This window comes from Tachypleus tridentatus, chromosome 3 (assembly GCF_004210375.1).
Source record: "Tachypleus tridentatus isolate NWPU-2018 chromosome 3, ASM421037v1, whole genome shotgun sequence".
Taxonomy (NCBI): domain Eukaryota; kingdom Metazoa; phylum Arthropoda; class Merostomata; order Xiphosura; family Limulidae; genus Tachypleus; species Tachypleus tridentatus.
In genome coordinates, this window is record NC_134827.1 from 109,047,603 (window position 1) to 109,114,676 (window position 67,074).

The 67,074-nt window shown below is 34.8% G+C and overlaps 2 protein-coding genes and 1 pseudogene across 2 annotated transcripts in view; all 3 read left to right on the plus strand.

Moving 5' to 3' along the window:
• LOC143246163 (abnormal spindle-like microcephaly-associated protein homolog) overlaps positions 1–1,850 on the plus strand; it is a 7,211-nt gene extending 5,361 nt beyond the window's left edge. Inside the window, exons 5-6 of the mRNA XM_076492374.1 lie at positions 553–705; positions 1,369–1,850. Coding sequence (XP_076348489.1) covers positions 553–705; positions 1,369–1,686 — 471 coding nt within the window. The 3' untranslated portion in view covers positions 1,687–1,850. The remainder of the gene's footprint in view (positions 1–552; positions 706–1,368) is intronic.
• Positions 1,851–34,524: 32,674 nt separating this feature from the next.
• LOC143246164 (abnormal spindle-like microcephaly-associated protein homolog) lies at positions 34,525–40,390 on the plus strand. Its single transcript, XM_076492375.1, has 5 exons — positions 34,525–34,718; positions 36,036–36,228; positions 37,628–37,782; positions 39,098–39,250; positions 39,908–40,390. The coding sequence occupies exons 1-5, from the start codon at positions 34,533–34,535 to the stop codon at positions 40,223–40,225; spliced, it is 1,005 nt and encodes a 334-aa protein (XP_076348490.1). The 5' UTR covers positions 34,525–34,532; the 3' UTR covers positions 40,226–40,390.
• Positions 40,391–50,998: 10,608 nt separating this feature from the next.
• On the plus strand, positions 50,999–52,683 carry LOC143245960 (adult-specific rigid cuticular protein 15.7 pseudogene; annotated as a pseudogene).
• Positions 52,684–67,074: the final 14,391 nt, after the last annotated feature.

Sequence of the window (67,074 nt, forward strand, 5' to 3'; positions counted from 1 at the left end):
CATCATTTTTGTGACTTAGTTTTTTAATTTATACCGTTTTCATGAGAGTAAGAAGTACAAGGGATTAAAAAAACTTAAATTGCATTGAAATGAACTTGTAAATGTGTTTCAAACTTTACTACTGAAGAAATGTGTTAATTTCTTTGTTTTATGTATGCATGTGCAGGTATTACTCAAATATTGTATATATCTTATAATACTGTTGTTTAAGCTACATTATACAATGTTATTGTATTTAAGATAAGTGTGTCATGTATTTATGGTCTAAGTTATCTTTAATACTGAGAGTACCCTTGTCTTTGATGAAACAAAGCATTATAGTTTATATAATTACACATGTAAGAAAAGCGTACTTAATTAGCTGTATTCGTTATCAAATTAGATTTCAGTTTTGATGTAAGTGGGAATCTGGTTCTCATCACAAATTAATAAGTGTAACTTGATAGCATTCTCTCTCTCTTTGTGTAATAGATGCACAGTGTGTGTTTCACTTGATTTTCTCATCATATTGTAACACAATCTCAATGAATTGTTTTCTTTCCACATCAACAGTATGATAAAACGGTGGATTCTGTGTGGACAGTGACTGGTTCTCTCGATACTCTGCTGGACCTCTTGCGAATCTACAGAGAGAAGGGTGAAACTATTTTTTCGAAAGTCTGTACACTGTTATGGATCTTCTTCCAGGATCCTGGGAAGGCCTCGGTAATAACGACTCTCGACCAGCTAGTAGAAATTAAAATCTAGATAGACTTTTATCTTTTGTAAACTTGTTACAAGGAAGACAGTTCTAGGAGTAGCCAAACAGAAATATCCGAAAATTATGGTGTCTAAAATGTGTCAGATTTGTTGTGAAGTGAGATGGTAAAAATGTGATTTACATTAATAGGGTGGTGATGGTATACAATTAATTCTTAGTGTTTTAACTACACTGTTGTTTTAATAAATGTAAAACAAGAAATATATTACAAAGGATACTGTTTGCACACTAGGCTGTAGAATGGCACAGAGGATATTCATCACAGTTATTAACAGTCTAACAAAAGATTATTTTAGTGTTCCTTTTACCTCTACAGTGTTTATATTTTGTGTTCTTAAGTGTTGTAATACTTTGGTTTTTTTCTAACCTGAATTTACATGTGGTATACTTGCAAATTTTCTAATTTAGGTTAGCTTTGATATTGTCCTGGAGAGAACAAACTGTGTAATAATTTTGGTTTGTTTGAAATGTAATTAATTGTGAATTTCTTGTGATGTCTTCTGTCATATTTTTATTTTTGCAACTGTCAACTGTCTTTATTATCTGAAACCTATATTATTTGAAAGAGTGTATGAACTGAAATGAATGCTGACATGACTTTGTTGTAGGTGATGAAATCTAACAAGAATGTGATGGAGAAAATCAAAAGTCTCCATTATCTTACCTGTCGGCGACACAAGATGGAAGAGGAAAGGAAACTGACCAAAGCTCGGTTGTCCACCACTCTATCGTCTTCATTTCTTTCATCTTCTGTGTGTTCCAAGAGCGTGATTTCCAGCATGTCTGTCTGCATTCCCCATGTCACCAAAACCCAGCCACAAATCCAACCAGACTGGATACTTGGACACAAACACATGCGAGAATTTATTGATCCAGTTGATGCTATAGTTGCAGTGATGAATATGTCAAAGAATTCCAAGCACTAGGACCGTGTCTTCCTTGTACATTCTTATGATTTTTATTCGTGTTGTATGTGTGCTGTAGTTCATACACCCCTCATTTTTATCACTTTTTTTAACCTGTATAAAAGAAAAACAAAAAAAAACAGATTATCATGTACGTTTTTATATTGTATAATAATAAAATTGGATTAAACTCAGTGGGAAAATTTTGTCAGTTATTAAAATTAATAAGTTACATTTTTATTTTTGGATTACCTCGTAACACTGTTTTGTTTCTTTTATTCAAAATAGTAGTTGTATAAAGTATGCATTATGGTACTGAAGGAAGTGATTTACATAAAGGCCAAACAAAATTTTTATTTGCAAGTTCTAACAGTTTTATATCTGAATGTGAGAAAAGAATGTTGTATGTAAACCACAATATATCTGTAACATCTAGTGCTAACAATACCTGTGCCTGGCATGACCAGGTGGTTAAGGCTAATTCAAACAAAAGAATGTTGTATGTAAACCACAATATATCTGTAATATCTAGTGCTAACAATACCTGTGCCTGGCATGACCAGGTGGTTAAGGCTAATAGAAACAAAAGAATGTTGTATGTAAACCACAATATATGTAAGATCTAGTGCTAACAATACCTGTGCCTGGCATGACCAGGTGGTTAAGGCTAATAGAAACAAAAGAATGTTGTATGTAAACCACAATATATCTGTAATATCTAGTGCTAACAATACCTGTGCCTGGCATGACCAGGTGGTTAAGGCTAATAGAAACAAAAGAATGTTGTATGTAAACCACAATATATCTAACATCTAGTGCTAACAATACCTGTGCCTGGCATGAACAGGTGGTTAAGGCTAATAGAAACAAAAGAATATTGTATGTAAACCACAATATATCTAACATCTAGTGCTAACAATACCTGTGCCTGGCATAACCTGGTGGTTAAGGCTAATACAAACAAAATAATGTTGTATGTAAACCACAATATATCTGTATTATCTAGTGCTAACAATACCTGTGCCTGGCATGACCAGGTGGTTAAGGCTAATAGAAACAAAAGAATGTTGTATGTAAACCACAATATATCTGTAACATCTAGTGCTAACAATACCTGTGCCTGGCATGACCAGGTGGTTAAGGCTAATAGAAACAAAAGAATGTTGTATGTAAACCACAATATATCTGTAACATCTAGTGCTAACAATACCTGTGCCTGGCATGACCAGGTGGTTAAGGCTAATACAAACAAAAGAATGTTGTATGTAAACCACAATATATCTGTAACATCTAGTGCTAACAATACCTGTGCCTGGCATGACCAGGTGGTTAAGGCTAATAGAAACAAAAGAATGTTGTATGTAAACCACAATATATCTGTAACATCTAGTGCTAACAATACCTGTGCCTGGCATAACCTGGTGGTTAAGGCTAATACAAACAAAAGAATGTTGTATGTAAACCACAATATATCTGTAACATCTAGTGCTAACAATACCTGTGCCTGGCATGACCAGGTGGTTAAGGCTAATACAAACAAAAGAATGTTGTATGTAAACCACAATATATCTGTAATATCTAGTGCTAACAATACCTGTGCCTGGCATGACCAGGTGGTTAAGGCTAATAGAAACAAAAGAATGTTGTATGTAAACCACAATATATCTAACATCTAGTGCTAACAATACCTGTGCCTGGCATAACCTGGTGGTTAAGGCTAATACAAACAAAAGAATGTTGTATGTAAACCACAATATATCTGTAATATCTACTGCTAACAATACCTGTGCCTGGCATGACCAGGTGGTTAAGGCTAATACAAACAAAAGAATGTTGTATGTAAACCACAATATATCTGTAACATCTAGTGCTAACAATACCTGTGCCTGGCATGACCAGGTGGTTAAGGCTAATACAAACAAAAGAATGTTGTATGTAAACCACAATATATCTGTAACATCTAGTGCTAACAATACCTGTGCCTGGCATGACCAGGTGGTTAAGGCTAATACAAACAAAAGAATGTTGTATGTAAACCACAATATATCTGTAACATCTAGTGCTAACAATACCTGTGCCTGGCATGACCAGGTGGTTAAGGCTAATACAAACAAAAGAATGTTGTATGTAAACCACAATATATCTGTAACATCTAGTGCTAACAATACCTGTGCCTGGCATGACCAGGTGGTTAAGGCTAATACAAACAAAAGAATGTTGTATGTAAACCACAATATATCTGTAACATCTAGTGCTAACAATACCTGTGCCTGGCATGACCAGGTGGTTAAGGCACTAGACTTGTAAACCGAAGATCGCGGGTTCGAATCTCCATCACACCATGCTCGCCCTTTCAGCTGTGGGGGCGTTATGATGTTACGGTGAATCCCACTATTCGTTGGTGAAAGAGTAGCCCAAGAGTTGTCAGTGGGTGGTGATGATTAGCTGCTTTCCCTCTAATCTTATACTGCTAAATCAGGGACGGCTAGTGCAGATAGCCCTTGTGTAGCTTTGCGCGAAATTCAAAACAAACCTGATACTTGTACTTATGAGGCCAACTGGAATACGAAGGACATATTTTTAGATTTCACAAACAACGACTGTTGTGGTGTGAATTAGATAAGTGAATTATTATTAAATCTATTTACGTCAGTTACAAATCAGATTGGTAACTTAAGGATTAATAACATAATTACTTGTTTTTCTAACGTCAATTTTTATTATTTTATTTGCATTAATTTTACTGTCCCAAAAGAACTGGTGTTTCTGTACAAATACACGAGATTATAAAAAAGGCATCAGGCTTAGCAACTGTTTTGGAACAAATATGAGGTTATTAAAAAGTCATTAGGCATAGCATCTGTTTCGGTACGACATGTAGGCTTAGAAAAAAAAATGTTAGGCTTAGCAACTGTTTTGGTACACAACCATGAGGTTATTAAAAAAAAGTTGTTAGGCATAGCATATGTTTCGGTACGATATATAAGCTTAGAAAAAAAATGTTAGGCTTAGCATTATTTTCAGTATAATACGAGAGTTTGAAAAACTTGTAGGCAAATGTTACACGAAGTGACTAAGGTATTGCTTTGTTGTTTTTGAAGCAGACTTGAACCGAGGTGGGGGCAAATAAGATGACACATTGATTCTCTACTCGAAATTCTTCAACGAAACTAAACGTTTTAGGAAAGAAAAGACAAAACAAAATCACATAACTTAGTATCCACTCCGCTGAATAATAATGAATGATTAATTGTGATGATACAATCACATATTAAAATACCTGAATAATTTTAGGTTACTAGTGGTTGGTAGAGGAGTGCATCAGAACCTATCTTACGGTTGTTAGTAAAGAAACACATTTCAACCACTATATGTTCCTTAAAGGTGTAGGGTTGTTCGTAAAAGGTGGAACACTTTTATAAACTAATGCGTTTTTTATTTGGTTTTTTCATGGAAATTTTCTGTAGGTTTGTTGATAATAAAGTGTCAACTGCCGCTTTTCAGTTGACTTAAACTGTGATGGATGAGTTAATGATGCTATAGCCACGGTCTTTTAAATGACTGCGCTTTTAACATGATTGACTTTAGAAAAACCATTTCCTTAATTACGTTGTCGTGGAAGTTGACACTTGTTTTCTTTCTTATTTCAAAAAACAAACTTTGCATCCATTATTAGTTTTGAAAACCCTGTTGTAGGAAATCCTTCATGAAAATGAATCATAGATTCATTGAGAACAGGAGTGATGGAACCTTTCCAGTTCATGTATGTGATGTGCCTATAAATCTGCAGAATGTGTTAAAATTAAAGGAACAAAAAAAAATTCGATTCTGAGTTTGCCCTCATTCATCAAATTGTCTTAATACAATGATACTGAAAGAAAATTTCGTGTTCGGCTAAACAATACAAGTATCAAACATTCCGGTTCACAAAAGTTAATTTTATTAACCGTTCAGTGCCGTAGACGAGATAACTCGTCCAAGCCGATCGAAAACGGACGAGTTAATTTGTTCTAAATAATACCTAACTTCAACGAAAAATGTCAGCACCATACATGCATTTGACCTACTTACAAATTGTTTCACTTTCGATCAAAAATTACGTCACGAAAAAGTTACAAAATGAAGAAGCATTAGAGTTGTATTGTAGCAGCTGAAATACTTGGCAGTCAACAGGTTAATCTAGACATTTTATATTCTTTATTTTGTATTGTATTGTTTCTTATAGCAAAGCCACCTCGGGATATCTGCTGTGCCCATCGAGGGGAGTCAAACCCCTGATTTTAGCATTGTAAATCAGTAGACTTACCGCTGTACTAGCAGGAGGCTTTATATTCTTTAACCTTCATATATCAGTTAGGTTTCTGATTGTTACGCCTCGTTCTATGGTTAAAATATGCGACGCTTCAGTTAGGCTTAGCATATATTTCTTATTAGGGCTAGTATTTGATTTTGTTAGGCCTAGTTCTTACGCTAAACTGCAGTGTGTTAATTATTGCGGGTGTGCCAAATAGTTTATGGTTACTGTTGTTGGTGATGTCTCTAGACGGACATACCTATCAAACCAGTACTCGTGCACATGTCAGGGTTTTAAGACGGATTATTTTGGTTTGCCTCCCAAATCTTTGCTTATTGAATTACTCCGATGGACCAACGGTGATTTTACAGATTCACACATAATTCCGAGGTTCGATTCCTGCAGAGGGTAGACAGATATGTCATTATTATTTATTTATATACATTCTAATTAATCTACAGTTTTGTTCACTTTAGTACTGTTATATGTATGTAGTATATACTCTTCAATGATACATTTATCAGCTATTGTATTCACTACTTGCATGATTGAGAATCGAACATGTTGTGCCCCGCTTACAGAGTAAATTTACGAGTGTGAATTAGCGACTGTCATCGCCGTTTCGGATTTCTGGGTAAACTCTGAGAATCCACCAATACTGACTAGAGCAGCAATCTTCATTTAGTTGTGTTTAGATTCAGGTTCCAATTGTCCTCTGCTGGAACAGCGGTAAGTCTTCGGATTTACACCGCTAAAATCAGGGGTTTGGTTTCCCTCGATGGACACTGATGACCTGATGCGTCTTTGCTATAAGAACACACACACGCACGCGCGGTGGTTCCCACTTAAAGGTTCAAGTTGTGAAATGACTGACATTATTAGTTTTAACTTCCACAAGTAGCTTCCTGTTTAGTTTCCGACCACATATCTTTTTCACGAACTCCTGACGAAAGTGACTGCTTGTCACGTTGGTAAGAGAGCAAGCACGTGGATGTTAAATATAATTTTCTTTTCTGATATAATTTTTGCGTGTCAAAAGAACTAGCTGTCTTTCTCAATTTTCATTAATAAAATCTGAAAAATAGAGTTGTTTTCCTTCTGGTCTATCTTTATAGGTCAACTCAGAAATGTCTTAACTTTTTTCTGAAACTGGAGTGTGATGTGTCGTTTCTGTATAACAAGCTCACTCAGACAATTCAATGAAAACAGTGTTAAATTTATTATATTTCTTGTGTTCAAATTACAATATATATATTTTTAAAAACAAAACAAAAAGAGTCCAAACACACTGAGAGCTGAAACCAACATTTCTGATTGAAAATTTTAGAAGTTTAACGCTGTGGTTTGTACTTTTTATGCACTTTTAAACAGAAAGCAGCAAATATGCTTATTTTTGTAACACGTTTTGCTGCTATTTGGAATAGTTGGTAACGTAGGTAGCTATGGATTGTGGGATACCGTATCTGGTATAATGCAGTATAGCGCGGTATAATATAATTCTCGGAAAAGCATCCGTTTCCATTCCCAACAGCCAGTGAAGTTACAATGGAGTTTAAGATGCCTGCCGGTAGGTGGGCCACATAACACACTATTGTGAATAAATGTTTCTTTTATTTAGTCGCTTGTGTTTGCTTCCTCTGACGTCCGAGTTTTATTTATTCTTGGGGATAAAATCTTCACTTGATTTGTACGGTACAAATAATATACCGTACAAGGAAAAAATAACATTGATCGCAAAATTCCTCCAGTTTGTTATTATTAATAATAATTTACATAAATAAAATCATATTAAAATGTCCTGTTAGAGAGCTCACACCGTTAAAACAGGGTTTCCATCACTTGCAGTGAGCGCATCACTGATAGATCATTGGGCTAACTTCTCACTTAACTAACAAACAAACACCTATAGGAAAGGCTGAATAACTGCATGATCCCACTCAGCGACAAGTGTGAAGACCTCTAACCCTAAAAACCAGGTTTCGATGCTTGTAGTGAGCACTGCAGATATAGCCCAATCTGTAACGGTGTGTTTGGTTGTTTGTTTTTTTAATTTCGCACAAAGCTACTCGAGGGCTATCTGTGCTAGCCGTCCCTAATTTAGCAGTGTAAGACTAGAGGGAAGGCAGCTAGTCATCATTACCCACCGCCAACTTTTGGGCTACTCTTTTATCAACGAATAGTTGATTGATCGTCACATTATAACGCCCCTACGGCTGAAAGGGCGAGCATGTTTGGCGCGACGTGGATCTGAACCCGCGACCCTCAGATTACGAGTCGCACGCCTTAACACGCTTTGCCATGCTGGGCCGTAAACGATTGTGAGGACTACGAATAGGCTTATCTATTGGTGCGATCCCTTTGCAAGACAAATATAATTAAAACTGCATAACTGACAAAAATATATTAAAATAAAATAACAGGTTGAAAAGTCGCCAATAATATATATGTATTGTTATTTAAAGAAGGATGACGTTTCGAGGTAGCACTCTTCATGAGATCGTACAGTTTACAATTATGGCGCATGCGCAGAATTCATAGAACTTGCGTGCGAAGTATTTGGAATGTTGACGGTGTAATTTATAGGCAAAATTACATCTATTACATAAACGTTAGAAGTCATGTAAAGCAGTGGCGTGTTTAGGTAGGAGCTAAAGGGGGCTCAGCCCTAGGGCCCAGGGAGCGTAGCCAGAAATGACCATTAGAGTGGGTTTAGTTGAGTGCTTGATGCAAGCGCCGCAGGCACTAAGCCATGCTTGAGAGGTGCGGAGGCATGACCCCCGGGAAAATTTTTAAATAAAAACATAAAAGATAAGCCTGAATTAGGCTTTTATTAGCCTGATTTTTTTATTTATTAGTTTGAGCCTGGTCTCATTTTGAGACCACCTTTTTGACAGATTTCAGAATGGAACACTGAGGTGTTTGCCTTATTTTTTGAATCATACATAAACATATATATTATATATATAATATAATATATAACTTAAAGCTATCAGGCCCAGCAAAGTAGGCTTACATTCCTGTCATCAACATATAAAATATAGAGTCACTCAGGAGAGTGTAAAATATATGTATTGTGTGTATAATCTGTATTCAAATATCATGGACAGTGTATGTTCAGATTCCATGGATTTCAAGAATTAACTACACAAATAAACAGTGGGTGGCACCGTGACAGGCTGGCAGCACCATGGCACCAACCTTGAACCATTGGCGCCATCTATAGTGAATCATTCACTGTGAATGTGACGTTGACAAACAGAAGTTGCAATATACAATCATTCACTATGTCAAGCCTGAAAAAGCAAAAGACACTGCATGGGTTCTTTAAAAACCCATTCATGAGGCTGAACCTGATCAATCTGCTGCAGCCAATCAGGTTGAATCAGAATTGTCAGAGTCATCACCGTGGCCTTCTACCAGTGCTACCACTACTATCTCAGGTTCAGTCTGGTACATTGGAAATTACATATCTGAGATGATGTCAGCATTGGTAAACAGGTGAGTCGACTCCTCATTATATTAATTGTGTATTAAAAATCATGCAAACACTCTGATGAGTTTTAGACTGAATATTCATTGCTGCTAGTGATTGTAGGTCAACAGCCACAGGATGTTAGGCTTGCTCTGTAAAGTACAACTCTAAGCCTTTCTCTTCGAAGTTATTGTACTCTCATAACAAACTTTCTTGTGTGCAAAATAACTGAATTAGAACTATGTCTTTCTGTCTCTTTTAGATAAACGCTGAAACCAAAATATGCTTCCTTGAGAATTCCTGGAAGCAAGGGAGTGATTACATTTTCCCCCAGTGTGGTCCAAGAAAGCTGCGTTTTCAGCATCGTTGGCTTTCATAGTGGAGATGGCTACTCTACAGTTAACATGCATAGGATACTTTCTGCAAGTACTGCTTTCTTTTTGCTAATGATGGTGCTGGTGTTAGAAGCCAGAAATTGGGACAACTAGTGAAATTTCGATACATAAACTGAAAATATAATTTTTTGCAATTTATACCTGTTTATGATGTGACAGGGAGAAACTTGTGTGATGTTATCATAATCAATCTGACAAAATATGGTATTGACATGGCTTACCTGCGAGGACAAGGATACGACGGTGCTGCTTCTATGAGTGTGAAATTCAATGGTGTCCAGAGACACATAACTGATAAATTTCAACCTGCACCCTATGTACACTGCAGTGCCCATTAGAAGTTTAGGGAATGCATGGATTAAATCTAGAAAGGCAATGACTGAGTTATACTTCTCAAACCACCGGATGGGGCAGTGACCTTTCAAACTTTTTTTTTTCAATTCAGTTGCTTTATTCTCCACATAAAGAGCCAAAACGTGGTTTCGTTTGGGTGTATTAAGAAAGTTTTCAGTGCTAGAAATTACTTCCATGCAATTGCAGATCCCCTTGAGACCATATCAGGTTGGCAAGACAGAGATTCTGTCGCGTCAGCTAATCAATTGTTGTGTTTTTAACACAGCCAGAATTCATCATCACTCTACTTATCATTGCTAGATTGTTATCCTTTAGTTTACCTCTATGCAACTTACTGCAGCAACAGAACATTGATTTAGTTGCTGCGATGCATCACGCAGAAATAGTGGAAGACTCAATCCGTTTACTCAGAAATAATACTGTGAATGAATTTAACAACATTTTCTGTGAGGCTCAAACTCTGTGTAGTGAGCTTCAAATTGACATTATAATGTCAAGGCAGGCTAAAAGACAGGTGTACCGTGCTAACCCACAAACTACTAGCTCTGAGGAGTACTTTTGTATTGTTGTATTTGTACCATTTGTTGATCACTTTCTTTCACAAATACGTGACCATCTGTCCAGTCACAAAACTCTCCTTACAAACTTCATGTGTCTACTACCATCAGGATCTACCACAGAACGGTCAGAACCTACAGCACAACAATGTGACCAAATTAAAGAGTTGGTCAATATATACAAGACTGACATTGACAGCACTTCACTAGCTGCAGTAGGTGAACTTAGGGTTTGGTACAAATCACTTGCAAACAACAGACCAAAAAATGTCATTGATGCATATGCAATGTGAAATGTAGAAATGTTCCCAGTCATTTCTAGACTGTTGATAGTATTCGTCACGCTGCCTGTGTCAACGAGCTCAGTGGAGCGTTCGTTTTCAACTCTCAGAAGACTCAAAACATATTTGAGAAATACCACCACTGAAGATCGATTGAATGACCTGGCCTCATTATACATTCACCGTGATATCAAAGTTGAACCAAACTGTGTTGTAGATGTTCTGACAAGAACGAACAGGTGTTTGAGCCTTTCATAGATATTCGATTGTATTTCTCTAGTTTTGACAAAACTTGCTGTATTAAAAGAGTGTTCAATCAGAAATTTCTATTTGACCATTTGTTGTGTGTGAAATTATCTGTCATGCAATCACGGATCTTTATGAAACTTCACAGGTGGCAACTGAACTTGTCTAAAAAGTTTAGGTCCATGGGGGTAAACCCCTGGCTACGCCCCTGCTAGGGCCTATGGTTTTAATAGGGAACCATTGAAAATTTTGTATCTCAGGACGACTAGTATGGGTAGTAACACCCTTACAACAAAAAAAAAACACGTTTATAGCAATTAAAATTTTAACAAAGAATGAAAAATAGAAATCTGCAGGAAAGAAAAGCGTTAATTTAAATCAGATGGTTGTCGCACCCCCAGCTTATAGATTAATCATCTTTCGAGTCGTTCTCTTTAGTGAGTGTTTGTTGGAGCACTCATATGTGAAAGAATCGAAAAGTCCTCAACTGAGTGGTTATTGATGGTGAAATGTTTACCTACAGGTGTATCTTGGTTCTACAGTTTAATATGATTTATATGTTTTCGTGCTCAGTTACCGAATCGTCGGCCTGTTTGTCCAATGTATAAATTATTTCATCTTTTGCAAATTATACAGATATCTCTCGTGTAGCTTTGCTCGAAATTCAAAGCAAACAAAACAGATATTAAGCTTTGGTCAGCGGTAAGTTTACGGACTTCTGACTCCTAAATCCAGGGATCGCTTGAAAACAGAGAATGTAGTTCATTGTGAAGCATTGAACTAGAACACCAACAACTTTCATTAGCCTTATGTTGCACTTCTACCAAACGTTTGCAAAATATTATGTTCAATTGAACATTAATGAAAAAACTTGCATGGCCCTTGTTGTGGAAGCATCATTAACAACGTTTAAGGAAAACACTTGAATGAATGTTACGGATATGATGAGTTAAAAGCTATAGAGAAGGACGGACATGTTATATGAAAAGGATTTATAATGTCCTTATAATTCATGTCGCCACGTACGATCACAACCTATCTGATGCTAGTGTTGGTTGACAACAGCCATACAGCACAGTTTGTGTTGTAAAATGATCCCTCGAAAGAATGTCACATCAAAAAAACACAGACCCTTCATACTTTCTTTCCATAATCCACCCACTGTGCAAGGATGTCGGTTATAGAGCGTTCGTTTCAATAATCTGATCGTACAGAAATCCATATATATAAAGACCAGAGGCTTTACCGGTATACCTTTACATGGAATAATATGATACTGGTTTCATTCTACAGCTGTCTGTGACGATTGAACGGATGTGTCATAGAAGTATCTTTGTTAACACTTTTATCGTTTTCCCGGACGGAGATTCGTCTTGCGTAAGTTGCGTACAAGTGAATGGCTTTTGACGCTGACCTTTATGTTCATGGATTTTACCTATTATATGACATCGCACTTTGATTACCATAATTACAGTACGACTTGTTGCAGGTCTTTTTCTGGATAACCCCTGGTTGATCCATATTTCTATTTTCTCCAATGCTATTAAGTAAAGAAGTGTCGGGAATTTTAAATCCCTCACGATCTGAAGCCACATTTGTTACCTAAGTGTATTAATACCATAAAGTGTTATAGAGAGTTATTACATTGCACATTTGTTACCTAAGTGTATTAATACCATAAAGTGTTATAGAGAGTCATTACATTGCACATTTGTTACCTAAGTGTATTAATACCATAAAGTGTTATAGAGAGTCATTACATTGCACATTTGTTACCTAAGTGTATTAATACCATAAAGTGTTATACAGAGTCATTACATTGCACATTTGTTACCTAAGTGTATTAATACCATAAAGTGTTATAGAGAGTCATTACATTGCACATTTGTTACCTAAGTGTATTAATACCATAAAGTGTTATACAGAGTCATTACATTGCACATTTGTTACCTAAGTGTATTAATACCATAAAGTGTTATAGAGAGTCATTACATTGCACATTTGTTACCTAAGTGTATTAATACCATAAAGTGTTATAGAGAGTCATTACATTGCACATTTGTTACCTAAGTGTATTAATACCATAAAGTGTTATAGAGAGTCATTACATTGCACATTTGTTACCTAAGTGTATTAATACCATAAAGTGTTATACAGAGTCATTACATTGCACATTTGTTACCTAAGTGTATTAATACCATAAAGTGTTATAGAGAGTCATTACATTGCACATTTGTTACCTAAGTGTATTAATACCATAAAGTGTTATAGAGAGTCATTACATTGCACATTTGTTACCTAAGTGTATTAATACCATAAAGTGTTATAGAGAGTCATTACATTGCACATTTGTTACCTAAGTGTATTAATACCATAAAGTGTTATAGAGAGTCATTACATTGCACATTTGTTACCTAAGTGTATTAATACCATAAAGTGTTATAGAGAGTCATTACATTGCACATTTGTTACCTAAGTGTATTAATACCATAAAGTGTTATACAGAGTCATTACATTGCACATTTGTTACCTAAGTGTATTAATACCATAAAGTGTTATAGAGAGTCATTACATTGCACATTTGTTACCTAAGTGTATTAATACCATAAAGTGTTATAGAGAGTCATTACATTGCACATTTGTTACCTAAGTGTATTAATACCATAAAGTGTTATAGAGAGTCATTACATTGCACATTTGTTACCTAAGTGTATTAATACCATAAAGTGTTATAGAGAGTCATTACATTGCACATTTGTTACCTAAGTGTATTAATACCATAAAGTGTTATAGAGAGTCATTACATTGCACATTTGTTACCTAAGTGTATTAATACCATAAAATGTTATAGAGAGTCATTACATTGCACATTTGTTACCTAAGTGTATTAATACCATAAAGTGTTGTAGAGAGTCATTACATTGCACATTTGTTACCTAAGTGTATTAATACCATAAAGTGTTGTAGAGAGTCATTACATTGCACATTTGTTACCTAAGTGTATTAATACCATAAAGTGTTATAGAGAGTCATTACATTGCACATTTGTTACCTAAGTGTATTAATACCATAAAGTGTTGTAGAGAGTCATTACATTGCACATTTGTTACCTAAGTGTATTAATACCATAAAGTGTTGTAGAGAGTCATTACATTGCACATTTGTTACCTAAGTGTATTAATACCATAAAGTGTTGTAGAGAGTCATTACATTGCACATTTGTTACCTAAGTGTATTAATACCATAAAGTGTTATAGAGAGTCATTACATTGCACATTTGTTACCTAAGTGTATTAATACCATAAAGTGTTGTAGAGAGTCATTACATTAAACATTTGTTACCTAAGTGTATTAATACCATAAAGTGTTATAGAGAGTCATTACATTAAACATTTGTTACCTAAGTGTATTAATACCATAAAGTGTTATAGAGAGTCATTACATTGCACATTTGTTACCTAAGTGTATTAATACCATAAAGTGTTATAGAGAGTCATTACATTGCACATTTGTTACCTAAGTGTATTAATACCATAAAGTGTTATAGAGAGTCATTACATTGCACATTTGTTACCTAAGTGTATTAATACCATAAAGTGTTATAGAGAGTCATTACATTAAACATTTGTTACCTAAGTGTATTAATACCATAAAGTGTTATAGAGAGTCATTACATTGCACATTTGTTACCTAAGTGTATTAATACCATAAAGTGTTATACAGAGTCATTACATTGCACATTTGTTACCTAAGTGTATTAATACCATAAAGTGTTATAGAGAGTCATTACATTGCACATTTGTTACCTAAGTGTATTAATACCATAAAGTGTTATAGAGAGTCATTACATTGCACATTTGTTACCTTAGTGTATTAATACCATAAAGTGTTATAGAGAGTCATTACATTGCACATTTGTTACCTAAGTGTATTAATACCATAAAGTGTTATAGAGAGTCATTACATTGCACATTTGTTACCTAAGTGTATTAATACCATAAAGTGTTATAGAGAGTCATTACATTGCACATTTGTTACCTAAGTGTATTAATACCATAAAGTGTTATAGAGAGTCATTACATTGCACATTTGTTACCTAAGTGTATTAATACCATAAAGTGTTATAGAGAGTCATTACATTGCACATTTGTTACCTAAGTGTATTAATACCATAAAGTGTTGTAGAGAGTCATTACATATCCTTCTCAAAGTGATCAGTTTTTGTTGAAGTCACTCTTCCTATGAAACACTAAACAATGTCAAAATGTAGTCCTAAAACATTCCGTTCCACAAGGACATTATTTCGGTTGTGGTTGTCATATGACTTGATTTGCATATTCAAAATAGTTGTAACGTAACATGATCAGCACTATATAACGTCTTTGTACTAAATAATTTATTTGGATAATCATTACGTTTTTTGTTTTTAAATTAATGCACAAACATTCGTCTCTTACCCAAACCTTCTACGGGTGAGACGTTTTATAAACCACAACGAAAAAAAAGGAACACACTCCTTAAGTTTGTTTACAAAAAGAAGTCCGAAGTCTGATAAGTTAAAATAAAAATGATATTATAAGGCCAAGAAACATTGCAAGAAATATTATAATTGTTATGCTAAAAGATAAAATAAATTGTAATGATAATAGTAAAAAAAAATTAATTAAGAACAAATACTACAACAAATATAATAAAAATATGTTATTTTAATAATAGCATTTGAGTCAATACTATTAGAGTCTGGTAGATAAACTATACGAATACAAAACTACAATATTGAAATAACTTCATCTTGGTAACAATTTACAACACTATTTTAACTGTGTTTAGAAAGATGTATTCAACCCAGAAACTTTTTAACACTCGTTGTTACCCTATGGAGATATCTCGATCTATTATGATTATTATCTAGTGTTAATTACCATCTATTATGAAAATAGTTGTTTTTGCTGTAATGAAATACATGTTTTGTTTCTTACACAATACAAACCTAAGTCAAGGGTAACTTGAACTACTCTTAATTTCCTAATCGCCCATCTGTAAACTTGAGTTACAAAATTGTGCAGTATATGTTCACTTCATAATTTTTACGCGAAGCTATACAGCTATCTGCGCTTAGACATTCATGGTTTTTAACTGATAGATTAGAGAGTTTGCAAAGCACAAAGTTACATAAAGAGCTATCCGTATTTGCCTATTGCGGGTATCGAAATTCTATGTTAGCGTTGTAAGCTCACTGACTTATCGCTGAGTTACCAGGGGTAGACTAGACAAAAAACAGCTGGTCAGTTATATCATCGCCAACTTCTAGTTTCCGTCTCCATCGTCTCGAAGGCTGTAGATGTCCCCCCTCTCCATTCACTAGAGTAATAACGTTATAGGGTTAGATGTGCATACCAATCCCAGAAGCCCGACATGGCTAGGTGAATTAAGGAGTGAAATTCCTAATGTGAGGGTCGCGGGTTCGCATCCCCGTCGTACCAAATATGCTCGCTTTTTTAGCTGTGGGGGCGTTATAATATGACGGTCAATCCCATTATTCGTTGGTAAAAGAGTAGCCCAAGAGTTGGCGGTGGGCGGTGATGATTAGTTTCCTTCCCTCTAATCTTACGCAGCTAAATTAGGGACAGCTAGCGCAGAGAGCCCTCGAGTAGCTTTGCGCGAAATTCAAAAACAAACAAACCAACCCTACAAAATACCTGTTTAGATTTATCTGTCTAAATATTTGGATTTAATATCTAAATTAAACTTTAATTCTTGTGTTTTTGTATCAATTTTTTTCTAAATTTGGGAAACTTTCACTCAGTGTCTGGTAATTTAGTGGGGGTTCAGTCCATTAATTTTTGTTGTTTGTTATTAAGAACAATGGGCTATGGTGTATTTCAACTGGCTGTCACTATTAAGCACAAAGCTAAACAATGGGCTATGGTGTATTTCAACTGGCTGTCACTATTAAGCACAAAGCCACACAATGGGCTATGGTGTATTTCAACTGGCTGTCACTATTAAGCACAAAGACACACAATGTGCTATGGTGTATTTCAAGTGGCTGTCACTATTAAGCACAAAGCTAAACAATGGGCTATGGTGTATTTCAACTGGCTGTAACTATTAAGCACAAAGCCACACAATGAACTGTGGTGTATTTCAACGGGCTGTCACTATTAAGCACAAAGCTGAACAATGGGCTATGGTGTATTTCAACTGGTTGTCACTATTAAGCACAAAGCTAAACAATGGGCTATGGTTTATTTCAACTGGCTGTCACTATTAAGCACAAAGCTAAACAATGGGCTATGGTGTATTGCAACTGGCTGTCACTATTAAGCACAAAGCAACACAATGGGCTATGGTGTATTTCAACTGGTTGTCACTATTAAGCACAAAGCTAAACAATGGGCTATGTTGTATTTCAACTGGCTGTCACTATTAAGCACAAAGCTAAACAATGGGCTATGGTGTATTTCAACTGGCTGTCACTATTAAGCACAAAGCCACACAATGAACTGTGGTTTATTTCAACTGGCTGTCACTATTAAGCACAAAGCTAAACAATGGGCTATGGTGTATTTGAACTGGCTGTAACTATTAAGCACAAAGCCACACAATGAACTGTGGGGTATTTCAACGGGCTGTCACTATTAAGCACAAAGCTGAACAATGGGTTATGGTGTATTTCAACTGGTTGTCACTATTAAGCACAAAGCTAAACAATGGGCTATGGTTTATTTCAACTGGCTGTCACTATTAAGCACAAAGCTAAACAATATGCTATGGTGTATTGCAACTGGCTCTCACTATTAAGCACAAAGCAACACAATGGGCTATGGTGTATTTCAACTGGCTGTCACTATTAAGCACAAAGCCACACAATGGGCTATGGTGTATTTCAACTGGCTGTCACTACTAAGCACAAAGCTAAACAATGATCTATGGTGTATTTCAACTGGCTGTCACTATTAAGCACAAAGCTAAACAATGGGCTATGGTGTATTTCAACTGGCTGTCACTATTAAGCACAAAGCTAAACAATGGGCTATGGTGTATTTCAACTGGCTGTCACTATTACGCACAAAGCCACACAATGAACTGTGGTTTATTTCAACTGGCTGTCACTATTAAGCACAAAGCTAAACAATGGGCTATGGTGTATTTCAACTGGCTGTCACTATTAAGCACAAAGCCACACAATGGGCTATGGTGTATTTCAACTGGCTGTCACTATTAAGCACAAAGCTAAACAATGGGCTATGGTGTATTTCAACTGGCTGTCACTACTAAGCACAAAGCTAAACAATGATCTATGGTGTATTTCAACTGGCTGTCACGATTAAGCACAAAGCTAAACAATGGGCTATGGTGTATTTCAACTGGCTGTCACTATTAAGCACAAAGCTAAACAATGGGCTATGGTGTATTTCAACTGGCTGTCACTATTAAGCACAAAGCCACACAATGAACTGTGGTGTATTTCAACTGGCTGTCACTATTAAGCACAAAGCTAAACAATGGGCTATGGTGTATTTCAACTGGCTGTCACTATTAAGCACAAAGCAACATAATGGGCTATGGTGTATTTCAACTGGCTGTCACTACTAAGCACAAAGCCCCACAATGAACTGTGGTGTATTTCAAGTGGCTGTCACTATTAAGCACAAAGCCACACAATGAACTGTGGTGTATTTCAACTGGCTGTCACTATTAAGCACAAAGCTAAACAATGGGCTATGGTGTATTTCAACTGGCTGTCACTATTAAGCACAAAGCCACACAATGGGCTATGGTGTATTTCAACTGGCTGTCACTACTAAGCACAAAGCCCCACAATGAACTGTGGTGTATTTCAAGTGGCTGTCACTATTAAGCACAAAGCTAAACAATGGGCTATGGTGTATTTCAACTGGCTGTCACTACTAAGCACAAAGCCCCACAATGAACTGTGGTGTATTTCAAGTGGCTGTCACTATTAAGCACAAAGCTAAACAATGGGCTATGGTGTATTTCAACTGGCTGTCACTACTAAGCACAAAGCTAAACAATGGGCTATGGTGTATTTCAACTGGCTGTCACTACTAAGCACAATGCTAAACGATGGGCTATGGTGTATTTAGACTGGCTGTCACGTTATATCTCCCCCACGATTGAAAACGCGAGCATTTTTGGCGGCGGGATTCGAGCCCTCCAAATTTCGAGTCAGAAGTCTAATCATAACTCAAGAAAAGAATAAATAAAGTTTAAAAACTAATCATACCTTAACTTATCCGATTATTCATGTGTGACACCTTCAGGCACTTTTAGAAGTGATGAAATTTCTAAATGTTAACACTTGAATAATAATATTTATCATGAAAGTTAATTTAATAAAATAAAAAAAAATCACACACTTTCAGATAAAAATAGCCTATTTTCTTTCCGAATAAATAAAACATCAATAATGATATGCTACCACAAATTCTACATCAATACAGGTCTCAAGTTACCAAAACATTTTCTTAATTTATTTTACAACTTCAGAAACAAAGGAAATAGCTAAAATAAAATTAATTTTTTTTTATTGAATGTGATTTTTTCTTATAAAATTCATACAAAAAGATAATAGTTTCTTAGAAAGTTTATTATTTTAAGTTTTTTTATAAAATAGACGGACTAAAAAATTTCTTCGGTGTCAAGAACAAATCTGTGCAATGGATTATTTCTGCTGTGCCAACCATAGATATGTATACTTGATTTTTTTAGCATTGTAGGCCTACATGTTTCCCGTTGTACCATTTTACGACAGCTAATAAAAGAAAATATTAACTAAAAAAAATAACTAAAACAAAACATTGGGTGAGAGAGGTTTTGATTGTTTGTTTTTGAATTTTACGTAAATCTGCATTCGAGGGCTATCTGCACTAGCCGTCCCTAATTTAGTAGTGTAAGACTAAAGGGAAGGCAGCTAGTCATCACCACCCACCGCCAACTCCTGGGCTACTCTTTTGCCAACGAATAGTGGGATTGACCGTCACTTTATAACGCTCCAACGGCTGAAAAAGCAAGCATGTTTGGCGCGACGGGGATGCGAGTCGCACGCCGTAACTCGCTTGGCTATGAAGGGTCCTCATGGAGTAGAAATAACTGGCAAAAACAATATAAATCATAAAAAAATTTCTTTATCAAAAAGGCCCGGCAAGGCCAAGCGTGTTAAGGCGTGCGACTCGTAATCTGACGGTCCCGGGTTCGCATCTCCGTCGCGCCAAACATGCTCGCCCTTTCAGCCGTGGGGGCGTTATAATGTGCGGTCAATCCTAATATTCGTTGGTAAAAGAGTTGGCGGTGGGTGGTTATAACTCGCTGCCTTCCCTCTAGTCTTATACTAATAAATTAGGGACGGCTAGCGCAGATAGCCAGCCCTCGAGTAGCTTTGTGCGAAATTCAAAAAATAAACAATCTTTATCAAAAACAACTTACATTAACAAATATGCAAGTCTGTGTTTATATTTATTCTTATTTTACGTCATTGTGATATTGTAGCACGTGAAAGAAAGTATTGTTTAAAGTTTTTTTAAATATGTACATTCGATTATCTGTTACTAACTAAACAACGTTGTTAAGGGTTAGTTTAAACGTCACTGTAAGATATTGTTGTAATAGTGTTACAATTCGGAATTACTATGACAACAGAATTTTACATTGAAAATAAAAATCTTTTAAAAGGCGATTAGTTGTGAGCAATCTACTAATTTGATTTAAATATGGGAAAAATAGGGAGATATGTGAGGAGAAAGTTACGAACATTGTTTTTGTGTTTGATTCCATCTTGGTACGTGGTTTTTTATGTGATCTAAAGTGCGTGGATACTCCCTAAGCCTTCATTTGCGAGATAACCCTATTACTTAATTATGCCTTTCTTGTTATTATTACACATATTATTATTCTATATTAATATTTATTTTCACAATTCAAAGTTTGTCGCATAGTTTAATAACTTAATACAAAATATTATTGCAAGAGTAATTAGAAAACAGTGGACGATGATAGCTATAAAAAAAGATTTTATTATTGTAATTACGTGAAACAGTATTTTGTATTAAATGCAACAGTCATTTCTTGTTAGACCTCTACATATTTTGTCTGATACAAGCTTAAAGGAAACATCAGTAATAGCATTAGGGTATTATTATTTTCTTTTTCGAATGAAATTACCGTGAGCTTTCTTTGGAACAGACCAATACAATTTATAAAATTTTGTTAACATATTAAAGAAAGCAATAATATAAGCAATTAATAGATGACCCAACCAGCATCTTTCAATAACACTAATATATTTAAATTTCGTTTTTTTTCATATTTTTACACATTTGTTTTATTTGTTTGTTTGTTTTTTTAAATTTCGCTCAAAGCTACTGATGGGCAATCTGCGCTAGCTGTCCCTAATTTAGCAGTGTAACACTAAAGGGAAGCCAGATAGTCATCACCACCCACCGCCAAATCTTAGGCTACTCTTTTACCTAGTGGAAAAAGAATAGTTGTATTTACCCTTACATAATAACGCCCCTACGGCTGAAAGGGCGAACATGTTTGGTGCAGCCTTCAGGTTACGAGTGGAACGCCTTAACCCACTTGGCCATGCCGGGCCATTTATATACATTATTATGTGTTTTTTTTGTATTGTTTTTAATTTCGCGCAAAGCTACTCGAGGGCTATCTGCGCTAGCCGTCCCTAATTTAGCAGTGTAAGACTAGAGGGAAGGCAGCTAGCAATCACCATCCACCGCCAACTTTTGGATTACTCTTTTATTAATGAATAGTGGGATTGGCCGTAACATTATAACGCCCCCACGTCTAAAAGGGCGAGCATGTGTGGTGTGACGGGGATTCAAACCCGCGACCCTAAGATTACAAGTCGAGTGCCGTAACCACTTGGCCATGCTGGGCCCATGATTATGTGTGCGTGTGTACATGTTTTTCTTATAACAAATCCACATCGGGCTATCTGCTGTATCCACCGAGAGTAATGGAACCCCTCATCTCACCGTTGTGAATCCAAAGACTTACCTCTGTCCCACAGGGGACACATGTGATTAAAAGCAGTCACTTCTTTAATTTTCCGCATGTTTATATCAAAGGGAAAAAAAATAACAATATGCATTGTGGACAAAATTAGATTTCCATGTATTAAACAACTTACATTAATAAATGTACATTTACATTTATATTTATTCCATCTTTTTGTTTTGTTTAGCTGTTTTTGATTTTTACTAAATTATTTTTTTACATACGTAATATTAGTCTCAAGCCCCAATTGACTCAGTGGTAAGTCTGAAAGCTCAAAACGCCAAAATACGGGTTACGATATTCGTGATGGGCACAACACAGGTAGCCCATTGTGTAGCTTTGACCTTAATTCCAAACAAACAAACAAAATACTTTTACTAATTTATTTTATAGCTGCACTGGAAGATACGAAGAAAATGAAAGCTACGTTACAGAGGTAGAAGAAGAGATAGATGATCTTGTCGAAGAAGCCGAATTTGAAAACTTCAGAGAAATAACCACGGTTAGTCAACCACAGGAAAATGAAAAATATAAGTTGTTCTTTTATGAAGAAAGCTTGTTGCGTTTCTGTTCACTTTATGAAGGTTCATTTACATTTGAAACAAAAGCTGAAATCCATCAAGCCGAAGAACCGTACGATTGCGAGAGACCAAATATTCACGTTTCAACATTCTGTTAAAGGCACTCAGTTTTTCAGTCCAGTAAGGAATTAGAGGGCAGCTATAGAGAACTAGAAAACATGAAAAGTATTTTACAATTTGGATATTCAACAACTCAGTCAGCCACTGTTGACTGTGTTCCAATAAGAACCATGATAAACAGTCAATTACAGGAATATACAGTTACCTTCCTAAAAATAAAAATAAACATATGGTACAACGGTGGGTATTCCCTTATTCAAACAGCACAGATACTTATAACGAAACCCGAAATGGAAAGAAGTCTGACACATAAAATCGGTAAGATAATTTTAAATATCCTTATAGTTTATGTAATACATTGTGAGTCGGTCATGGCCTAAACGTTAGTGTGACGAGATGTGAAATCGAAAGATCTAAGTTTGAAAATTCCACTAAACAAGCTCCATACTGTGGGAGAGTGAATACAGTTACTATTTTCAAACACACATACAAAACACTGTTAGTAGCGGGCCCTGCTGACTGGATGGTTGGCTTGTAGTGTCTGTATAAGTACGTTCAGGTAATTAACTTGAATAACTTAAAACTCGCAAATGTTATTTTACACGTTACATTGTGGTTAATCAGCAACCCAATTACAACTATTTGGTGTAACTGAATTTATTTCAAGAACGGCAATGGTATCGAACTGATCTATTATTTGGAGACAAAAAAAAGAATCCATTTAATAACTGGAATAATGGTTATTAACATCCGGGTGCTTGGTTAGCTTTGATGAAATGGAAATTATTACACAATATTTTTAATCAAAGATTAAACCTCTGTAACATTTTGTTCAAAGATTTCGTTGTTTTGCTAAAACAGTTTCTGTTAATCTAGTTTTGTTTTTTGTTTTTTTCAGCATCTACATCATCAGTGCAACCGTACAGTTCTTTCCTCAATGTCAGCAACTTGAGAAGTTGTTCTTTATTCACACTCCCAAATATCAGCAAAAGTTTCATTTACAGCAGCATCATTTTCATTCTCTTCTATATTTTGGCTTCTTTCATAAATTATCTCATATCATAAACTTTACAAGACTGAGGATCAGCATGAAAATTTATTACTGTACTGAATGCAGTACCTTACATTGTTTTCCATTCCTTCCTGTACTACTTTATATGTTTTAGAAATTGTACATATTTGGTTTGTTTGTTAGTTTTGGAATTTCGCACAAAGCTACTCGAGGGCTATCTGTGCTAGCCGTCCCTAATTTAGTATTGGAAGACTAGAGGGAAGGCAGCTAGTCATCACCATCCACCGCCAACTCTTTGGCTACTCTTTTACTAACGAATAGTGGGATTGACGGCCACATTATAACGCCCCCCTCGTGTTGCTATCAGCGAAATTACAAAAACAAATGAATTATTTTTACATTTTGCATTTATCCAAAAACGTTTGTGACTCGTGGTTTAAAATGTACATCTTTAATGAGATAGAGATTATAAAACAGATAGAGAAGATTGAATATTTAAATTTCACCTATAGAATTTAATTAATATAATTAATATTATTACTAATCTTCAGTAAATTAATATGAAATAACTGCTAATTTTATATAATTTTCTGAGAATTATTTAGTAATTGAATATCTAAACTTTAGTTAATATTATTTAGTTACCGTATTGATTAACAAAATCACATTTTAAAGGGTTAATAAATTTACTTTTGTATATAATTACAAAATTCTTTTAAAATGTGGTTGTCTTGTAAATTAATAAATACTGTAACTAAATCTGTCATATCATATTTAATGACCTAAAATAATTCTTAAATTATTTTGCCATTGGTTTTGGCCTATTTAGGAATACGGTACAACAGTTCTAGAATGTTGGACTACTTTCTATTCTCTTGAATGAATTTTTAATTGTCCTTCCAACATACAACTTTATTATTTCATGTATTAAGTTTTACAAGACTTGAGTATTATTAATATTTAATTAATTTGTTCTTTGACACTGATATGTTTATATAGAAGACCAATATGCAACTTTAACTCTTATAACTATGTGACCTTTGAAAAACGTTTAAACAGATCACTGGCATACCTATGGAAGCTGACTTTTCATTCAACATGACTTATGTTTATCATTAGTTCAACTAAAATTTGTTGTTAGAAGAGTGAACCTTGTCCCTGTACCTTTGCTTCATCATATTAGAAGCTTAATTTCTATTAAAATTTACATTATGACTCATCTGACATCTATCTCACAGAACTTAAATTATAACAAAGTAATAACACTAATTATATTGTAAATAATTTAAATTTGAATATTATTTTTCTGGAAGAAAAAAATGAATTGAATTTTTTCATACTTGGTTTATTAATCAGTTGTGTAGAATGGTTCACTTTTTTATGAAACTTAGCACTGACATAAAAATGTCGGTGTTTAAGAAGGTTTAACTCATTTTAGATGCAAGAGCTTGGAGGTATTCCCATTTTGACTAAACCAACAGATATGTCCAATACTATTCCTGATGAGAAAGTGGTCATCACCCTGGTAACGTATCTCAGTGCACGACTGATTGATCTGAGTGAAGAAATTCGTGCAGCCCGAATTTTACAACTTGCGTGGAAGAGACGACAAATTAGGAAGGAAGAAGCCAAGAGGAAGGTAGGTTCTGGTCGTGACATTAAATATCATTTTGTTTGTTTTAGTTACCCTACATAACTGTTAGTATGACATTTCACTTTCTTCTAATAACAAATGTTATGGCACAAAGAAATAATAAACTTTGTGTAAAGTCATGATATGGTAGATCTAGACAGACTGAGAATTACTGAAGGTCAGGGTGTTATGATACTGGTAAGAATAACCAACAAGGGACCCTCAGTAAGACAGTGTCTACTGCATCTTTATGCAGAGATAAAGATTGTGACGTAAATGGAATATCTGTAATAAGGCTTAATGTACCTTGTAAGATGGTTTCTGCTCTCTCGTGTTGAATAAAGTTTTAAACAGCACTAGCATTGCTCTTGGTTCATTGGAAGACAAAATGTACATTTAAAATAAGGGTAAAATATAAGCCAAAACACAAGACTTCAGATGTAAACAAACCTGGTGCCTCAGTGCTGCTAACAGTGCTGTCCTTGTAGCCAATTTGCAAACTAAAGTTTCAACTGTATTGAGTACCTCTTGTTTGACTCTTAAATTGAAAAACGTTAGATGTACCCTACAAACATTTGGGGAATCTTAATAAACATTTTCCTTATCTAAGAAAACTAGCTTCAGTGTAGAAAACATCTTATTACTGTGTTGAAACATACTTTTAGAGAGAGAGAATTACATTTAATACAAAGCTGGATGTCTAAAAAAAATGTAAGGAAAAATATCTTGTATATCAAATGTTAAAGTACATTTTGTGCTTAAATCCATGGATTATTTCTCTTGTGATATTTTACATGGCAGTAAGATGTTTAACAAATCTTTATCTATATAAGCCATTTACAAAGTTAGAGTTTACATAGAGTATTTTGGGTGTTAATCGAAAGGCCATGATGACAGAGGCATACACCTCACAAATGGTTCCATTATTATTACTTATTAACCTCTGGTTAAGAAAAGCCTGTCACAAATTATCACTTGCATTGTTTTGAAAGTCTTTCTTATGGTTACAAGTTATCCTGACACCTTTTTCTATATATTGTAAGCGACTTTTATTCCAGTTTAGCAGTTTGAGCGTATCATGTGGAGACTATTAACTTGTAACAGTGATAAGTAAGTAACCAAACTGTCTTCATAGTGTGTTGTACTTTTGCTTTATATGTATACATGTATTGTCAGTATTTGTATTGTTTGGTAATATTGTACTTTATGTTGCAGGCCAAAATTAAAGCTGCAACAGTAATTCAAAGAGCTCTTCGCAAGTTTTTTACACCGGCAACAACTGAACAAACAAAACAGGGCAGCGACCATCATTCAGTGTGCCTTTAAATGTTTTGTAGCAAGGAAACGTTTGCAAAGCTTGCGTATAGAGAAACTATTCCAGCACCAACAGCTGATGGCTGTTGTTATTCAGGTTTGTAGTAATATATTGTGGTAGAGTACTTAATTAAGGAAAACTTAACATATTTTCCTGTAAACAGCATTGTAAATATGATGTGCATTGTTTTTATTGTATAAACAATGAGGTGTTCATACATCTGCATTTAAACAACTGAGAAAATTTGTTATGTAGCTAAAGTTATGTGCTGTACATTTTCCGATATCTTGTTTGTTTCTTTCCAGGCTGCTTACAGAGGCTTCAGAACAAGGAAGGAAATGAAGGAAAGATTAGTTGCTGCTGTTACCTTACAGAAGTATATCCGCTCCTGGAAGGCACGGAAATCTTACTTGAAATTCCAACTGGCTGTTAAAACAATACAAAGCCAATATCGTGCCCACATAATAGGGTGTACACAGAGAAGAGAATATATCCGTATAAGGTGTTCCATCATCTTCATCCAAGCTCTTGTTCGTGGTTGGTTAGTCAGGAAAAGACTGGAAAGACAGCAGCGAGCAGCTGTGGCCATTCAAGCTGTTGTGAAAGGGTGGTTAGCTAGACTAAAATACCATCAATTGTATGCTGCTATTCTTAGACTTCAAAGAGTCGTGAGAGCTATATATCATGGTCAGCAGTGTAGAATGGCTTATCTGAGAATCCGTTATGCAGTAATAAACATACAACGATGGTACAGGACGAAGAAAACTCGACGGAGTTTTCTGGCAAAAGAAAAGCTGTCGTTATATTGCAAGCACACGCAAGAAGTTATTTGGCAAAAAATTTCTTTAAAAAACAGAAAACAGCAGTAGTTTGTATTCAGAAGTGGTGGAGGAACACTAAGACGGGACAGAAGGTTAGGCAGGATTATCTTGCTCTGAGAAAAAGTGTTCTCATATTACAATCTTATATCAGGTCCTACCTTCTCCGAAAGAGGTACCTGACCCACAGGTCAGCTGTAATAAAGTTGCAGAGCTACTTTCGTATGTTAATGGCTAGAAAACGTTTTCTTCAGATAAGGCATGCAGCAATCACTCTGCAGCAACATTTTAAAGCTACGTTAGCAAGAAACAAAGAGAGACTGAGGTTCCTTCTACTCCTAAAACTAGTGGTTAAAGTACAAGCACAATTCAGAATGAAAAAAGCTCGAAAAGACTTCCTGGCTTATAGACAAGCTGTATTGGTTTTACAAGCCAGAATGAAAGGGTTTATTGTACGCAGGCATTATTTGTTAATCAAGAATTACGTTAAGAAAATAGAAGATAGACGCATTGCTACTCTAAACTGTCGGAAGGAAAGAAAAGAGTATATTCTGAAAAGAAATGCTGCAATTCTCATCCAAGCTGCATATCGAGGATTCGTGGAAAGACGAGAGTTCTGTATGCAAAAGAAAGCTGTGATAAAACTTCAAGCATGTGTACGAATGTACCAACAAAGATCACGATACATGGAACTCTGTTTGGTTACCTACAAAATGCAGGAAAGAGTGCGTGCTTGGCAGTGTGGAAAAGAAATTCGGAGGAATTTCTTGAACTTAAAACAAGCCACGATCACTTTGCAGACACAGTTTAGAATGATGAAGTCCAGGAAACGTTATTTAGAGCTTCAGGTAGCTTGTAGAAGGATCCAGAAGCTGATACGAGGATTTCTAGTTAGAAAAGGTTTAGAATTTTAAAATGGGCCACTCTTGTACTCCAAGAAAGGTACAGAGCAAAGAAACTAGCTGTGGTTTGTCGTAGAGAGTATTTACTTGCTCAAGGAGCTGCTATCACTCTGCAAGCTGGAGTCCGTGGCTGGAAGGTCCGGAAAGAAACCGAATTCAGTCTCGTGCGTGTATTTTGATCCAAGCTCAGTACAGAATGTTTCGGCAGAGAAGTAAATATCTGCTAATGCGAAGATCAGCTGTAATAATACAATGTCGTTACCGTGCTTGGAGTTTGGGGAAAAGAACCATGTTACAGTACCACATCAGTAAGGGAGCTATTCTAACAATACAGGCTTGGGTACGGGGGTGGATATGTAGACGATTGCTGCAGAAGTATTGCAATAATATTGTGACAGTGCAAGCATGCATCAGACAATATTTGGTTAGGAAGAAATACATTCAACTGAAGCAAGTGGTCATCAACCTACAAAGAAGATACAGAGCTGTCAAGGCTTGCAGGTCAGCAAAACACGAGTTTCACAAGGTTAAAACTGCAGTCGTAACAATTCAAGCGGGTTACAGAGGCTGGAAAATTCGGCAAGAAGTTCGTCAGTGGCATTTTGCTGCAACAAGGATTCAGACTTGCTTCAGAAGATACTCAGATCGCAAGTCTTTTCTTAAACTTAAACAAGCAGTAGTAGTTTTACAGAAAGCTATCAAAGCATATTTGATGGGACAGAAAGATAGAGCTTTCTACTTGAGCTTGAAGGAGTCTGTGATAAGAATCCAGGCAGCATATCGGGGTTGGAAGCTTCGATCAGCACTGAAACGCAGACGAGATGGTGCTGTAATAATTCAAACTCTTTACAGAGGATATAGAGAGAGAAAGAAATATGCTGCAAAAAAAAGAGCAACATTGATACTTCAAGCTCATTTCAGAGCTTTTCTGAACGGAAGAAGGGAATTGGAACGTTTCTTAGTAATGAAGAAAGCAGTGTTGGTAATCCAGAGCTTTTGGCGAGGGCACCAGGTAAGACAACACTTGAAGAAAGAACACCATGCAGCCATAATCATTCAGAGATACATCAGGGATTTATTGCTAGAAAGAACTTTCAGAGAAGAAAAGTCTGTTCATCAGGATCCGACAGCTAGTAACTGATGTTTTAATACTCCAGAAACTCAAAAAGAAAATTCTGAGGAAGAGACGGGCTACCACATTGGTACAGGCTTGGTTTAAGGGATATTTAGTCAGGAAAAAAATGAAGGAAGAAAAGGCTTCAATTATAATTCAGTCCTACATGAAAATGTTTATAGCAAGAAACAAGTTTCTGGAAATGAGGGCTGCTTGTGTTACTTTACAAAAGTATGTCCGTGGTTTGATAAAGAGAGCAGAATTTTTACAGATGTGTCGTGCGGTTACATTCATTCAGCAAAAGTTTAAAGCAAAGCTCTCTGGACGAGCTGAGTACAGAAGGTACCAGTTGCTACGTAACGCTTGCATCAAGGTGCAGGCTTGGTGGCGAGGTTACGTTGTAAGGAAAACGGTTGGTCGTAATCGTTGGGCTGCTACCACAATACAGGCTGCATACAGGACACATAGGACAAGAAAACAATTTGTTCAACTGAAAAAGACAACTGTACTTCTTCAACAGAGATGGAAAGCAAAGTTACAATGCAGGTTGTATCATCAGCAATTTGTGCAATTTCGTCAGAGTGCCATAATAATCCAAAGCGCTTACAGAGGCTTCGTGGCAAGGAGAATTACGAAAACCATGGTTTCTGCACGTATTGTTCAGTCTGTCATACGTTGCGTCATTGTAAGAAAGAAATTCTTAGTAATGAGGTCCTCGGCCATGAAGTTGCAGTCTTGGTATCGCATGGTGCTGGCTAGGGGGAAGTACCAAAAGAAACTCAGGGCAGTATATGAAATACAGAAATACTTTCGAAGTTGGTTGTTAGCAAAAGAAGTGAGAAAAGGCTATCTTGAGCTTCGAAAGAGTGTTGTGATAATTCAAGCGTGCTTTAGAGCAACAATATATAGAAAAGGTTTCAGGTTGTGAGAAATCGTGTTGTTTACATTCAAACCTCATATCGAGGGCGAAAACTAAGACAACAGTTTCTTCTCCAGCGAAGAGCTGCTGTGGTGATTCAACGTTGGTTTCGGGCAATACGTGAGGATCGAACACAAAAGATTAGGTTTGTTATACTTCTGTGTTGTTTGACCATTGTAGCTATTGTTGCCTGAAAAAATTCAGTAAATTTGCTTGTATATATTATTTGTTAAGTGAATCATTTAAAGTTTTTCAATTAAGTTTGTTAAGCATATCATAACTTGAAATTTAGTATGCACTGCTGAATTGTTTACAAAGTGTTGGTTTTATAGAATAATAGATACAACTCTATTTTATGTTAAATAATGCATGTTGAACAACGTGTTGAAATATATACATCAAGATTTGTTTGGATTCAACAAGTGATTTAATTGGAATATGATGTGTACCTGTTTGCTTCTATCAATAATTTGTTTTACTATAAAATTTAATGTAACACTTAAAGTGTATTGGTAAAGTTACTTAGCCAAATAATAGTAATGATTTATAATTTAAATAGATTAAACAGATGAGGATCCCACTGGGTGATTAACTTTATCACGAATATCTTTAAAATGTAAATATTTATTTATTGTAATTAAAATCAACATTTCTCCCTATAGAAGCTGGCTATTTTGAGGCATTTTTTGTGATTAACAACAAATCTTGCAGTTCATGGAAATTTCTTTTGGCCTTAAATGGTGCGGTTTTAATTACAAAATAAAGATTTCCACTGAAAAGTGTTCATGATATCACATTATATCCAGTTTGTTTCTCACTTGGTAATGTCTTCATGATATCAAATTATATCCAGTTTGTTTCTCACTTGGTAATGTCTTCATGATATCACATTATATCCAGTTTGTTTCTCACTTGGTAATGTCTTCATGATATCACATTATATCCAGTTTGTTTCTCACTTGGTAATGTCTTCATGATATCACATTATATCCAGTTTGTTTCTCACTTGGTAATGTCTTCATGATATCACATTATATCCAGTTTGTTTCTCACTTGGTAATGTCTTCATGATATCACATTATATCCAGTTTGTTTCTCACTTGGTAATGTCTTCATGATATCACATTATATCCAGTTTGTTTCTCACTTGGTAATGTCTTCATGATATCACATTATATCCAGTTTGTTTCTCACTTTGTAATGTCTTCATGATATCACATTATATCCAGTTTGTTTCTCACTTTGTAATGTCTTCATGATATCACATTATATCCAGTTTGTTTCTCACTTGAACCGAAGATTCATTTCAGTCACATTATATCCAGTTTGTTTCATGTACATTATATCCAGTTTTACAGAAATTTTGCTTCCAACTTGAACGAAGATTCATTTCAGTTGCATGTATTACAGAAATTGTAAAACAGTTTGTGTGAGTTTAAAAATGATTACAGGTTTGAGAGATTACAAAGCAGCACAGTGAAGCTTCAAGCAGCTACAAGAGGTTGGTTAGTACGTCGACAATTGAAAAGGTTAAAGGCAGCCATTACAATTCAAAGATGGTACAAAAGTGCTCTGATTAAAAGACGTTATCTGAAAATCTATCGGCCAGTGTACTACAAGTACACGTAGTTGGTTACAAAGCAACTTCTTCAGATGGACCAGCAACGTAAAATTACAAGAAGTTGGTGGCTCAAAACAATGCCAGTAAAATTGTTTCAGATGTTGTTTTTTATTACTTTATGTATCTATATTAGGACCGAGGTCTGTTCATTACTTGAAAAATTATGAAATGCTCTAAGATCTAGGTATAGTTTACCAATGAGAGGATGCTAAATGTTGGAAAAACAAACATTAAAACGTTTGATATTTAGTCCTAAAATCTGTATTCATATCAAAACACTGATTTAACAAGTTTTCATTTTAATCTTTAAATGTTTTGTTTTGAAACTTGATTTGTTGAATATATTACTTATGGATCACTGAGTACCTCTAAAATAATAAATAGAATGTCTGACCTTCCATTTACTTATCACAAAAGTGATAAAACTGAATGTAATATTTAGATTAATAATTAAATAGGGGTGTTTGTGTGAACTTGCTGTGTTAATAACAAAGTTTTATGCTAAACATTTCTGAAATGTTGAATTTCTTGTTGGTCATATTACTGTAGTATATTTTGTATTATTGTATATGTTAACATTATAAATAATTATCTTTTGTTTATTTTAAATTATAGGCTTTACTTATGGCAAGAACTGTCAAAGTGGAATGTTTTGTAGCCATGGTATTACGTCATCTATCGGCTGTACGAGTTCAAAGGTTTTACCGACGAATATTAAATTTGAGGTTATGAAGAAACAACTGGATGCAGTTGTTGTTATTCAGGCTAGTAATCTTAGTTTTTAAACATTAAATGTTCATACTGGTCAAAGTATATGGGCATTATTTTTATGCATAAAGAGTGCAACTTGATACACATCTGACCCCAGAAATTTGGGAATAAAATCACTTGTAAGCTACCATAATTTCCACACTGCTCTACAGTTTTTCAATTTAAGTACATTGAAGAAAATTTTTGTGGTAAGACTTTTTTTCAGACATTTCATTTTAGAGTTTATTTTTTGTGTGTGGAGGATTGAAGTGTCTTTGCACTATATATAGTTTTTCTTCCAAATTTAAAACTAAGATATGTTTTTGGGTGAAAACTATTAAAGTTAAACATGTTTGACTGCAGTTGCTTTTATTTCGTTTATTATTAAATAGTGATTTACAGGTTTTGAGTCCAACTAACATTTAATACAAGTTTTTGTCTGTCACAAGTTGCCATCAAGAAAACTTGTCATCTGTACCAGATCTCTTCAACAGAGCTGGACCTGTGAAAATCAAACGTATATGGGAATTCTTATTGTCTGTAAAACAAAACACGTAACAGTTTTGTAGAAGTATTAAAATGATCTTACCAGTCTCAATGTAAGGCATTGTTGTGTTTCAAAAGAAGTGGGTGGGCCTCACATTTCTAGGCAGTTATATCACTCAAATCACAATCTGTGGCTTGTGGCTTGGATCTTCATCACACCAAACATGCCAGCCCTGGGGGTAGTTTTTGTGATGGTGAAACGTATTGTCTGTTAGTAACAGAGTAGCCCAAGAATTAGCAGTGGGTGGTGATTACAAGCTCCATTTACTCTAGTCTTTCACTGCTAAATTAGGGATGGCTAACACAGACAGTCCTTGTGTAGCTTTATGCAAACTTCCAAACAAACTACAAGAAGTGTGTGACAAGTTCAATTAATATATCATTTATGTTTTTAAGATAATGATTGGTTGAAAGGTGAGCTTGAAAAAAGCTTGTCATGTGAAAAGGTGTGGAAAACTATCAAAAGGATTGTGAAAATATGTGTAATGGGGGAGTTACTTACATTAAATGGTTTTAATGTTAAATATCAAATTAACTCATCAGTGTAAATACTGTGTGATAATCCCTACAGGTATGACTTACACATTTTAACGTTTTTCTAAACAAAGATAACTTATGAAAACAGCACAATAACTGTTGTATAACCTAGAACAAAACTAATATTTTATTTTTGAGTGTTTATGAAAAATAAAGACAATTTTGTTATGTTTATTTTATTACTATTACTGTAGTTAAGAAGTTTCCTTATTTGAGCTAATATGGCATATTTTAAATTATAAATGTGTTTCTCTTTGAACAGTGATATACATCTTAGTGGTTTTGGAAAGTGAAACAGAACATGCTTCTATTTTTATAAGTACTTCTGATTTTGTAAACTTGCTTTTGCCAAAATTTGATTTATTGTAACTGTACAACTTGTGATGTCTTACATTAAGTATTTCATGACTTCTCCAGAGGTGGATGAGAGGACGCTTGCAGAGACTGTGGTTTTTACGTCTGCGACAGAACGTAATACTGTTCCAGAGAGCTGCTCGAATTTATCTTCTTACACAAGAAAAGGCAGCAACTGTGATACAGACAAAAGTGCGTTCATGGTTGGTTTATAGGAGGTTGGTAAAGGAACAAAATGCAGCTACAGTTATACAGGTTTGTACAATCAAGTGTAGATTGGAAGGTAAAGTGTGTACACTGAAGTTTAGCATAAATATTGAGTTGACCTGTTAAGTTTTAGTGGTCAGATTTTTATAAGGATTATTAGAGCTTGCATAATTCATGTGTGAATAAAATGTTATCCAGATCTTAAGTCAAGAATGGAACCAGTTTCTTCCTGGTCTGTGTAGAGGACCAGATAGAGATTGATGGAGAAGTGGGCTATGTCTTGTAGGTATACATGCTTTAATATTTAGCAGCTGGAACAATAAAACTGTTTGTTGAATGCAGGGGCTACAGAGGAGTCGAAGGCACGTTTTAGGATGGCTTTAGCCCTAGAGAGCTGAACCAATTTGAGTTGTGATAATGGAATTTTGGGTAAAACCAAATAGGAGGCTATTTTTCAACCAAACTTGTGTGTAGTGTAGCCATAACAGATTTGCCCTGTGTCTAATACCTTTGACCTTGAAGCTGTTTTAGGCCTGCCATTCTTGTTCTGATGTTTCCTGCAATGAGACCAGGGCGTTGCAAGTTTATTGGTTTTCTACTGTGATATGTCTACAGTTATCTGTTAACAATGTTTATTATTGGGTGGTATTTTATCACATAAGTGAGAAATAGATCTGTTATTTGTTGTTCATTGCCTTCTACAGGAATTTTGTTGTTGTTGTTGCAATAATCAGATTTTGCAGCTAACGAATCATGCTCAGAAAGTGCCTGTTAAATTGGATTTTGTAAAATGAATCTTGACTGGTCTGAGCAGGAGATTAGGGTATGTTTGTGTGGCACCATCCATACAGAAGAGAAGATATATATAAATTACCAGCATTTAAGATGGCTGACCATTGTGTTGATCCATAATTATTTTATTATAATTCTGCTCATATCCAAAAGTTTCTTGCAATTATTTTATCTAATCAGATTATTTGGTCTGTTTTATAACCATCAGTATAACAATTTCAGGTTTGTTATAGTCTTTTTCTCTGGTTCAGTAGATTTAGTTCCTAGATTTGTCGAATCGTGTTGCCTAGTTCAATCGTGTGATATGTCTGTTAACGAGTCAGGTGGTTCCGGGAATTTCAAAGGTCATGTTTCTGTTATATTACTAAAATGTTAAAATCACTTACATTTAGTTGTAGTGGTTAGATTATTATTAGATGTGCAAATTAATTTGTTTTCTTTAGATATGTAACAGAGAGAAAAATTAGAACTCTGACAACATGTAGGTAAGTGTATCAGTTTCTCTTATTCTTTGTATATCATTTGTCATTGTTTAAAAATTAATATTGTAGTAATATGTTTCTTTCACATCAGGCTGCTTGGCGAGGGCACGTGCAGCGTTGCAAACTTAAGAGTCGTCAACTGAAAACAATAAGAGAAAGATTGAAAACCGTTAATGCGAACGCTACTGAAGATAAGAAATTATGTAATCGAACAACTTCGGCTCTAGATTTCTTATTACGTTGCCGAAATCTATCCTACATCTTGTCTGCACTGATGCATTTAGGTGAGACTTAAATGTTTTAGCTGTCATGTTACGACACCCACTTGTTTTAATTACTCTCAAGATTTGTAATTAGAAAAACAGGAGAGAAATAATTTTTCAAGTTTTATGTATGACCAAACGTTCTTGTGGGTCTTAAATCCAGGAATTTTGTTTTCTAGAACAAACTTAACTAAATTTCTCAATGTTGACGGATGACGTAGCGAAAAATGTCAAAGTTTCACTTGCTTCGGACACGGTGTTGGTTTATCTTTGCTGATGGTTTAATGTATTAAGTCTGTAACCTTTTAAAAAAACAAATTAATCATAATAGTACTAATTTCTGCTTTTATCTCTTCCATTCTGGTTATGAGAAAGTGCAAAGTGCTATTTTATTATCTTATGGATTTCTCTGTTTCTTGGAAATACTAACATATTCAATACATTTCTGTTATATTCTGATGCTCACATTCTAGTGTGACCACTGAGAAAATGTACTGGAAAACTAAATGAAACATTTTGTTTAGTAAGAAGCCTGAGTGTTAATAAAATATTGTGACAACTTTTATCACGAACACGTGCATGTTGTATAATGCTCGAGTGTTTGTGTATGTCGTTCTATTCTGTGCTGCTAGGCAGTGTCAGATCCTTTAATATATGGCTTACAAAATGTTTGTTTTGAATATAAAAGTTGAGATTTTTGTAAGTTTAAGAAGAGTTGTACATGTGTAGTAAGTATTTAATGAATTACAAACGATTTTGTTTGTTGCATTTGCCCTCTGTCTTTATATCTGAGAGTGCATACATTACATAAAAGTAATTTTGAGACTAGCAATTACACAAGATTCCATCTGTTGTTGGAATCATTTTTGCAATCACTTAAACGCTAGAGTTAACATTTTAAAATCATGAAAATTTTTCTGTTTCTGGGACCAATAATAATTTTTTTTTACATTCTGGAAAAACTGTTAAAATGTTTTTATTCTGCGTAAAGATTTTAATGGTTTTACCTTCACTTGAACTAAACCAGGAAAACTTATTAAACACTGGTGTGTGATATAATAACCATCTGAGGTTGTCTGTTATAGAATGAGTATTGATGTAGAATGTCTAGGATGGAAAAATATATTTTTTAGGCCTAACAAAAATGATAAATTCATGTTAAACTGTAGATATTTTTTCTTCACGTTTCTCTTAGTAAGTTCCCTTAAGAAATGTAGGTGGAATTTTAAAATGAAACTTTTGTTTAACCAAAGAAAACGATTGTTTTAATTATTTCACTATTAAGCTTTCTTTCTTCTAAAATTTTTAAATTTCACTTACTGTGTTTATACCAAAGCTTTTTATGTTGTCCAAAATTTCCTTGTAAGGTTGTTTTACATTTTTTGAAAGTTGTGCTAAACCATTTTATGTAATTGCCCAGATGTTGTTACCCGGCTCTCGGCGTCATGTTGTGAGAAGATAGCAGAAGGCAGTGCAGTAGAAATCCTTTTCCAGTTGATACGAAGCTGTAACCGAAGCTTGCCTCACATGGAATTGATTAAATATTCCACAAACATCTTGTTAAATCTTGCCAAGGTTTGTATTCTCCAACAGAGATTCTGTTTCACTTGGGTTGATACCATGACAACATAGGTTCTGCTTCAAATGTATTATTGTTCCTTGATCATTTTATTTCTAAATATGATCTAGGAAGGTCGAAACGTTGGTCTTTGCTTATCGGTAAGTGTTAATACCAGCCGTTCTAAAATACATTTTTATTTCAAGTGGGTTTCTCGTCATCAAGAAAGGCGAGTTGTTTACATTGTGTGACGTTTAGCTTCTTCAATCTTCCTCTTATCCAGTACTGCATGTTTCTGCAACACCTCTATAATACTGAGTTATTTCTTGTTGCAAGTTAACCTTATTTTATTTCATTTCTAAACTGGTTTTTATAAACCAGATGCTTCTCTAATGACAGTTTAACACCCGGCTTAAAACTTACATTAAATATTTTCTGCCATTTTCCTTTATTTGTTTTCATGAAATCTTTGCATTGTTTTATTATTACCATAACAAACAGACCTTAACAAAAGAACTCTGAGAAAGTCATTGTTTTATTATTACCATAACATACAGACCTTAATAAAAGAACTCTGAGAAAGTTTGTGTGTGAAACTGAAATCCTAACCATTCACAGAGCTTTAAAGGTGTATTATAGGTGGGGGCTAGGGTGAAAAAAAAAAAGCCCATTTTGTGGTTTCACTTTTTTGTTTTTTCATGATGGGCTCTGTATAAAACGTTTAGCCTGGGACCTAACTTACCCTTAATTTGTTTCCGTATAAAAACGTTTTTTCCTCAGCTATTACTATAAAAAGACCAACTTAACTGCATCATTTTTGTGACTTAAGTTTTAATTTATACAGTTTTCATGAGAGTAAGAAGTACAAGGGATTAAAAAACACTTAAATTGCATTGAAATGAACTTGTAAATGTGTTTCAAACTTTACTACTGAAGAAATGTGCAGGTATTACTCAAATATTGTATATATCTTATAATACTGTTGTTTAACCTACATTATACAATGTTATTGTGTTTAAGATAAGTGTGTCATGAATTTATGGCCTAAGTTATCTTTAATAGTGAGAGTACCCTTGTCTTTGATGAAACAAAGCATTATAGTTTATATAATTACACTTGTAAAAAAAGCGTACTTAATTAGCTGTACTCGTAATCAAATTAGATTTCAGTTTTGATGCAAGTGGGCATCTGGTTCTTATCACAAATTAATAAGTGTAACTTGATAGCATTCTCTCTCTCTTTGTGTAATAGATGCACAGTGTGTGTTTCACTTGATTTTCTCATCATATTGTAACACAATCTCAATGAATTGTTTTCTTTCCACATCAACAGTATGATAAAACGGTGGATTCTGTGTGGACAGTGACTGGTTCTCTCGATACTCTGCTGGACCTCTTGCGAATCTACAGAGAGAAGGGTGAAACTATTTTTTCGAAAGTCTGTACACTGTTATGGATCTTCTTCCAGGATTCTGGGAAGGCCTCGGTAATAACGACTATCGACCAGCTAGTAGAAATTAAAATCTAGATAGACTTTTATCTTTGTAAACTTGTTACAAGGAAGAGAGCAGCCAAACAGAAATATCCGAAAATTATGGTGTCTGAAATGTGTCAGATTTGTTGTGAAGTGAGATGGTAAAAAATGTGATTTACATTAATAGGGTGGTAATGGTATACAATTAATTCTTAGTGTTTTAACTACACTGTTGTTTTAATAAATGTAAAACAAGAAATATATTACAAAGGATACTGTTTGCACACTAGGCTGTAGAATGACACAGAGGATATTCATCACAGTTATTAACAGTCTAACAAAAGATTATTTTAGTGTTCCTTTTACCTCTACAGTGTTTATATTTTGTGTTCTTAAGTGTTGTAATACTTTGGTTTTTTTCTAACCTGAATTTACATGTGATTATATTTGCAAATATTCTAATTTGGGTCAGCTTTGATATTGTGTCCTGGAGAGAACAAACTGTGTAATAATTTTGGTTTGTTTGAAATGTAATTAATTGTGAAGTTCTTGTAATGTCTTCTGTCATATTTTTATTTTTACAACTGTCAACTGTCTTTATTATCTGAAACCTATATTACTTGAAAGAGTGTATGAACTGAACTGAATGCTGACTTGACTTTGTTGTAGGTGATGAAATCTAACAAGAATGTGATGGAGAAAATCAAAAGTCTCCATTATCTTACCTGTCGGCGACACAAGATGGAAGAGGAAAGGAAACTGACCAAAGCTCGGTTGTCCACCACTCTATCGTCTTCATTTCTCTCATCTTCTGTGTGTTCCAAGAGCGTGATTTCCAGCATGTCCGTCTGCATTCCCCATGTCACCACAACCCAGCCACAAATCCAACCAGACTGGATACTTGGACACAAACACATGCGAGAATTTATTGATCCAGTTGATGCTATAGTTGCAGTGATGAATATGTCAAAGAATTCCAAGCACTAGGACCGTGTCTTCCTTGTACATTCTTATGATTTTTATTCGTGTTGTATGTGTGCTGTAGTTCATACACCTCTCATTTTTATCACTTTTTTTAACCTGTATAAAAAAAAAACAAACAAAAAACAGATTATCATGTACGTTTTTATGTTGTATAATAATAAAATTGGATTAAACTCAAAGTGGGAAAATTTTGTCAGTTATTAAAATTAATAAGTTACATTTTTATTTTTGGATTACCTCGTAACACTGTTTTGTTTCTTTTATTCAAAATAGTAGTTGTATAAAGTATGCATTATGGTACTGAAGGAAGTGATTTATGTAAAGGCCAAACAAAATTTTTATTTGCAAGTTCTAACAGTTTATATCTGAATGTGAGAAAAGAATGTTGTATGTAAACCACAATATATCTGTAACATCTAGTGCTAACAATACCTTGGTATGACCAGGTGGTTAAGGCTAATACAAACAAAAGAATGTTGTATGTAAACCACAATATATCTGTAATATCTAGTGCTAACAATACCTGAGCCTGGCATGACCAGGTAGTTAAGGCACTAGACTTGTAAACCGAAGATCGCGGGTTCGAATCTCCGTCACACCATGCTCGCCCTTTCAGCTGTGGGGCGTTATGATGTGACGGCCAATCCCACTATTCGTTGGTGAAAGAGTAGCCCAAGAGTTGTCAGTGGGTGGTGATGATTAGCTGCTTTCCCTCTAATCTTACACTGCTAAATCAGGGACGGCTAGTGCAGGATAGCCCTTGTGTAGCTTTGCGCGATATTCAAAACAAACCTGATACGTGTACTTATGAGGCCAACTAAAATACGACAGACATATTTTTAGATTTCACAAACAACGACTGTTGTGGTGTGAATTAGATAAGTGAATTATTATTAATTCTATTTACGTCAGTTACAAATCAGATTGGTAACTTAATGATTAATAACATAATTACTTGTTTTTCTAACGTCAATTTTTATTATTTTATTTGCATTAATTTTACTGTCCCGAAAGAATTGGCGTTTCTGTACAAATACACGAGATTATAAAAAAGGCATCAGGCTTAGCAACTGTTTTGGAACAAATATGAGGTTGTTAAAAAAGTCATTAGGCATAGCATCTGTTTCGGTACGACATGTAGGCTTAGAAAAAAAAAGTTAGGCTTAGCAACTGTTTTGGTATACAACCATGAGGTTATTAAAAAAAAGTTGTTAGGCATAGCATATGTTTCGGTACGATATATAAGCTTAGAAAAAAAATGTTAGGCTTAGCATTATTTTCAGTATAATACGAGGGTTTGAAAAACTTGTAGGCAAATGTTACACGAAGTGACTAAGGTATTGCTTTGTTTGTTGTTTTTGAAGCAGATTTGAACCGAGGTGGGGGCAAATAAGATAACACATTGATTCTCTACTCGAAATTCTTCAACGAAACTAAACGTTTTAGGAAAGAAAAGACAAAACAAAAATCACATAACTTAGTATCCACTCCGCTGAATAATAATGAATGATTAATTGTGATGATACAATCACATATTAAAATACCTGAATAATTTTAGGTTACTAGTGGTTGGTAGAGGAGTGCATCAGAACCTATCTTACGGTTGTTAGTAAAGAAACACATTTCAACCACTATATGTTCCTCAAAGGTGTAGGGTTGTTCGTAAAAGGTGGAACACTTTTATAAACTAATGCGTTTTTTATTTGTTTTTTTTTCATGGAAATTTTCTGTAGGTCTGTTGATAATAAAGTGTCAACTGCCGCTTTTCAGTTGACTTAAACTGTGATGGATGAGTTAATGATGCTATAGCCACGGTCTTTTAAATGACTGCGCTTTTAACATGATTGACTTTAGAAAAACCATTTCCTTAATTACGTTGTCGTGGAAGTTGACACTTGTTTTCTTTCTTATTTCAAACAAACAAACTTTGCATCCATTATAAGTTTTGAAAACCCTGTTGTGGGAAATCCTTCATCAAAATGAATCATAGATTCATTGAGAACAGGAGTGATGGAACCTTTCCAGTTCATGTATGTGATGTGCCTATAAATCTGCAGAATGTGTTAAAATTAAAGGAACAAAAAAAATCCGATTCTGAGTTTGCCCTCATTCATCAAATTGTCTTAGTACAATGATACTGAAAGAAAATTTCGTGTTCGACTAAACAATACAAGTATCAAACATTCCGGTTCACAAAAGCTAATTTTATTAACCGTTCAGTGCCGTAGACGAGATAACTCGTCCAAGCCGATCGGTAACACAGTGCCACGGACGAGTTAATTCGTTCTAAATAATACCTAACGTCAACGCTAAATGTCAGCATCATACATGCATTTGACCTACTTACAAATTGTTTCACTTTCGATCCAAAATGACGTCACGAGAAAGTTACAAAATGAAGAAGCATTAGAGTTGTATTGTAGCAGCTGTAATACTTGGCAGTCAACAGGTTAATCTAGACATTTTATATTCTTTATTTTGTATTGTATTGTTTCTTATAGCAAAGCCACCTCGGGATATCTGCTGTGCCCACCGAGGGGAATCGAACCCCTGATTTTAGCATTGTAAATTAGTAGACTTACCGTTTTACTAGCATGAGGCTTTATATTCTTTAACCTTCATAAATCAGTTAGGTTTCTGATTGTTACGCCTCGTTCTATGGTTAAAATATGCGACGCTACAGTTAGGCTTAGCATATATTTGTTATTAGGGCTAGTATTCGATTTTTTTAGGCCTAGTTCTTACGCTAAACTGCAGTGTGTTAATTATTGTGGGTTTGCCAAATAGTTTCTGGTTACTGTTGTTGGTGATGTCTCTAGACGGACATACCTATCAAACCAGTACTCGTGCATATGTCAGGGTTTTAAGACGGATTATTTTGGTTTGCCTCCCAAATCTTTGCTTATTGAATTACTCCGATGGACCAACGGTGATTTTACAGATTCACACATAATTCCGAGGTTTGATTCCTGCAGAGGGTAGACAGATATGTCATTATTATTTATTTATATACATTCTAATTAACCTAGAGTTTTGTTCACTTTAGTACTGTTATATGTATGTAGTATATACTCTTCAATGATACATTTATCAGATGATGTATTCACTACTTGCATGATTGAGAATCGAACATGTTGTGCTCCCGCTTACAGAGTAAATTTACTAGTGTGAATTAGTGTCTGTCATCGCCGTTTCGGATCTCTGGGTAAACTCTGAGAATCCACCTATACTGACTAGAGCAGCAATCTTCATTTAGTTGTGTTTAGATTCTGGCTCCAATTGTCCTCTGCTGGAACAGCGGTAAGTCTTCGGATTTACACCGCTAAAATCAGGGGTTTGGTTTCCCTCGATGGACACTGATGACCTGATGCGTCTTTGCTATAAGAACACACACACGCACGCGCGGTTGTTCCAACTTAAAGGTTCAAGTTGTGAAATGACTGACATTATTAGTTTTAACTTCCACAAGTAGCTTCCTGTTTAGTTTCCGACCACATATCTTTTTCACGAACTCCTGACGAAAGTGACTGCTTGTCACGTTGGTAAGAGAGCAAGCACGTGGATGTTAAATATAATTTTCTTTTCTGATATAATTTTTGCGTGTCAAAAGAACTAGCTGTCTTTCTCAATTTTCATTAATAAAAATCTGAAAAATAAAGTTGTTTTCCCTTCTGGTCTATCTTTATAGGTCAACTCAGAAATGTCTTAACTTTTTTCTGAAACTAGAGTGTTTTTTGTTTTTTTCAGCATCTACATCATCAGTGGAACTGTACAGTTCTTTCCTCAACGTCAGCAACTTGAGAAGTTGTTCTTTATTCACACTCCCAAATATCAGCAAAAGTTTCATTTACAGCAGCATCATTTTCATTCTCTTCTATATTTTGGCTTCTTTCATAAATTATCTCATATCATAAACTTTACAAGACTAAGGATCAGCATGAAAATTTATTACTGTACTGAATGCAGTACCTTACATTGTTTTCCATTCCTTCCTGTACTACTTTATATGTTTTAGAAATTGTACATATTTGGTTTGTTTGTTTGTTTGTTTGTTTTGGAATTTCGCACAAAGCTACTCGAGGGCTATCTGTGCTAGTCGTCCCTAATTTAGTATTGGAAGACTAGAGGGAAGGCAGCTAGTCATCACCATCCACCGCCAACTCTTGGGCTACTCTTTTACCAACGAATAGTGGGATTGACGGCCACATTATAACGCCCCCTCGTGTTGCTTTCAGCGAAATTCCAAAAACAAATGAATTATTTTTACATTTTGCATTTATCCAAAAACGTTTGTGACTCGTGGTTTGAAATGTACATCTTTAATAACCATTAATTAATGTTCTCTAAATTGAAAGAAAAATTCATACAATAAGAGTGTATAACAATTACTAATAAAGTAAAAATTGAAATATATTCAATGTGTTGTTTGTATACTTGCTACATTCTTTGTTAACAACTAGGTGGCGTACCTTTGTAGAATGGACTGCAACTGTTGTGGAGAAACGAGTGCAGAGGACAATGTTTCCAAAGCCTTCTGTCTTTCTAAATATCGTCCCCCTACACTTATTTCTCTACAACAGGCAGTTGACGTCCATTCTACAAAGTTTCATCATGAATACTTTGCCTAAACAATCTGTCAAAAATAGGTGGCGTACCGTTAAACTGGACGAAAGTTATGCAGATTTGTAATTCATGAAAGGTTATCTTAGGACATGAAAAGATGGTCCCCTTATATGTAATTGTCAACAAAAACAAACAACATGTAAACCGCAAATCTGCAAGTATCTTTGCATGAACACATCAAACCATTATGCCAAATTTGGAGACGATCTATCAACAGAGACAAAGTAATGATATTAAACGTAAAATCACCCATAGAAACTGCAAAACCCAAAAATGTGAAACGCAAATTTGCAGGTATATCTGCATGAATCCAACAGAACTCTGAAGTAGTGATAAAAAACGAAGAAACAGTAAAACCCAAAATTGAAAGTTTGTTTATACCTCCGCAGAGACTCAATAAACGTCCATAATAAATTTGGGGAATATCTATTCACACTGCGAATAGATTAATTAGACATACTACAAATAAGCACTATTACATGTATATAGATTCTTTAAAAATAATGTCACCTGCGTGTGTTTTCTTATAGCAAAGCCACGTTGGGCTATCCGCTGAGCCCACCGAGAGGAATCTAACCCCTAATTTTAATGTTGTAAATCCGTAGACATACCTCTGTACTAGCGGGGTGCTGTCACCCCCATTTTCTTAACATAAGTCTCGTATAACTTAACAATTAACAGATAATAGCTGGAGGAAGTATAACACAGAAAATTGGAGTTCGATCCTTGCATCGGTCACAGCATACTGTCGTTGGGCAGTTTTGCACTTTAAAACACAAATGAAATGAAAACTTCATGTTCTTAATAATTCCTATTTCTGCTGGTAAAGAAGTGAAGTTAATATTTAACGTTATGTGAATTTAAAACGATACTTTTCACACCTCAGTATGATCACTCATTTAGTTTTTAAATTCAAAATAATTAGATTGAACGTGGCCCAATGGTTAGCCTGCCCGACTGCGAATCTGCGAGTTCACATTTCTCGTCATTTTTCCGCAAAATATTTAATATAAATTTCACTCCACATTCAATCAGATGAGAGTTGCCCAAGAGTTGCCCAAGAGTTGCAGTGGATGCTATCGACTAACTGGTTTTCTTTTATCCCATAATTTCAAAGTTAGGGACAGTAATTCGGGATAACGACAAACCTACTTGAAGTAAAAACGTATTCTCAAGACAGCTGGTATGGGTATTAAAACTTTAATTAAAACAAACCATAGAATAAAGTTTCGGTCTTCTTAGATCATCTTCAGGTTATCTTTTACGCCATCTTTTTGTTAACCTGAAGATGATCTAAAAAGGTCGAAACGTTGTTCTGTATTTTATTTTAATTAAAGTTTTAATACCTATACCAGCCATCTTGAGAATACAAAGTTAGGGACAATTAGTGCAGGCAACCCTTAGTTTTGCGCGAATATTCGAAAACAACCAACATGAAAACAATTTTTTTTTGGCTGTGTACAAATTTGTACAATAAGTTACCTGCCCGCCACGAGAATTGGACCCTTCATTTTCAGTTTTGTAATTCCGTGAAGTTACCTTTACCCCACTAGGGAGCTTAATTACAAATTAAAATATGTAAGCTTATAGGTTTTATTTATCAATTTTCGCGTAAAACTTCTCAAAGGTGATGTTTAAAATTAAGTACAATGTCTGTGCTCTCTCCACCACGGGTATCGAAACTTGATTTCTGGTGATGTGAGTCCGCACACCCCACTGTGTCACTGGAGGGACATTATTCGACTGTTATAAACGCTAGAAGTTTTTAAGTTTGAAGTAATACTCTAGAAAGTTAGTCAACACCATCCAGCATTTACCAACGAATAATTAGATTGCCCGTCACTTATAACGACCTCACGGTTGAAAGAGAGAACATGTTTTGTTACAGTATTAAAACCCGCGATCCAAAGAATTAGTCGGGTGTCCTAGCCACCAGATCGTTGTTCTTACAGAACAAGGCAAAATAAACAAGACACATCGAGAAAGTATAGAAAATACCCAAATAAACACTTAACAACTAAAACTGCTCAACATAATCAGGTGTTATTCTGAAAAAAAGATTCATGAATTAAAAAAGATGACTGGGAAGACCTAAGTTCTAACATTTAACAGAGTGAGCTTCGTTCTTTGTCTTTGGTCCCTTTTATCACTTCAAAATGAAATTGTATAAAAAAGTGTCGTTTTTAATTATTTCTGTTTCAAACATACACTAGCATTTCAGACGTGAATCAGAGATGCTAAAATAAGTACCACTTTGATTTTAAAACCTGAAATGCATTTATACTTCTGACTTAGATGTAAAGCGTGTTAAATGAACAGAAAACTGCGCTCGCAAAATACAGCCACGCAGTTATATATATATATATATACGCAGTGTCCCCTAAAGTGTTCTGTTTCAGAAATAAATAAAACCAAAATTAAAATAATGAATATTTTTATTTCTTGCTTTTAAAGTACATATATCATGCTGTGTTGCAGCATGCAGAGTGCATAATTCTTCTCGTATGATTCCTGTCATGCGCAAATTGTACTTCATAACAGCGCAAACTGCAACGTTAAACGTCCCTTACGTGACGTTATTTTAGTGTCTACTGACTGACAGACAACACACTATCTTATTGTTGTGAGAATGGTAAAACAAATGACTTCTCTTGTCTACCAAGCATATTGTTTTCCCTATTGATTTAAACACCAGAAACATTAAAGTGACTGTTTTTAATCATCTGTGTCATCTGTTTGGACAGAGGTAACTCTTCGGATTTACAACCCTAAAATAAGGGGTTGGATTCCCCTCGGTGGACTCAGCAGATAGCCAAATGTAGCTTTGCTATAACAAAACACATATACCAAACAAATATTTGCCTTGCTGTCGATTTAAATATTACTAACTGCTTTTTTTGTTTGACATTGTATAATAATTGTATTGTTATCTGTTTCAATGTAGTTATTTAAATGTAAGAAGTCCAAACTATTTACTTTATCTAGAGCAAAAACTCCTACTAGCAAGTTAAAGATTTAAATAAAATATTATTTTGTTTGATTTCAACTCTTAACAGTTCTGTTTTTGAACATTATAATATTGTAAATAATGCCAAAACTGAGACATCAAAATAAGACAATTAACAACATTAAAAGAGATAATATGTATTATGTTTAAATGTTTACATTCACTCAAAATATGTGTGTATAACATATTTTGGAACATTTGATATAGAATTTTTCAGCATTTCTAAACTGAATTGGAATGATTTTTCCATCACGTTTTTTTTACAATGTCAGCAATAGATTTATTTTTAGGATACCTCAAAAAAAATTAACGATTCTAAGATTAGATGTACTAATAACGACAGTATATACCGTTAAGCGTTATTTTTAGATAGCAAGTAGATAACACATAGCACATTTTAATATAAAAAGTTACTCCTTAAGAAGAATTGTAGAACATAAAGGATGGGTCACTACAATGCACAGCCCCGATCTGCTATAATCATAAAATATGAATTATATTTTTTTAAAATAAATAAAACTAGTTACCTAACATTAAAATAAGTGTATTTTATAAAGTTATAATTTTTAATGAATATTCAGAATAAATACTTCGTAATATATCAAGTAAAACTCAATACCCTAGACTTCTGGTCACACAATCTTCACATACTGGTAACAATGGTCGTTATAAGTCAACAGTAACTGTAGATTAATCTTCATAGATTGTTCATACGACAGGCAAGTCACTAAACAAAAGTGAATTCCGTAGACAAGTGTAAAATAACATTTTCTCTATATTATTGTTTCAACTATAGAACGATTATCTTATACAACTATTATAACAATGTAATAATTTACGGGTTCGATTCCCCTCGGCCCGGCATGGCCTAGCGCGTTAAGGCGTGCGCTTCGTAATCTGAGGGTTGCGGGTTCGCATCCCTGTCGCGCCAAACGTGCTCGCCCTTTCAGCCGTGGGAGCGTTATAATGTGACGGTCAATCCCACTTTTCGTTGGTAAAAGAGTAGCCCAAGAGTTGGCGGTGGGTGGTGATGACTAGCTGCCTTCCCTCTAGTCTTACACTGCTAAATTAGGGACGGCTAGCACAGATAGCCCTCGAGTAGCTTTGTGCGAATTTCAAAAACAAACTAACAAAATCGATTCCCCTCGTTGGACTCAGCAGATAGCCCGATGTGGCTTTGCTATATAAAAAAAAAAACACACTTGTTGACTGCTACTATATACGCTAACTCCCATAGAATGCTACTATAATTTTCTACTAAACTCTGTTAAAGTCCTGTTATATTGATAGGTTATTAAATGTGATTGACAATATATTTGAAGTTATATATTAAAAAAAGAAAAACTTTTAAGAAAAGCAAGTTGGAAGAATCAGACTCAGTCTCTTTCTTATTTGAAATTCCATTAAAAGACCTCTTAAAAACAATATGGAAGCTGAGGTCACAGAATCGACGGATACGATACGAAAAACAAGAGTTAATTATCGTCTTTGCGAGAAACCTTGTGCAAAAACGGTCCCAACCCAACGTACACGATACAATAATATATCCTTCATGGTTTTGTCATTTACCATAAGGTCGCCCCTACCGAATAGAACACGAAACATATGACCTCGTGACTATTGTCTAACTGTTAAAGAAAACAAAAACATCTGCCATACACTATTATTCCTAGGCTACGCTGTTGATGCACCACGTTCCATCTGTGAATTAAAATTCACTAGTTGATCAAAGTTAACCACGTAGTTTAGCAGTGGCAAAATGTTTGTAAAAAAAAACAAAAAAAAATGAAACTTTTCATAATTTAAATTCAAAACATGTTTACTAGTGTTACTTCCTTCACGAGTGTAATAACAGATGTTTTTAATTGAAGTACTTTATACCTTAATAATTGTTTTGGTTAAAGCAAAACTATCTACCGGTCTCGTTGTCAGAATTTATATTTCTTTTCAACATAAATTATGTTATTTTATGAATTGAAATATTATTATTATTAGTTGACAGCTAGTCATGATTTTCAGCTCAACCGCCTATTTGTTTAGCCCTCGAAAAATCAGCTCAAATTATGTGAAGGTTTGAAATAATTTGACCTTTACTTTCTTTTGACCTCTATATTATTTGACGTTACTTTTAATTTTATTTTGTAACTTATTTTAAAATTATATTGTTGTTGGCATTCCTTGTTATCACCATCAAAAAATATCTGAGATGCGAAACTTAACTGGAATAATGAACATTGTTAAACGATTCAGTAAAACTCACGGTGACATTTTTGATTGTCAGAATGTCGATAATGTAACTGCGCAGCACTTGGAATACAAGAAGATCTTGAAATATACACCAAAATAGTAATTAAAATTGTGTATAAACTGCAGTGATTTACCATAACTACATGAAGCTGACATGTAAAAATATTGTACGTTTTCATTGATAACAAAAATGTTGTTCATAGCTTATTTAAAGAATTGCCTCCCGACCTTGGTGGCTTGGCAGCACGTCTAAGACCTTATAGCACTAAATATCTAGTTTCGATGCCCACGATGGACATAAAATAGATAGCCCAGTGTGTAGTTCTGTGTTTAACAGCAAGCAATTATTAGCAAGATTAAAGCATTTTTAGCACTTTGGAACCGTGGGTAGATTATAAGAGTGACAGTTAAATACAGCTATTAAATCAGCAAATAATAATTCAAGAAATTACTTTAGATGATGTTGAATGGCTGGCTTTCTTTTGACTTCGAAACTCAGGACGGCTTTGTGCATATAATCGTATGTGATCACGTGTAGCTTTGATTCGAAATCTTGAAAACAAGCTACTGTGAAATCCTATTTTCATTTCCACGTGGTTTTAAATCCTACAAGAATTCTACAGAAAATGAATAGTCCACAGATGTCTTCAGAACACATGTTTACACCTTGCCATGCGCACCAAGAAAGGAATAACCTTGATTTTGTAATGAACAACACAGTGCTTCACATTCGACTTTGTGTGTGTTGCTTTTTTTCTCGGTGTTCCAGATTGACTTTTTAAATTCAGAATGTCTCGCGATCACTGATTTTACTGGATCATGATAACACCACCACATGTATAAAAGTAGACAAAACTGAAGAACAGTCCAAGTGGTCCACAAAACACAACAGTAGCAACATGATCGTTAAGGTAAGGAACTGTATTTTCACGTTGACAATTATTAGTATAATAAATTACAAGCCCGTGAACTAACGTATTAGCTAAGTTTGGTGTATTATTCATATTGAACACTGGATATACATAACATTATTGTTCATGCAGTATCTCGCATAACATTATTGTTGAATGTGTTTTATACCTGGCATAGGATAAGAATAAAAATATAAATAGAATAAACATAATAAAACTTGGAATTCTGATTTTTAGTTTTAATAAAATTGTTTGATTATCTTTCGATCATTTGCTTGCATTACTAGACAGTCGCTCCATTTTCAGAGCTTTTAAAGCAAACAAAACAGATGATAACAGTTTCTCATTATTGTATTTATTCATAAGATTACGTGTGTAAATACATATAGCTTTTTACGTAATATTTTTATGTTTTAATGGATTTATTCTTCAGATTGCCACATTTTTCGCCTTGCTAGTTGTCGTCCGTGGTGGTCTGTATCATGGTTCAGTAGGCGGTTCTAGTGTCAGTTATCGCCGCCAGGATGTAAGTAATATTTTATTATCCTATAAAGTGACGTATTTTTTGCCATAAAGAGTAATAACAATATATTTAACGAATGATTTTCAGCTAAAAGTAATAAGTTGAATTACATAACATATTTACCCACCAATGTTTAGTATAAGCACACATGAAATTTTAGGATAGCTAATTGATTTAACTCGATTCGAATGAAAATTAATGAAGGCAAATGTTTATCGATTGCTTCTAAATTTTTTAAATACAATTTAAAATATCACAGGACTTTGGTAACTACGCTTTCAACTACGACATTGTTGACCCACTCGGGGCCACCAATGGCCGTTGGGAGGCTGGAGACGGATACGGAAACAAACTTGGAGCCTACAGTCTGACTGACATCGACGGTCGTTACCGCAGAGTTGAGTACGTTGTTGATGGTGCTGGTTTTCGTGCTGTGGTTAAGACCAACGAACCAGGAACCGCCGCTAGTGCTCCAGCTGAAGCCGTTGTGGCCTCCAGCCAACCAGATGTTGTCGCTCACGGACCTGCTGTAGTGAAGGCTCATGTTGCTGCAGCCTATGCATATGGAAACCCTGTTCACGCCGCTGGTATCCATAGGGCTCCTGTGTATGGAACTGGATTCCTGAAGTATCATTAAATGCACATACGTATTTTAGTCCTTTCATTAAGATGTATCAATGTACACACATATGAATTATCTTAAAGAATATTCTGTTTCGGCTACTAACATTCTGAGCTTCAAATTCTCGACTATCTAAACCCGAATTCTTCCCGAGTATTGGTATCGTATCTTTATTTACACAAAAGTCTTAACTTATTGCAGTATGCTGAAAATGATAGCGTGTGAGACAGAACTGTATCGTTCTGTCCACCGAGGGGAATTTTTGTATGTACTCACAACTGCCTGTATAGTTTGTATTTATGTGTTAAATCTTATTTGGTTGGTACAGAAGAACTAGTATCAAATACTTTTCGCGTGTTTTTCAACATAGCATTTTCGAGAATAAAAGTGCCATTGAAAGTGGAGCTGTGAACCAGCTGAATAATTACACCTAATGACTCGATTTAATACAACTTATTGCACGTTAACGTTAATATTTATTTATTTTTTTATAAAGATAAAACTTTTGTTTTTTTCTCTTTCTTGCTCATCAGCACATTAAACACGAGATTAGCTGTGTGTTTCGTACCAACACAGAATAAAATTTTAAAAATAAGTTTCTCAGTCCTAGCTCTTCAGAAAAGAACCCGTATACATTAAGACAATATTTGAACAATATTCAGCGAACTACCTGATTGGAAATATCAGTATAATTAGACTTGAAACTGAGAAAAGTATGAAATTATCATCAATTTTGTTTCACATACTTGAGTATAAGAGATTTCCTACATTTATAGCTCAGTTCACAAACTACGTACGGTTTTACACAGTGCTTGAAGTTAGAGCCTTTAGTTGAGGTAGGGTGCAACTGGTTCGCTTCAACACGATTCGGCTCATCATGGCCGAGTGGTTAGGGCGCTCGACTCTAATCTGAGGGTCGCGGGTTCAAATCCCCGTCACACCAAACATGCACGCCCTTTCACTAATGGGGGCGTTATAATGTTACAGTCAATCCCATTATTCTTTGGTAAAGAGTAGCCCAAGAGGTTGGTGGTGGGTGATAATGACTAGCTGCCTTCCCTCTAGTCTTACACAACTAAAATAGGGACGGCTAACTTAGATAACTCTCGTGTAGCTTTGCGCGAAATTCAGAAACAAACAATCAACAAGAGTCTCTGGAAACTACACGTCTGGAATCCCCCTCTATGTTCTTGACATAAAATAAAATAATAGTATTATCTATTCTGACATTTAATCTTCACGACATAAATAATCTGCGGTAATGTCGTGAATTGTCCAACACAATACAGTAAACACTGTTTCGGAGGTCATGCAACTTAATGATTTCAAGTAGTATAACCTTTACAGCATTTTGTATTATTTTGTTCACTGTTTTTTTGTCTCGAGCGTTGGCTTTGATTCGACATGGAATTAAGAATCAAATACACATCAAATTACTTTATTAAAACTACCCCATGTCTTCGAATGTGTATTCTATGGACCCAAAATATCAGTATTTAAACGAAAAATACAGTCGTTATAATAAAAGCATGCAAATTCACAACAATGCATAACTTACTAGACCCATCAGTACTATAAACAGTATTGATACATTTATATGAAAAAAAGCTCGTTTGGGTTGAGAAAATATTTTACATAGAAGAGCGAAAAATATTTTCTCAACCCAAACGAGCCGTTTTTGCATATAAATTTCTCAACAAGTGGGTTTCTCGACATCACTGAGTATTGATACATATTGCACGTCACAACTATATAGGATCATCTCCTTCGTTAATGTTATTTTGACTTGATGTCATGACCATTAGCCTAAGCTTCCACCTAAATGCAAATTATTTAGGTAGAATAAAACCTAGTATCTGATAATACAAATAATTCATTCATAATTAGGCTCAGGTTATCGTGTTCACTTCTAACCATGATAACGATTGGCCTATCTTTACAATTCCTAATTATAAGACCTGTATTTTGATCGATAGACCGATGCTTAGGAAGAAATGTTTATTCTTGACAGAAACCATTAGTTACATTAGGAATAACAGATTTCAAAACCATTATCATTTATAGGTGACTCAGTTCCAGGTTACGGTTTAAGCAGTGAAAGCTGGCGAACTATTGAAAACTAATTGGTCTAATATTTGTGATGAAAATCACTTACGCTGAATTTCACCACAGATATTTCAATATACCTTCCTACATTTTTTTACATTCTGAAAATATAGTTAACTTCAGATTAATAGCTATAGAATAATATAATGAAAGTCACCTCAAACCCAACTGTTATTGCGACATATTAATCTCCGTGAACTAGTGGTAATACGAGGTCAATCTTCAAATTACTAGTACAACTTTCAAGTGACAACAGATTATTTGTATCAACAGCATAAGTATCTATTGGTCTTGTTTTCCGGACAAATATTTGTTGTATACATAAATTTCTATGTTATTTCATAAATACAAACAATGTGTTTTACAATAAAAATAAGTTAAAACGTGATAAATTATTTAACTCTTTACTATAAGTTGACTAGTGAAAACTTTCAACTCAAACCTCCAACTTATTCAACAACTGGGAAATACGAAAATATTTCTAACGTTTAAATTTGATAGTCGATTTGCGACAATTAGTCACAATATTGTTTTATATTACTCTTAATTCTACTTTCTATGGACCAGATTATTCTATTGTATGGTGGAAAAAAAATAAATAACTAATTTTTTCGTTAAAAGACCAACACTTGCAAGCAAATGTGACATGTCTCTTTCACGCAATTCCAACATGGCCAATTTTTAGAAGACAATAATTGGAAACTGTCTATTTCATTGCTTGGAACGTGTACGAAGGTATATTTGTGCCAACTCTCATGTAAGTTTGTTGAATAGTTCACGAAAACCTAAAATTGTGATCTTCTTCACTAAAACATTGAGCAAAAGACAAAAATTCCAAAATCCTCTATACATCTGATTGTTACCTGTAAAAAATGTATCTTTGTACTGAATTACAGGTAAATTATCTAACATACGAAGGGGTAATTGCAAAAAGACTCTTAGACTATGCTTTTTGTGGTGTCTTGTCTCTTACAGTTACAAAAAATTAGCAAGTCTACCATTTTTCAGACCAATGTGTGGGACCTGTGGAAAAGTACCTTTGTACCAAATCCCAAGTAAATTGTTAAAATATGGCCCCACCTTCCTCCCAATTATGTTTTCCAGTGAACTCTGACTTCTCTAAAAAGATTCAAAATAGGCAAATACAATTTTTTAAGTGTGTTAGGCACATAAAACTTTATATTTAATCTTGGTTTTTGCATATGTGATCACACAAGAGCCGAAAATATACATTTGTGGGTTGTTTTACCTTCGATCTCGTGCAATATTTAAAAAGAGCTAAATCATAAAAACTGAAAACATGTCCAGACGTATAAGAACAATATATAACCCGACCGGCCCGGCATGGCCAAGCGCGTTAAGGCGTGCGACTGGTAATCTGAGGGTCGCGCCAAACATGCTCGCCCTCCCAGCCGTGGGGGCGTTATAATGTGACGATCAATCCCACTATTCGTTGGTAAAAGAATAGCCCAAGAGTTTCCAGTGGATGGTGATGACTAGCTGCCTTACCTCTAGTCTTACACTGCTAAATTAGAGACGGCTAGCGAGATAGCCTTCGTATGACTTTGCCCGAAATTCGAACCCAGTGGTCCAGCGGAAAGGCTGCAGGTGGATGACGCTACAAACCGGGCTTCGATTTCTGTGGTGAGCACAGAACGAAACATCAATTGCAAAGGTTTCTTTTTTGCCTTTCTTTTCCGAACCATTTTAAACATCACAAACTGTAAAATTCGCTTATAGTAATAAGAAATGGTCATCATTGAATAGCTGTACAGGTGTGACAATATCACAAAGATATGTTCTCTACTGACTGAGATATCAACATTTATTTAATAACCAATAATACTTCTACAGTTAGGGCACTATGTAAGTTTTCCTTTTGCCGAAAAAGTATTTTTGCTTTGACTGCATGTTGAACTTAATAAAAATGTACACGAAAAACTGTGGAAAAGTATTTAATTTAAAAAAATATGACGTCGAAACTGACGAAATTTTAACACATTGGTTTAGAAACGCGTTGACAAAGGGTGGCCTGTTAATACTGCAGAGATCTATGTTTTACATTTTTTAAAAATACATTTAGACGTTTATATTTTTATCCTCCAGGCGGAGATTTCACATCACGTGATGGGAATGGCTTAATAATTTGAACTTTTGGTAAATGTTTCGTGTAACGTAAAGAGTGAGTTACAGTAGGGTAGATGTTTGATTACTAAATTAATGTACTTGCAAGTTATCTTGTCCGTTATGTGAACTTGTTAAGTTTTCTCATTACTGAATTTGTGTTTCGATAAGAAAATATAATGATATTAGACGTATCGTACATCCGAAAACATTAGCAAATAAGTGAGATTGTTATTTTAGCATATAGCGTGAACTTAGGACTACGAGTGAACGTTAGACAAGGTAATCAAATAAAGTACAGTAGGAAATATAAAACGATTTTGTTATCATTAGAATAATTAGAATGTAAAAAAAAATGTTTTACCGAATAGTTTATTTAACGGTTATTTCATAAAAATAGAAAACTTTGGTGAGATAATCATGTAATAGTCTAACAGAAAGGATTTGGTTTCGAAACATTATTTGATGTACAAAAAAAAATTATTGACTTTTTTAACGAGTCAAAAACCAGGAGAAAACTGAAAGTAACTGAATTATTGTAACTAACATACGAGGTGTTGGAAATTCCTGGTTTTATTATAACTAAGATGCAAGATGTCGGAAACTGTGGGATTATTGTAACTAACATGTCAGGTGTTGGAAATTCCTGGTTTTATTATAACTAAGATGTAAGATGTCGGAAACTGTGGGATTATTGTAACTAACATACGAGGTGTTGGAAATTCCTGGTTTTATTATAACTAAGATGCAAGATGTCGGAAACTGTGGGATTATTGTAACTAACATACGAGGTGTTGGAAATTCCTGGTTTTATTATAACTAAGATGCAAGATGTCGGAAACTGTGGGATTATTGTAACTAACATGTCAGGTGTTGGAAATTCCTGGTTTTATTATAACTAAGATGTATAATGTCGGAAACTGTGGGATTATTGTAACTAACATGTCAGGTGTTGGAAATTCCTGGTTTTATTATAACTAAGATGTAATGTCGGAAACTGTGGGATTATTGTAACTTAAGAGTCCGAGGTTTGAGACGGGATGCTCTGAACACGCATAGTTGTTGGCACCTTATGAAAGCGACAACCAGTTCTCCTGTTTAGTTTAAAAGCAACACACAAGTGCGGCTGGTGCAAGTTGCCTGTTTTTCTCTCATGTTATCAGCTAGATAACTTTGTATAATTTATGAGGCAGCGAGTAATTATGTAATATTTAAAACTCTACGAGTGTCACGATAATTAAGATATAGATTGGTCGTTAAGAGACTATAGATCTCATAACGAGGCTTCACTGGGGGGGGTCGTCGTTTATTTCTTCTTACTTTGTTCATACTCAGAACTGATCTCGAGACTTTGAGAATGTTTGGAGTACGTACACATTCACAGGATTAATTATTCATGTATCGGAATGTTGGACCATCCATCCATCTAACAGCGAATCGCCAACCTTTCTTGGTGGTTAATCACGCGACTTTGAGAAGGATTAACATGTTTTTATTTGTTTTATTCTGTCAAAGGTGGGTATTGTTACGAATACGAGAGACAGATTGCACGTGCTTAATTGGTTAATTTCCATAATACCACAGCTAGGAGGGTTAGCTTTTGTTGTCATGCGTAAAGCAACTTGAGAGAAATTGTTGTAGAAAATGTCCAACTTTCGTTTTACCCTAACGTAAGCAAATACCGGACATTGTTGCAAATATGTGTTAAACAGTAAGTAAAACAACGAGTGCAGTGTTTCCAAAGTTTGTAATTAATCTGGGAAAATCTTTCACTTCCAACCACACCTCGTTACGTAACGTTGAGTGAAGAGAATGTTCGGTTTTATTTTTTTGTATTGGTATGTGAATATTCAGATATGTTCTTAAATAATTATATTTCATGTAACTTGTTTTCATCATTTCTAACAGAATAAATGGCGCTTTGCTCTTCTTAATATCTTAAAACATAAAACTATATCCCCTATTTACCTCAGGACCTAAATATGAAACGCTACTCGAAACGTTGTCTTAACTACTTACTGAAGAGCGAAAGCGCGAAACTTTACTTGAAGCTATTTCAGAAAGACCTAAACACGAAACGTTGTCAGTATAAAACTGTTTTGAAACGAACTGCACATACCGTTACGATTATTTTTAGTAGTAACGTTGTACACAACTATTCTGCGACGAATTATCTAACGAGGCTGCGAAACTGATAGAATATTCTTTAACCACATTCGATTGGTATTGGTGTACATTCTATTTCAGGGCTGACTAACAGGTACTAGATGTAGTGCATTCCTACCTTATCTACTTCAATAATGTAATTATTTTACTTTTAGATACAGTGATACAGTGCATGCACTTATCAAATGTTAAACGCACGAGTCATGAAGTGGCGGGAATTTATGTTTAATGCTAATTACTATGTAAAAATTTCTTAATAAATAAAAAATAAGCAAAGAACGACACCTACTGACAACAAAAAAAATATTGTGATTTATTTTACAGATGACTATTTGTTTGTAGCTTATAACCTGGGATCGGTACTGTTTAATTTTGTAATTATTAGGGTCATTAAAATAAGAACATTTTCAAATTTTGATAACTACAGCACGGTATATTTCTAAGTGATGAACATTCGAGATTCATTTCGTTTCACATTAAGAGTTTTGTTTTCACGAAACATTTGTAGCGATAAAGACAAACGACGTTTACCGGGCTCAGAAGAAAGGCAAACGTTGTTTTGTTAAGCCTAATTCCACTGTGGGAATATGAATAAGCACGTTTTCACGTGCAGTTTTCCACGTTCGTGTTGTTCTAGAGAAATGAACAGATCCTTATGTGTGACGTCGTTCTGTCAATTTGTAACTGATTGATATAAATTTTGTAGCAGGAAAGCAAGAAGCAGACAGAGCTGACATCTGTTGTTGTTTATTCCTACGTCATATCAGTTGTAGTGGTTATTTAAATTCAATATCTGTGGAAAATAAAGCTTAAAATTGTCGATTTTCAGAATAATGTTTAAGTTTCACAAGATAAATGGATTGTATTTCCCTACGTCCTTAACTTACTTTCCAGTGTGGTGAGTCCCAGGGAATGTACAGTCCAGCGTGGTGAGTCCCAGGGAATGTAGAGTCCAATTTATTAATTACTTATAATCAAAACTATTAAATTTTACTGACATTTTGCGCCAAGCTTCACGAGGGCTATCTGTGTTTAATTTAGCTGTGTAAGACTAGAATAACCTTATTAACATAAACAGTTCGAGTTGTGACATCATACATTCATGAAAAATACTGACTAAAATATCCGTTTCTAACACTATTTATTAACCATACGATACATCAGTTTCTAACACTATTTATTAACCATACGATACATCTGTTTCTAACACTATTTATTAACCATACGATACATCAGTTTCTAACACTATTTATTAACCATACGATACATCAGTTTCTAACACTATTTATTAACCATACGATACATCAGTTTCTAACACTATTTATTAACCATACGATACATCAGTTTCTAACACTATTTATTAACCATACGATACATCAGTTTCTAACACTATTTATTAACTTATTAACCATACGATACATCGGTTTCTAACACTATTTATTAACTATACGATACATCAGTTTCTAACACTATTTATTAACCATACGATACGTCAGTTTCTAACACTATTTATTAACCATACGATACATCAGTTTCTAACACTATTTATTAACCATACGATACATCAGTTTCTAACACTATTTATTAACTATACGATACATCAGTTTCTAACACTATTTATTAACCATACGATACATCAGTTTCTAACACTATTTATTAACCATAAGATACATCAGTTTCTAACACTATTTATTAACCATAAGATACATCAGTTTCTAACACTATTTATTAACCATACGATACATCAGTTTCTAACACTATTTATTAACCATACGATACATCCGTTTCTAACACTATTTATTAACCATACGATACATCCGTTTCTAACACTATTTATTAACCATACGATACATCCGTTTCTAACACTATTTATTAACCATACGTACATCAGTTTCTAACACTATTTATTAACCATAAGATACATCAGTTTCTAACACTATTTATTAACCATACGATACATCAGTTTCTAACACTATTTATTAACCATACGATACATCCGTTTCTAACACTATTTATTAACCATACGATACGTCTGTTTCTAACACTATTTATTAACCATACGATACGTCTGTTTCTAACACTATTTATTAACCATACGATACGTCTGTTTCTAACACTATTTATTAACCATACGATACATCAGTTTCTAACACTATTTATTAACCATACGATACGTCAGTTTCTAACACTATTTATTAACCATACGATACGTCAGTTTCTAACACTATTTATTAACCATACGATACGTCAGTTTCTAACACTATTTATTAACCATACGATACATCGGTTTCTAACACTATTTATTAACCATACGATAACACTCAGATCTTTCTAACACTATTTATTAACCATACGATACATCAGTTTCTAACACTATTTATTAACCATACGATACATCAGTTTGATAATCGGTTTCTAACACTATTTATTAACCATACGATACAATGATTTTCTTGTATTTCATGAGACGTCAAGTTAAGGGTTCTGCTGGTGAATCCTTTACTAAGTGTGAGACCAACAGCGATCAAATGTTATGCTCAACTGCTTTAGGGTAACACTTTTATTACCCTTATTTTAGAGGCTTCAAACGGTGTTGTACCAGTCGAATAGTCTTCGTTTCGTAGTTGAAGTTCGACCATCCTCTCACATTGATCGGTTGACTGTCAGGGAAGTCGAGACCTTGTGATGCGGATGAGAAATGCTGGAATAAAAGAACGTTTCTGGTATACGTGTTATGTTGAAGGCCTTCAGCCTCAGGCTGGATACTGGATACATTATTATTTTGAAAGCACTTGGATTTCATTGCTCAGGGAGGTTTATGATATAAATATCTCGTATCATCATGTTCTGGAATTACATAAAGTACAAAAGACAATTTTCAATTCTTTTTTATCAACAAACTTTCTTTCGAACTTTTGTAAGACTTAACTTACTTTCTACCTTAGATCAGTCCACCGGTTGTATTTTTATGTCTTGTAGCTATCTACCAACTCTATTATGGCGTTTTGGTACCAGTCTACCAACTCTATTATGGCGTTTTGTACCAGTCTACCAACACTAGCCCAGTGACGTTTTTGGTACCAGTTTACCAACACTAGATATAGACGTTTTGGTACCAGTCTACCAACACTAGATATAGACGTTTTGGTACCAGTCTACCAACGCTAGATATAGACGTTTTGGTACCAGTCTACCAACTCTATTATGGCGTTTTGGGCCAGTTTACCAACTCTATTGTGACGTTTTGGTACCAGTTTACCAACACTAGATATAGACGATTTTGTACTCAGTCTACCAACACTAGATATAGACGTTTTGTACCAGTCCACCAACACTAGATATAGACGTTTTGGTACCAGTCTACCAACACTAGATATAGACGATCTTGTACCAGTCTACCAACACTAGATATAGACGATCTTTGTACCAGTTCTACCAACACTAGATATAGACGTTTTGGTACCAGTCTACTACACACTATTGTGACGTTTTGGTACCAGTTTACCAACACTATTGTGACGTTTTGGTACCAGTTTACCAACACTAGATATAGACGATTTTGTACCAGTCCACCAACACTAGATATAGACGTTTTGGTGTACCAGTCTCCACCAACACTAGATATAGACGTTTTGGTACCAGTCTACCAACACTAGATATAGACGATCTTGTACCAGTCTACCAACACTAGATATAGAGCGATCGTTGTACCAGTCTACCAACACTAGATATAGACGATCTTGTACCAGTCTACCAACACTAGATATAGACGTTTTGGTACCAGTCTACCAACACTAGATATAGACGTTTTAGTACCAGTCTACCAACGCACTAGATATAGACGTTTTGTATCAGTTCACCAACACTAGATATAGACGACGTTTTGGTACCAGTCTACCAACACTAGATATAGACGTTTTGGTACCAGTTTACAAACACTAGATATAGACGTTTTGTACCAGTCTACCAACACTAGATATAGACGTTTTGGTTGTTCCAGTCTACCAACACTAGATATAGACGTTTTGGTACCAGTCTACCAACACTAGATATAGACGTTTTGGTACCAGTCTACCAACACTAGATATAGACGTTTTGGTACCAGTCTCAACAACACTAGATATAGACGTTTTGGTACCAGTCTACAAATTACCTGATATAGACGTTTTGTATCAGTCTACCAACACTTACTAGATATAGACGTTTTGTATCAGTCTACCAACACTAGATACAGACGTTTTGTATCAGTCTACCAACACTAGATACAGACGTTTTTGTATCCAGTCTACCAACACTAGATATACAGACGTTTTGTATCAGTTCTACCAACACTATATATAGACGTTTTGTATCAGTCTACCAACACTATATAGACGTTTTGTAATCAGTCTACCAACACTATATAGACGTTTTGTATCCCAGTCTACCAACACTATATAGACGTTTTGTATCAGTCTACCAACACTATATAGACGTTTTGTACCAGTCCACCAACACTATATAGACGTTTTCGTACAGTCTACCAACACTATATAGACGTTTTGTACCAGTCTACCAGCACTAGATATAGTCGTTTTTTGTACATCAGTCTACCAGCACTAGACATGGTCGTTTTTGTATCAGTCTACCAACGCTAGATATAGACGTTTTGGTACCAGGTTTACCAGCACTAGATATAGTCGTTTTGGCGCAGTCTACCAACACTAGATATAGTCGTTTTGTAGCAGTCTACCAACACTAAATATAGTCGTTTTGTAGCAGTCTACCAACACTAGATATGTAGTCGTTTTGTGGCAGTCTACTAGATACTAGGGTATAATGTTTTGTAGCAGCTCTACCAACACTATATAGACGTTTCGGTTTCAGTCTACCAACTTACTACATACAGGCGTTTCGGTACCAGCTCTACCAGCACTAGATATAGACGTTTTGGTACTCAGTTTACCAACACTAGATATAGACGTTTTGATACCAGTTGTACTCAACACTAGATATAGACGTTTTGTACCAGTCAACCAACATTAGATATAGACGTTTTGTACCAGCCCACCAGCACTAGATATAGAGCGTTTTTTTGCGGTTGTCTTTACCAGCACTTGCACTAGATATAGGCGTTTTTTGTACCAGTTTACCAACACTAGATATAGACGTTTTGTACCAGTTTTCCAGCACTAGATATAGACGTTTTTGTACCAGTTCTTCCAACACTAGATATAGACGTTTTTGTACCAGTCTACCAACACTAGATATAGTCGTTTTGTACCAGTCTACCAACACTAGATATAGTCGTTTTGTAGCAGTCTACCAACACTAGATATAGACGTTTTGTAGTAGTCTACCAACACTAGATATAGTCGTTTTGTAGCAGTCTACCAACACTAAATATAGTCGTTTTGTAGCAGTCCACCAACACTAAATATAGTCGTTTGTTGTAGCAGTCTACCAACACTAGATATAGTCGTTTTGTAGCAGTCTACCAACACCATATAGACGTTTTGGTACCAGTTTAACAACGCTAGATATAGACGTTTTGGTACCAGTTTACCAACGCTAGATATAGACGTTTTGGATACCATGTTTACCCAACACTAGATATAGACGTTTTGTAGCAGTCTACCAACACTAGATATAGTCATTTTAGTACCAGTCTACCAACACCTAGATATAGTCGTTTTGTAAAGCAGCTCCGTCACCAACTTCATATAGACGTTTTGGTACCAGTTTACCAACACTACATACAGGCGTTTCGGTTCCAGTCTACCAACACTACATACAGACGTTTCGGTTCCAGTCTACCAACACTTACATACAGGCGTTTCGGTACCAGTCTACCAACACTAGATACAGGCGTTTCGGTACCAGTCTACCAACACTACATACAGGCGTTTTCGGTAAACCATCTACCAACACTACGTATAGACGTTTCGGTACTGGGTTACCAACGCACTAGATATAGACGTTTTGGTACCGGTCTACCGACATCAGATATAGACGTTTTGGTACCGGTCTACCAACACTAGAGTATAGACGTTTCGGTACCGGTCTACCAACACTAGATATAGACGTTTCGGCACCAGTCTGCGTGTGTTTACACGATTTTTGCTATCTTTGGTAAGATACTTCTACGTTCGAAGTTCCCAAGAAGGTTCAAGGTTCATACCGGAAAGTTCCAATGTGTACTAGAAGTCAGAATGGTATTGATTTTTACCATGGCTCTCAGTGGCAGAACTTTATGATCTTCGAACTCACACTGCCAGAAAACTGGTTTCAACCCGTGGTTGGCAGAGCACAAATAGCCCATTGTGTAGCTTTGTGTTTAATTCTAAATAAATCTTTTTACCACACGTCAAAATGAGAATTAGGCATGGGACGTGTGTGCAGAATAAATAATGGTTGTGAAAATTGTTCTTTCATATATATTTTTTTTGCCAGTTGTTTGTTTAAATGTTATATTTTGTAATTAAATATAACCTTAGGTTCTTAATGAAAGTAGACAAAACATTAAGTAAAATATTCTTATTATAAAAGCTAAGCTGTTTATATTAATATTAAATAAATAATGTACCATTGTGAGATTTGGTGTGTTTTTCATAAAGCTAATTTGACAAAATTTGTATACTAAGATAAGTAACTTTACGGTAACTAATCTAGGCCTAGTCACTTGAGACAGTTTTCTACACTGTAACCTTTTTCGTCTTCTCAGAATCCTGTTATTGATATATTACATTTCAAATCAGGAAGAGTGTAAAAATAGTATTTAACTCTATTATTTGTCTGTGACGAAAGGAGAAGCTCTTTGGAGAGATTTGTTTCACGTAATACCTTGAGGTTAAGTTGAACACGCATTAACCACAATTCTTTCTGGGGTGCATTGTGCCAAAAAACCTAAGTATCATGGTTTTTTTGGAAGCAGAAATGTGGAAAAACGTTACTTTAGACGAAAAATGGTTTGATGTAATTTGCTACAACGTCACTTATGGATTTGAAAGAACAGGCGTGTTTCAAGAAAATATTATCACCCCATGTCTCTCAGTTCTGTTATTTTTTATTTTGGCCTAAATCACCTCCCAGGAGAATCTTCTGGATGGTGACTGGTGATAAACAGGTACCAGAGATCCCACTCAAAATTTCTATAATAAATATGTAATGTCATAAAGGGAGAAAATTTTTCTGTGGTATACAGGAAACCTGGTAGTATGATAATGTTTAAAACTATTTACATTGTGGTATACAGGAAACCTGGTAGCATGATAATGTTTAAAACTGTTTACATTGTGGGTATACAGGAAACCTTGTAGTATGTTAATGTTTAAAACTGTTACATTGTGGTATGCAGGAAAACCTGGTTGTAATGATAATGTTTTAAACTGTTACATTGTGGTATACAGGAAACCTGGTAGTATGATAATGTTTAAAACTGTTACATTGTGGTATACAGGAAACCTGGTAGTATGATAATGTTTAAAACTGTATTTACATTGTGGACGGCTACAGGAAACCTGGTAGTATGATAATGTTTAAAACTGTTACATTGGGTATTTACAGGAAACCTGGTAGTATGATAATGTTTAAAACTGTTACATTGTGGTATACAGGAAACCTAGTGAGTATGATAATGTTTAAAAACTGTTACATTGTGGTACACAGAAAGAAACCTGGGTGAAAATGATAATGTTTAAAACTGTTATTACATTGGTGATAATGTTTATACAAGAAACCTGGTAGTATATTAATGTTTAAACTGTTACATTGTGGTTTACAGGAAACCTGGTGAGTATGATAATGTTTAAAACTGTTACATTGTGGTGGTATACAGGAAACCTGGTAGTATGATAATGTTTAAAACTGTTACATTGTACATTGGGGTGTAATACAGGAAACCTGGTAGTATGATAATATTTAAAAACTGTTATTGCATTGTGGTATACAGGAAACCTGGTAGTATGATAATGTTTAAAACTGTTACATAGTGATATACAGGAAACCTGGTAGTATGATAATGTGTAAAACTGTTACATTGTGGTATACAGGAAACCTCAATACGTAGTCCATGATAATGTTTTAAAGGCTGGTACATTGTGAGGTATACAGGAAACCTGGTAGTATGATAATGTTTAAAACTGTTACATTGTGGTATACAGGAAACCTGGTGAGTATGATAATGTTTAAAACTGTTACATTGTGGGGTACATACAGGAAACCTGGTGGTGGTATCATAATGTTTAAAAACTGTTACATGTGAAATTGGTATACAGGAAACCTAGGTGTGAGTATGATAATGTTTAAAACTGTTACATTGTGGTATACAGGAAACCTGGTAGTATGATAATGTTTAAAAAAATTCCCTAAGAAAGTGGTGGTATACAGGAAACCTGGTAGTATGATAATGTTTAAAACTGTTACATTGCCACATTGTATAGTAATTATTCAGGAAACCTGGTAGTATGATAATGTTTAAAACTATTACATTGTGGTATACAGAAACCTTAGTATGATAATGTTTAAAACTGTTACATTGTGGTA

Excerpts from the sequence above, each read along its gene's own strand:
- LOC143246164 (XM_076492375.1), top strand. The coding sequence starts at position 34,533 with ATGAGAGGACGCTTGCAGAGACTGTGGTTTTTACGTCTGCGACAGAAC. Across the intron at positions 34,719-36,035 it reads ATGCAGCTACAGTTATACAG|GCTGCTTGGCGAGGGCACGT; the intron begins GTTTGTACAATC and ends CTTTCACATCAG. Across the intron at positions 36,229-37,627 it reads GTCTGCACTGATGCATTTAG|ATGTTGTTACCCGGCTCTCG; the intron begins GTGAGACTTAAA and ends GTAATTGCCCAG.